The sequence below is a fragment of the Cydia amplana genome, chromosome Z (genome assembly GCF_948474715.1).
Source record: "Cydia amplana chromosome Z, ilCydAmpl1.1, whole genome shotgun sequence".
NCBI classification, from domain to species: domain Eukaryota; kingdom Metazoa; phylum Arthropoda; class Insecta; order Lepidoptera; family Tortricidae; genus Cydia; species Cydia amplana.
Window position 1 is genome coordinate 32723396 of NC_086096.1, and position 72089 is coordinate 32795484.

Consider the following 72089-nt stretch of genomic DNA (forward strand, 5'->3'; position numbering starts at 1 on the left):
GTGATTTGTATTTTAGGAATGCCGGTATTTTGAAAATTGTATATTGGCGTTTTTATAATTTTAATCCGAGAAATTTTTCGTGTTCCGACTTTTCATCAACAAAGTTATACCAGGCTTCGAGTAAGTATTATCATATTATAAAATTAGACTAAAAAGTAATTTATTACAATACGTTAAATGTATGTAAAGAAACGTATTTCCTTATAAATTCAAGGCTGCGATGTTATTAGAGTTATAATATTTATTTATAGTCTAAACAATAAATAATAAGCGTTTTAATATTGTGGCGTAGGTTTTCTGCCCACCGTACCGCACGATAATTGTATAGCTATATCAATGGGTTTCTTTTTGGGTATGTGAAAAGATATAGAAACGGCTGTGTCATATTATTTTAGTGGCTGACGCCGATTGCATATCTAACAGATGCAAGTCTCCTTGATTGTAGTGTTTATCCACGATACGAATCGATTTCATACGATTTGGATCAATTCATTCGATCGTAGGCTAATAGGGGCGATCGCGGTGTATTTTCGGCCATGACCGATCATTTAGATCGTACGTGACGTGCTTACATGGGAAATAAATCGTTTGTATCATATTATAACCATTCGTATAATTAAATGCTTGGTTCTGTGAGAATCTTTGATTCAGAAAGCGTGATGGTATGTGAGCAGGGATCGCTTTCGTTCGACCTGGTAAACATTTGTTTCAGTTGGTGTCGATGTGTAGTTTTTCATTGATTGTCGTATCGCTGTCGGATATACTGCTAGTCGACACAACACTTGGATATGCTAATTGGTTAATTAAAGTCGTTATTGGCCTTTTAACAAATTAATCAGAAAGTGATCGCCGGGACTAATCGGTTTGGCGCCTTACGACTAATTTTGTTCATGTTCAAACACAGCGATTAATTCTTACTTGTAGTTATTGTATTAACTGGAAACGCTTCCGAATATTTCCCATTACAATTTATCTTTAACTGCTGTTTTTTTTTTCATGAATTTAATTGTATTCTATTTTATTTTACTGCAGGTAGCCTATTAAATAAACCGTTTGTCAATGAATCTGCGTCTATTTCGTTTATTGTGACTTACAGTTATTTCTTTACCCATTTAAAATCATGAATTATATGCATAGTAGGTATGACCCCATACCATACATCTTCATTAAAAAACAATTATCACTTAAACTTGGTGCTACTTACCATGCCTTAACACAGTTACCTATACCAAAACGAAGCACCCATTTCTGTAATGTAACATACACAGTTATACGAATTGGTGGATATTCTAAGTCTCCTAGTTCGATACACGAAAAGAACACATACAAATGTAGGTATGCCCAGGCGGGACCGGTCGAGCTTACACAAGACGGGACGCAGATAAGGCTTGACAACATTCATTTGCACTTAACGATCTGGGACTCGAGCTATTCTATACTCTATACTGATAAGCTTAAAGATCTATGTCGCGGATAATACTGGAATTGAAGAAAGTTCGAGCTGAAGGTACTTAATGACACCTGCTCGAAGCTGAATGACATCACAAGCACACAGCATTGTTAAGTGGAGATATGGATAATTCAAAATCAAATATTTTTGGTGACACAGAGGTGTCTTATGAAACTTGTATTTAGTTAATGGCTCAAACCATTGTCTTACTGTCTGTCGAACTTAACATTGAGAGTTGGTACGGTCGTTTTCAACATTTACTCGTAGTATATGATGGTCACTTTCTTAAAATTTGAATTTAAAAAATTGTAGGTAGGTATATTAGCATCGGTAGTATTGGGACGATAGCCCAAGCCCTCTTTTGAGAGACCCTTTTCCAGCAGTGGGTCATTAGTATTTCACTGCTCTGTCTCACAGGGTTTTTTCTGTTTTTAAGAAAAAACTTAGGTGGCGTCAACGCGTTTACTTTCGCGGTACAAAATAAACATCAAATATTTGCTATTGCATTAAACATATCATTTTATACAGTTTGTTTCGAAATACTACGACGCCATGCCAAATTGCAGGAATTCGGGGCAGTGCAAATAAGACCTACCGATTTATCGGCAGCTCAAACAAACCTCTCCAAATGTTTGTTGTAGGCACATCTCAGGAACATCTAACACGAGCTCCACTAAAAACGATTGTGACCATAATATGTAGGTATACGACTAATATAATATAATAATATAATAATAATAGGGTAATATGTAGGGTACGTGACTGTCGAGAGCTCACAAAAAAAATGGTTGTAGGTATGCAAAGTCGGTTTACGGACGATAATTTTGCGTGATAACGTCATATAATAAAACATTGATGAAAAATTGCATACTTATATACGTTACCATGGAGATCTGTCCACAATGTGACACTTTTTTGTGCATGCTACCGGTGTTCATCGATTTATAAGACGTTATCACGTCAAAATGATGACTAAATTAAATGGTTTTTCAATTAATTATATGGAACTTGCTATGTAATGTAAACAAACCGCCATATTGAAATTATCTCTGAATGACATTTTACTAGCGAGTGACTTTTGTTTACATAGTTAGCAAGTTCCATAGAATGACACTTTATAAGTTCATAATTACGAACCAGCGCACCTACATAATGAATTTCTTTTTATAAGCTTTTATTTGGTTTCTCCTGTCCTGTTGTCTGTAGGTACATAATATGTTTGTAATCAAATCTTGCAGGCTAAATTAGACCCACCCCACTGCCCCATTATTCGCTTGAGCTGAAAATTCACATACCTCTGTAAGTTTGGGTGCAAATGCAATATTATTTAAAGCTTGTATCAAAAATTAAATTGTTCGTATAAACTTATAAAATTTACTATTACACAGCTCCGTATAAAAGTGAAATTGCTTAGTGCCACTTGCACCATCCCACTAACCCGGGGTTGAACGGTTAAACCGTTAACTCAGTGTCAAATTATACTAGTAACCATGGTAACTCCAAGTTTAACCGGTCAACCCCGGGTTAGTGATTGGTGAAAGTGGCCTTAAGTGTTTTAAGTTCTAATTCACCCACACCACGTTCCCCAAAACATACCTATATTTATTAACTCGTACAAAATTACAAATCCAATTACATAGTTCAATTTTACGAACATTGTTCGTTGACTGATTGATCGTTGACCATTATTAAGTGACCACAAAAAAAACGTGTATCACTCTCATTCGGAAGAACTCTTGACGGGACGATCCTGCAAAAAAGAGTGAATGAACGCTAATATGTCATTTAGAACCGGAAATGATCTTTTCGTTAAATAAATCAAAATTGCACTAGGTCTAAACGTAGCTATTAGGACGAGGTCGCAAAGGCACCGCTGGCGTGATTACGGTCGCGCCGAGGCGGTGCAGCCTTCGCTAAATCGTTCCTAATGCGACCTACCGCCAGTCCGCCACACTTCTCATGCCGAAGGGCATTCTCCCATTCATAAAATCGTGGCGACTCATACCGAATGAAACGATTTTCGGATGTTAATTGCATTGACGTAAATCCTTTACTTTGTAAGGCTTTTTTTTACTAAGATATAACATAATACAATTAATAAGTAGGTAAAGTAGGTAAAGTAATATTTTAATTAACTTTTTGTAATCAATGTACTCGTAATTAATTAATTATAATTACTTACCTATTTAATTCAGAATCGATTACACTGCTTTTATTTACGCAAGTGTGTTTGGGTCAATATCTACATTTTATGTTAACACGGGATTTTCGACAAATACTGATTGTTAGTAGGATTTAGAAGTTTTGAGCTCCGTCTACTCGATTTAGGGTCTATCTAGCACCACGCATTTCTATTTAAAGTTGTACTTATCCCCAACTTGCATTTTAGATTTTTTATGTTGTTGCTAATAATTTGTTAGACCAAGAATACTTCAATAGAAAAAGTTACAGTATGCTATATATACGTGATCTACTCATAAAGCCCTTTCATGTGGTACCCCACATGGTACGTTTAAAAGAAAATAAAATAAAAGTTTGTACTGCCGACTGTATGACGTCACAGCAACTACCCCCACCACTTTCGCGCTTGTCATCTCATATATTTGTGTTCAGGGCATTACACTGAATGCATCGATACCATATTCACCCATATCCGAGACGACATGAGCGAAAACCAACCTAAAGCCTGGGCGGCCGGTCCACTATATCGGCTATTGCCGATTCCGCGTCGATTGGTGTGGGGAGACCCTAACGGCTTGCGTCGAACGGACGCGTTTCACGCAATAAACAAGGATACTCCTAACACATAACTATAAAGACTTTTATTTTGTGTGTTTGACGCATTGCTGCGGTTACCGCTGCGTTTACCGCGTAAAACAATGTTTGACACCTAGGTAATTCGATTGTCTAACAATTGTTAAACGCGCGCTTAATTTAACACACTCAATAGTGTCAACTCACTTTTTCGTGGCATTATATTAATATTGTTTACTAAAATTATTAATTGAGCTACGAGTACATATTATGCAAGATTCACATTTCACGCTCACGAGAAGTTAGTGCAAGAAGATCCTATTTGAGTGAGGTGCTAATGGATATGATGTCTACCTTTAAGCAAATAAGTGCCTCGTCATTCTTGCGACACTACAATATCGTTCCATGTGAAATAAAACGGACATTGAAAATTGGTACAATAAAACGCTTAGGCCCAATAGGTTTATCACATCCACTTCCTACAGCCGCGCTAATAACCAAAATAAACAACCACGACGGATACAAAGGGAGGCAAATAAGGCTAAAAAGAGCCAATATAAAAAAATGTGCCCCTTTTTATACAGCACGAGTAAGTGTGATGTCGGGGCGAGGAATGTTGGCGCCGGTCTGAGTACGTATACCTGTCCGGTTTATCAATGGACCACGGACAATAAGCAGTAAAAAAACGAGAAAAAGTATCAAAAAAACGCTTTATCAATCCGATGCGTCCGGCAAGGGTTGTCGCTTAGCGCGATCGATCGCCGGCCGCGCCGTTTATCCTTCCACTCCATTACTTCCATAAATAAACAAACTCGATTCCACAATAAATATCAGATTTTCCCGTGTCAGCGTCGTCGGGGCGTAATAATTTCGCTATTTGAGGATTTTCTCGGCAACATGGCGCACGGGGCAGCATTCCTCGGTTGGCGCACGTAGGCCATAAGTTTCCGACATTGTCGCGTGTAGCGTAGGCCGCCCGGCCTGGCTCCACGTAAATATGCCCGCTAAAGCCTAACACAACTCAAGATGAACATGACAAAACTGATAAGAGTGCCACACCTCGCGGAGACATCCCAATTTAGTGCCGGCCCTGAGATAACGCCATTATACAGCTTTTAACTATACTCGTGATACGCCAAATGTGTTCAATTTAACATATTGTGAGGTTCTAAATGGAAATTAATGGATCTGTCCTGTGGCTAGTGCGAGAGTATATTAACAATACAATTTCAAACGAATAATAAAATAAATAATGTTTAATTTTATTTTACACCAATATGGTCTTATTTTAGAATTATTTTTATTAAGGTAGGTACATTACAAATAATGTTAATAGGTAATGGTTTAACTAAAATAATATACAATTAAAAATAGAGCTTTTATTTGGCCAAATGATATGTATAACACCTGTAGGTAGGTATACCTATTATTGCTACCTAAATTTTTATTTACTTAACTAAATTACGTCCTGGTTACAAATACTCGTTGTTCTTGACGGTTGCTACTCTAATTATGATTGAACAGAGAACGTAGTGAGGGGATGAAAAACGGTATTTTTGTATGAAAACGTAACAGCTGCTGTGTTCAATATATTTTTTATTAGTATGTTTCCACATTTCCACAATGAAACTAGGTACTTTTATTTTCCTCGTTATATATATCTCTAATCTCGATCTCGAATAGTATGACTAAAATTCATATCTGGATGAATTGATGATCCTTTATTTTAACGTAAGTACAATACATATTTTCTACACCTGGTTTACATATCGACCTCTCCTCCGAAGTTGGAAAAGTTCTCGGAAATTTCAGGAAAGTTTCACTGGAACATACTTCATTGTTCAAATAAAATTGTTTGATCTTCATATAAAATATATATATATATTAAATGAAATTAAAATAAAATTTCATTTATTTAAGACCCACTAAGGATCAAGCTTCTTAGTGACACATACAAAAAAATATGAGAAGTTTCCGAAGTTTTTCCATTTTGCAATTTTGGAAACTTTCAGACATGATTTTCAGATTGATGATTCATACACACTTATAATTATATATTACTAGCTTCTGCCCGCGAATTCGTCTGCGTGTAATGATGATGATGATTGATAAAACCTATCCGATGTCCTTCCCCGGGCCTCCAACTATCTTCGTCATGTGGTGGACAATTGGAAACTAATTTTCGTACATAATTAATACCTACCTGTTAACAACTCAGAATTGGCAATTATTACAGTCAGAAAAGTACACAGTTTAGAAGTAAGTTGGGCATCAAATTATTTTAATTTAATTTTAACTAGCAGATACGAGTTCTAACTTACGACATTTGTCCGTTATGTGACAAAAGTAGATAGGTAGGTGTTACATATTGATCGTCTTCTCACTGAATTGATATTTGTAGGTACGTAATAATTAAAAAATTCAATGGACCTACTACGTATCCTTAATGGAATGATGTCTCATCCTTAATGGCTGTATGTCCACAAGCACAGGGATCTACAACAGCTGGTTCTCACCCGGAACGGCCCGGCGCATAAAATATAAACCACTTAGCAAATGCGCTGTCCTATTGTACGCGCGTCCGCAGTCGAGATAGTGCACAGGATTGAAGGCGCTATCTAACATTGATGGTAATACATAAGGACACGGCATTATCGTGACGAGCCGTCGCGCCGTGTGCGACCGCCCGAGTTCCCGGTTAACTAATTGAGCGAAAACGAGACAACCATCGCCATTCAGCGTTCAACTAATGAATGGCCCTCGAAAAAGCCAATTTGTAGTTTTTTTAACACTTCAATTTGTGTCGTAAACCCCAAAAAAGCCTCGACCAAAACCACAATCGAATTAGTGACCCTTGTTCCGGAGATTAGAGGACTGTCCGGCTCTTATCTCGGTCGTTCGTTATTTTATTGGCTTGTAGAGAGTAAGTCGATAAACACGACGTATAATGGCCTATAATGAATCGTCCACGCTAGCAGTTTGACTAATCATAAAGGTTTTATGGGTGTCGTTCAGAAATAGGTACCCGATTTATGACGCAGTTTGTGCACCTCTTCCTACGTAACAGACCCGTTGCATAAACAATCTTTAATGCGACCATTATCAAATGTGTACACGCGCTAGAGTTGCTCGAACTGGTTTTGGTATTTTATAAGCAAACGAATTTGATTGCTTTTAGAACGGTATGATAATGTAAGCTGAACTAAATAAGTTAATGTTCCTCTGTGCTTCGCACCGTGACCGCTACAAATGACTGTATTATTTATACAATGATATATCTAAATGTTTTTCATTCAGCTAGCATCTATCGACATCCACTCTAAGCACAACACAAAAACAGTCAACAATAGATGTCATAGATCGCTAACGGCCTTCTCACTGACTGCCCACATATAACGAGGGACATTAAATTTATATTAATGAACACAAAATGATGTACAAACCGCGTAAAAGCGCTATTCATAAGGCAAATTAAAAGTGAATTAAAATGTCTGAAATGTCAAATTGCGAGGACGCATTGCTTATTAGCGGCGACTATCTAATTCCCCGGCTACCACTCACACCGTTATAATATGTCAGGCGCCTTTGTCATGGGAGTTATTGTAACTCTTCAATTAATTAAAATAAACTGTACCTGTGGTATGCTGCAATCTATCTTATAAAAGGTCCTACCTATATTATCTTTATTTTATTTTGTTTCTATCTTGCAATGCAAATTATTTTAAAATGGTAGAGTCTGTGCCAGTGGTGGGCAAAGTACGGCCCGCGGGCCAACTCCGGCCCGCGAATCCATTTTATCCGGCCCGCCGCGGATCATTGAAATTATAAATATTTATAATTTTGTATTTTTTTGGCTGTAAATAAAAGGTTTGAGAAGTATCAAGAGGAAGGCCGGAATTGTAGCATAATTGCACTTTTATATAAAACCGTAAAATTTTAAAATTTCCAGTTTTGCTGCAATTCTGGCCCTCCTCTGAAATTTCTCAAGCTTTCTGGCCCCCCATGAAAAAAGTTTGCCCACCACTGGTCTGTGCGGAAAGAGAAGAGTCGTGAAATCTATTGGGCCCCATACATTCCACGACTCTTCTCTTTCTGCACAGACTCTAAATTAAAAAACAATATTATAAATGTGTAAACCGAGCTATTTCATATGTTACCAAACTCGACCATACTTTCTTACAAACTAGATGACCAGAATATCTAGCAGGAGCCTACACATAACATTTTGGCCTTCTCGGCTCTTCTAGCGCCATAACCCCTTGATCGAGCCTGCCCATAATGTAATGACTAAAACATAACGATCTCAACTACATGTTTACCCAATTTACATACATACATACATATAATCACGCCTATTTCCCGGAGGGGTAGGCAGAGAGAGACCACGGATTTCCACTTGTTACGATCCTGACATACCTCTTTCGCTTCCGTTACTTTCATAACATTCCTCATACTCGCTCGCCAGTTTAGGATGCTCTTGGCCTGGCCTTTCTTCAGGATTTCCCCGATCTGATCGGAGAAAGTCCGCCGAGGTCTGCCCCTTCCAATACCCAATTTAATTTAAATTATAACTTATTTACTAAAATGATTGTGTAACAAACTATCCTCTGATGGCTCAATTAAAAACCATAAATATGCCGGGGGAAGTGCACCTAGGCAGCCGTGTGTTCCATGTTGAATGTTATAACTTCGCTTCGCTCGCTCGCTCGTTCGTGCGCGTCGGTGTGTGCGGAGCCCGGCGTGGAATCATTCCAACGTACTCGTGAAATAGATGCCACCCGTTTTGCCACTAATGACTTCCTGTATTTTTTCAAACGCCAATTATTTCCCGTGGGTGAGCACGGTCAAGAAAACGCTTTTAAGTCGCAACAGCTACTGGTTCTATATTCACTAATAGATTAAGTACCCATACTACATTTGGCAAAGCTAGAGCCTAAGGTTTTCTACTGTATGTATATAAGTGACATCGAATTTCATATCAAATATTACAGTTACAATTACCTATGTTTTTTTATTTAGTATGTAATTTTAATTAAACACTATACATAATTTAGTTTCAATTGATAAGTAAATAAATGGTTAAGGCCCACTACAGTAAGTTCGTGTTCTTCTCTCACTCTCACTGAGTATAAGCGTGAGCGAGATGGAAGCGCGTGCGTGGGAGTGCGGATATCATGTTTCTTAATTTTAATTTTTGGACGTTTAAATAAAAAATGTAAAGGATAATTTCCCTTAAACATGATATTGCCGATTAGGTATTACTGCCGTATTCGAACTTCAAGATAATCACAAGAGACGACACGTACTAGATCCATTCTAGATACGTTAACAGTTTAGATTTCAACTAGTTCTCTTTTGCATCACAATTCGAACAACCAATGTCACTTTTACGTTAGATAGAGTTAGATATCTATTAGATGTGAATTGGATCTCTAAGCCATATCTTGTGGAAATCGTTCAAGAGCATCTCCAGAATCGCGCAAATGTCAAATTTGACAGGTTAGATCTTAAACATATCGTTATCGTATCTTGGCGATGTCTAAAAGATATCTAACAGATGTCTATTTCAAAATCCGAATCAGGCCCTAAAGAAGCATTTTTCATATTTTCAGCTTTTGGGCATACCTATTTACATGTTACATTTTTTTTAAGTGCATTCTAGACCTATGTTCGTGATTATTTTTCTATCGAGTGAAAGTCAGAAACTCAGGATTCGAATTTATATAGGCCTCGAGATTGCAAGTTAAATATATGGCAGGCGTATTGTGATTCAAAAAAGCGCTACGACTTTTTTTAAACTCCGTTTTCTGTTCCTACTGCACCATAAGTGTAAACGGCTATTAAAGTGTGTAACCCTCTTTGTTTACAAAAGTACGGAATAAAGGAGAAACTGCTGAAAACATGCATCAGGTATAGATGCAGCACACTTTACTGTCACAGTGATTGTATAGTTTCATGTCGAGCCTCAATTGTCTCCTTAAACTTAGTTTGTTTTTTTACATATACAGAAACGAGGGGCAATTTTGGATAACAATGTCGTCAATTGTTTACATAGAACTCGCAAACCTTAACAGCTTCATTTACCTTGGCGAAGGTGCCATAAGTCGTTTAAGTTTTCTGAATCGAACGTTCGAATTATGGACACAAAAAGCTATCCCATGACACCTTTTCATTGAAGGTCCGGAGGTATGGACGCATGACTCAGGCGGATCGAGTTTGTTGTCGCACACAGTAAATGGATTTTATTATAAACCGCACCGGTCGTCATCGGAACAAATGATTTGTACATGTAGCCGCCCACGCCGCTGTGCCCGCGCCGGACTCGCACATAGCCTGCCTATCAGGCGAGCTTTCGACAGATAAACCAGAATATCTGACCTCAAAAACCGTAACAATTAAACGTCATCTGAGATCCGACTTGCACTGTTATGGTTATGGCATTGCCGAAGTTTCTTTTACGATCGATACGCGGTGGGAACTGGGTATCAGGCCCGGCGCTCGCGTCGCGACAGCCGCATCTTATACCCGTGCGCCTGATGCCTGGGGCCACGGAAACCGCATTAATTCAAGGAAGTTCAAAATTAAATGACAAGTATTATAAAATAAATTATACATTATTATAGGCCTTGTTAGTTCGCAACGCTCAGTGACAAAACGCACGTATCGTTAAGCATTTAGGGGTGGAAACCGCAGGCAATTATTATAATATGTATTGCGAAAAGAGACGAAATGGCATTGCGGCTGAGTCGCACAGCTTATGCATTTATGAAACCTGGCTTGAGCTATGCTTTGCGATATTCAAGTATATTTAGTCTGTATTATTAGAAGTGAAAGGGGTCTTGTGGAAATCCTAACTATAAAAGGATAGGGAACTTTGTTTAAGTTAGCATAATTATGGGATCTCTTTTGAGAACCTAAACTACTACTACTGCTAACTCAATATGTTGAGTTAACTGCGGATCTTGGATAAGTGCAGATTATCAGTTACTGCAACTGCCTGCCTGCATAACAAATAATAATTATAATAATAACATTTATTTATAAATATTTAAGTAGGACTGAAGGCTGAACTTAATAGACATAACAATACCATCATCATACAAAACTGCCCATTGAATTCACAATACACATGTAGTCTATAATGTGCTAGGCTTTGCTGAACTGATGTTCCTATCGCGAGCGGCCTCTTTAAAAACGGTACAGCGAACTCAAGCTCCATAAGACCTATGAGCAATCACAGACCACACTGCGCTGGTCGTGTTCGGTGAACGCTAGGTGACCGACGGAAGTACATGGCCTGAAGTTTAAGGCACGTAGCTGTAATGGACGGAGTCGTCTACGTGACCACGATACCTGCAATGCGTTCTACGGATAATTGTGCCAATTACACACTCTAGGTATCTTTGTGTCAGCTTTTAGCTAACATGTGGTCGAAGGCTGACAGCAGGGTAATTGCCGTATCTATGCGTAATAACTATAAGCATATTCTTTGTCTATTTTAGTATATCTATTTACCTATAACCTACATAATACTTACATATAATGTGTACCTAATAAGTAATAAGCTAGTTGTAATACATCACACTGCGAGGTATAGTTTTTATTGACAAGAGTGCCACCATCACGAATGCGGTTCAAGCTAAATATTCTTACTAGTAAAGTACAGAAGTATGTACATAGTTATGTTGTTTGTATTGTTTTTTGATTATCATTGTTGACATTTTATAATTATACGTTTGCATGCTAAATTATTGACGACCATAATGTAAATTCATATAGATTAGCGCAAGAATAATTTATACTGTAATTTATCATTATGAAATAAATAAACTAAACTAAACTAAACTATATTCCTAAAAATCAGAGCATAAAACAAATCAAAACATGTTAACTCATGGACACTGGCTTTGACTATTTGAGTGCTCAATATAACTTTACATTAAATATTTTATAATCGGAGCGGTTTTAGTTGCCTATACCAATTTAAACGTTATTAAGCTCCACACGTCAAAGCTACTCTTATATTTTCAAGTCTTAATATAAATACGTATACAGGGTGCTTCCTGTAACAGGAGAAATAAATTAAACTGTAGGCTGTACTCAGGGCCGGATTAACCCTAAGTCAGAGTAGGCAACTGCCTATGGGCCCCGCCTCGGCTAGGGGGCCCCGCCTCGGCTAGGGGGCCCCGGCGGCCCCGCGCGCGCCAAAAACAATATTTGTTTCATATGGCCAAAATTCATAAATATTGTTTTAATTATACCTAAATATTTATACCTAATACCTACTTAATGTCCATTATTAGTTTCTCAGATACACAATCATTAGATGATTATGTAAATTATGTTATTTTATAGATTTAAAGTCTGTAATATCGAGCTCGATTTTCAGGCTCACGAGGGCCTAATACCTCATCTCCGAGTAACTCTTGCACATATTATTGTCGAGTAACATTTGACGATTGGTTCGTGTCAGAGCGCTGCTTTCTTACAGGTCGACCTTCGGCGTCGTTTTTTAACAAATATAAACATTGATTTAAGAAGCTTGGCCTTTTGCCTCGCATGAAAGCTCACCTCGCTGGTTATAAGTACGCTTCGGGCTTGTTAAGTAATGTGGAGATTGCTGAGCTCGACTTTCAGCCTCACTTTTTACCTCCATTTTTGCTTTGTCTTTCAAATCTCCTCTTCTTCAGCTTAGCCTTTGGCCTCGCTGCGCCAAGCTCGGCCTGCGGTCTCGCTTTTTAATACAATTGACATTGGTTGGCGTCTGTGCTCTAGCTGAGCTTATCCTGAAGCACGGCTTTGACCTCGCATGAAAGCTCTGCTCACTGTGGAACTTCGGATTTTTAGGCCCGGCCCGGCCTTTTTAACACGCTTTCACAATTTTTTAACAAAAAAATTCGCGCTCGCTGCGCTCGCGTTTATTTGCTGCTTTTCTGGTTGACCCTGTACCTACATGCTAACTTGACTGGTGAATGAATAGTAATTTAAACCTATGGAATATCTTTATTATTACGTTAATTTTAATCATGTGGCTCGGCGTGTGGTATTATGGTCGGACAATCGCTGTTCAGCCTCGCACAATATTTAACTACCTATTGAGAAAAAAAGGGCTCTCCCCACACTTGACGCAAAAAGGAATCGGCAAAAACTGATAGAAAAAAGCTTTATGTCCACGCAATAAGAGCGAAAAAGACATCGCTTGGCATGTTCGGATCGGCTCAACCGACACCTGAAGGTTGAAATTAAAACCACAAACTTACTTCCCTGAACTGAAAAATGAACATTATGTATGCAGAATTGACTGTAAGGGCCTAAGGGGGCCCCGAGCATTGCACTGCCTAGGGGCCCCGACATGCTTAATCCGGCCCTGGCTGTACTCCTCAAACTGACCAACATTTGTTCAGCAACTTTTGAAAATAACTCATGTTTTGATTTTTATTATACTTTTATGTTTATTCTAAGACGCAATGTATTGCAAATTTTGTTATGTTTAAAGCGTGACAAGCAACGTCAAACACACTGATGTCAGCGTACATTGAAGGCAATATTTATTTTGTATGAAAAAGAGGAAGTCTAAAGAATTCATAATTTTTAAAAGTTGCTGAACAAATGTTGGTTAGTTTGAGGAGTACAGCCTTTAGTTTAATTTATTGCTCCTGTTACAGGAAGCACCTTGTATAGCATAAGCGCGTTGCTTGGTTAACAAATACATCAAACATATAAAATAACAATTCAAACTCAGAGTTTTTGATTTTTTTGCGAAGCTCGGAAAACATATAAAAACTCAAAAATGCGATAGGATTTTCCAGAGATAGGACCTAGCTAGATCGATTTTTCGCCCCCGAAAACTCCCATACCTATAGCAAATTTCATCGAAATCGTTTGAGCCGTTTCCGAAATTCCCGAAGTATATAATAAAAGCCTTTTATTTCCCAAATATAAGTGTTACAAAGATTTAGATTTAGAGTTTAGAGTTACAAAGAAAAGAAATATATATATGTAGATAAATATACAAGAATTGCTCGTTTAAAGGTATAAGATTATTTGATCATTCAAGTTGCATGCTTATTTGTTTATCATGAGAAGGCGAAAATAGGGTACTTATACAAACAGAGCTTTCAAATCTTTTAACATACCTATGTGCTTAAATATATTCCGTTTTATAAGCGAAATTAGCTACTTAAGCACACCCTGTCGTGTCAGTCGTGTGCCCGAAGGCTCCGACTTCAGCCCGAGATCAATCTGAAAATAGAGGCGAATAGCGAGAGCGCGGGGTTGTATAATTACGTTATCGTCCGCCTGCGCGCGCATTGGCGTGCGTCCGGCCAATCGCCAGCGCCGATCGACCATCAGCGATCGTTAGACCATCGATCCTTTTCGGTTATTACAATAATTCCGACACGATTGCATCTAATTGCGCCGGTTTCCAGTCGTGGCCCCGCGAGGAATTACCGATGAATATGTCTATGATCCTGAGATATTACAACTTCACAATTATTGTGAAATCGATTCCTTGTTGTGAAAATTATTTTGCGGTATTAATTTTCCGTTGTTAGATATAATTTTGCGGGACGTGTTTTCCGTGTCTTAATTTGTTTGCAACGAGCGCTTGTTTCGTGATTTGCTCGTGAGTCTGTGAGCGGTGAACATTAGTTTGTAATACTCTATAAGCAGCTTATATCGCTATTGCGATTCACTTTGTGAACATTGAAACTGTAATTTATAAATATTAATTTATAATCATTTTGTGGAATACTCTCAAGTTCATTCCGGAATATTATTTATTGATTTCAATTTATCACAAGATCCCCATTACGTCAAACCAATTTTCAACGTCAATAAAAAAAAACTAAAATAGACAAATTCAACCGTCATTCAAAATTCCTATCTAATATCGCTATACATTAATAATGATTTACTCAGTAAACCTTACCCTTATGCTACCAATGAATCGTTCTCGTTTCATTAGTGCAAATTATAACTAAAATTTGAAAGACCAACATCGCTTCATCGAGTCTTCTGATTTCCCCCTACCTACCCCACTTAACTTGTGAGGTAATAGAAAGGTACTAAAAGAGCTTGGCTCAATTTGTAGACCAACGTCAACTTACGCGTAGTTGGTCTTGAATTTTGAGGATTTCCCCAGTGATCCTAACAGATACATTATTGTCAATTGGACCAACACTGCATCGTAGATCTCTACTGGTCTCCGTTTTTAACTAGGTAAGTATCGTGTCTAGTTTCTTGCGCTTACATAAAACGCCGGTAAGTTACGTAGGTATATCTATAAACATGTAGAAACGGCACTTAACTACATCGCAAGTGCCGCTATTAGAGATAAGACGCCCAAGTTTCGGCGCCAAAGGACGCTAACTGTCAACTAACTCGTAATTAGCAGCGCCTGCTGGCAACCGCCACACTACCTAGCGCGTAGGTAGGTACATACTTAAAAGCTAACCTATCTTCTCGGCCCGGTCCCTAACCAAACTGTCTCTCCTTCCCAACGAAATTATTAGGTCCAGTCCAACGTTTTATTCTCTTAATGTTCATAAGAAAAGTAAAAAAGTAATCACCTACCTACCTAAATTGTAAGAATAGCTCTTAATATCAACTTCAATTTAGCAACGGAAGCTTAAAAACTACCAATGGCAAAGGTTTTAGTAATGTTTTTACCGGCGTTTTATGGCCTCACCGCTAGATGGAATGGACCGTCGTACATAATCAAACCACATGCGGGGCAGTAATTGCTTCCACATTCAAAGACCCGCTCACATCACGCCGTATAATGACAAAAATAGTCCAAAAAATGCCTCTGCATATGAGATATTTTTTTCAGACTTCGCAGCTCACATGGAACTAAATTACGAAATAAAAGATTAAGTTAAAAGATCAATAAACTTAATAAATGATCTTAATAATTGTTGTATTACGGATACAATGGAGCGGCGTCGTGAGACGTCATTAAGGCGCGAACATCATTAATTTTATTCGCGGCTTTTTGACGTAAAGGCAATGGCGTCTGTCAGATTTGAAACGCCGCGGCTGCACTGCTGCCACCTGTTGGTAGCGCGGAGAATTACACATTAAGCCCCGCGGCGTTCCACTTGGCTCGGGCTGCCAATCTCGCCGCTACCTTGCATTGCACACAATACGTGAGAGTGACGTCTCGTGTCGTGAAACAGTACGATTGGATATTCTCCTGCGTTAAACTAATTCATGTAGTACTTATAGAATAGAAACATTAGGTGTAAATATTGACCCCTACTCCAGATTACAATACAAATATACCTATAGGTATACATTATAATATAGTACCTTTCAGTATATAGTCTAGAAATGTATGTACATAAATAATCGAATTTAAAAAACAACAAGTGAGTCTAAACCGTAAAATTATTCAATGTACATAAATAGTTATAAGTTCGATAGATGTAATGTCTTTGTAATCGTTTAAAACAAAACATGGCACACCTACCGTTAGCAAGCACTTTTACACATCGCAATTACCATTGTATCAATTATTTTTACTCAGAGCCCTTAGTTACTATTCATCAAATAGTCCCATAGTATTATAATACTCAATGAAACCGACATAATATATGTACAATACTTTCATAAGCTACAAGTGGAACACATCCCAAATATTACACCGGCCAAAAAACTGTAAGCATCTACAGATTAGATTTCTTTTTGGTAGCTAATTGCGTTTTATCAAATTAAAGCAATTCTGCCCGCGGCGGGTGCTGCGTGATTGATAGTGTTTGACGAAGCCCGTTCCCACTAGTTTTACAGAATAAACTGTTGTGATTCACACTAATCTTTGCCATTTGTCACGTACCTTCCTGATCCTCATTTTGAAGGCGATCTAAGAGTAACTCCTTTGTTTTTCACCTTAGTTACAATTGTATTCTAAATAAGTAGGTGTGTGTATTCTAAAAATGTGAATAATTAACGTTTTCGTTTTGATATATTTTTTTAACTATCGTTACGCAAATGTATGATTACAGCAACATAATGCCAATTTGATTTGAATTTGAATATCAATTTAAAACTTAAACCATCCATTGAGACGGTAGGTATATATTTATTTGTAGCTATGATTAAATTCTTTCCTTCAGTTTGCCGCGGGCTAAGCTACTGGTTTATTTTAAGCAATTTGGCAATGGTAAAGGATATATTTAACAAAGTACGATTTTTTAGAGCTACGTCACGTTTTCCTCTTTTGATACAGGAGGTAGATTAAAAATAATTAGGTTGTGGCAATTACCACTTGGGGATAGGTGCGTCCGTTTGAAGTGTCGGTGTCGCGGGCAGCGCGGGGCAGCGCAGCGCTGCAGTCTCAATCATTAGGCAATTCGGCGGCAGGCACAAAGCGGTGATTGATGCGCCCGTTTACGGCTCCCAGTGGCACCGCGGTGTAAAAAACGAACGTTTTATTAACTCGTTTAGGCACCGCTGCTCATTAGAATTATTAATCAAGCCGAGGCGGGGAGATAGCGCGAGTATGATGTATCGAGCTTTGATTACATTAACGCATTCGGCCGGCGGTAATTAAAAGCACGCCGGGAAGTCCGAACGGAACAAAAGGCGAAGCGAACCTACAACAATTACAACCGCCGCTAATGACGTACGATGAAATATGATTTCGCTAATTCGAATTCCAGGTGCGGAGAGTCTTCTGAGCGAGAGGTGACACCTGCATGGGGACGCGATAAGGTATCGACGATTATTCCGTATTATAATGGTGCTCAGCCTGGACCATACGGCCCGCGGAGGGTCACCCGTAGGCGTAAATCGTGCAGAGATATGGCGCGCTCTAATCTAATCTTGCGATATCCTCGACACGCTATACACATGCCATAAACAAAGCAACGGATGCTTTCCTGGGCCAAGAGTCATAATTAATTTCTTAAAGCCTTTAGGAGTTGTAGTTGAAATGTCAAGAAAATGCATAGGTTTTTATTACAGGTAAGTATACCTAATTATGCATCTATTAATTATCTAAATAAGAAACGAGAGAAAAAAAGATCAACAGTAGGTAGGCCTATACATATCAACACTGTATTGAAATACTAAATATGTATAAGTATTTACCTACTTATTAGTATAAAGTAAATTTTTAGAGTTTTTCCTCGTTATTGATGAAATTAATCAAATAACCGTTTAGGTATTTAGAACATGCAGATAGCCTACCGCGAACACCGAAGTTCGCAATTTGCGAGCATCTTTCTCTGTCACTCTAATTATACCTATCATAATTGGAGTAAAAGATAAAGATACCCGTACCTACTTCGGTGTTCGCGGGAGGCCCTCTGGTTCTTTGGTACTCATAGGTAACATAATAAGTTTATGTTCGTACAATAAAAAAACATTGGTTGTATACTGGACAAAGCTAAAGACCAAAGGCTTTTAAGAGCGACAGGTGCGTTCACTTTGTTTTGCAACAAAGGATTGGCGTAAGCGCGTGCGCACAGACCGCAAGTCCCGGCCCGAAACTGAAAGAGCACTACAGCGCTTTAAAAGGCCCACTTTACCGCACCCCAGGAACAAGGATGTGCTTCAGAAGAACAATGACACATGTCGGTTAGGGCTTTATATAAATATGCGACGTTAATCAACAATTGCGCGGTCGCAAAAGCTTAATGCAAAACAAAGGGCACGCGCCCCTTGTTTCGAACCACACAGGACGCCGCGAAGAGCTGCGGTCCAACGGTCATGTTACACGTCTTGCAGCATAAGATACACTTAGCACAGACTATCTTAACATACATATATTATAACCAAAAAATAGTTACCTACAACCATTAGATAAAGCCTTAATAAATAACCCTTGAAATAGTTTAAATCAAGTTACGAGTAAGTTCGTTCGTTTTAATCGCGCTTGACAACGCGATTTGTGATAAAATTATATAGTTACATATTATTTAATTATTAGAACTAAGTAATATTTTCCCAATAGCAGCTAAATACCTATTTTTGTTTTAAATCATTCTTACGTTAAATTAGTTTTTACTGACAAAATTAATTACTTATTCAAAATATGATTGACTATATATCCTCTGTAAAATACCAACCAAAAAGCCTATTCAACAAAACTTTTTGTATGGTATGAACGGGAATAATACTGTTAAGTACCTAAGTGAAGTGAGAATAGCAATTCTCTACTGCTATTTTATTTCTAGGTAAGAGTGTAAGCATGGGTACGTGTATTTAAATAAAAATGCCTTGGATTTATTAGGGTTAACTTTCGTTCGCCAGACTCAATCTACGTTGTGTTAGATCCCCAACCGCTAATCAATCAGTTCTTTTGTCCTGTAAGTACTTCTTGCAGTTCAGCGTGCAGTGAGTAAGTAGTTATCAGAAATTAAACCGTCTGTGCTGAGGACGGGATGTGGCAGTTTATCCAGTTTGCTCATCAGTCTTCGCCAACGCGTCTACAACGAGCTACTCTTTTTTGCAGAGTTGGCAACTTATAGGTAATCTTATACCTTTAAACGACCAATTCTTGTTTATTTATTTATATACAAGAATTGCTCGTTTAAAGTTTTAGATATATTTCGGGGATCACGGAAACGGCTCTAACGATTTCGATGTAATTTGCCATATGGGGGTTTTCGGGGGCGAAAAATCGATTTAGCTAGGTCTTATCTCTGGGAAAACACTCATTTTTGAGTTTTTATGTTTTCCGAGCAAAGCTCGGTCTCCCAGATATTAATAGATACTAAAGTAATAAACTTATAATATTTCAGACTTCATTCAACTTTTATAGGTCCGTCATTCCGTGGACGTTTCGAAATACTAAAGTTGCCGAAGTCTTATAAGAAAACTTGGGCCGCAAATTCTACGAAATACCTATTATCTATGTAGGTATATAGGTACTTGCTTAATGACACGGAAACAACGTGTTCGAAACATTAATTAGGCCATAACTAATGATAAATATATAGCTACACGTAGGTACAACGCAGGAATTAGGTATGTTTTTAAATCACAACTAAAACAGTAAATAATAAAAGCTAATATGTTTGACTTTTGCTGAACTGCCTATATGAAATTTGGCGCATCACTGCATAATATTAAAACAAAGTCGATTCCCGCTGTCTGTGATTCGTAATTCAAGAGGAAGGTTGATGTATAATTTGTTAACCCGTGCGAAGCCGGGGCGGGTCGCCAGTAGTTTATAAACGCCAATAAGGTGTAAGATATGTACTTTTTATCCCGGAACTCATCTCCTAAAATGATGAAAAGTGTGAAGCGAAGCGAATGAGCAGTTTAGAACCATAATCTATTGAATGTAACCATGAATTACGTGTTTTTAAAATAAATTACGTTCATGTTATGTTATTTAAGATGCGCCAACCAAAAACGGGCTTAGTTAGTTTTGTCTTTTGTCTTATTTAGCAACATAAAAATGTATGTTTACTTATCATTAAGTTTTACATATCGCGATTAGTTCTGTTCCTTTGAACTAATACGGTACCTTACTTATAAGTACGGATATAAACATAATTATAGTTAAACTTGTCCACATCCAGGAATCACTTATCAGTCGGTGCCTAAGCCTATAATAAAGTTGGCTTTATCACCACACGCAAAAAATTAGGTACCGTAAAATGGGGTGAGTAGGGTCAAAACTGAAATTCAAACCTCGATAACATTTTATTTTTACATATGAAAACTGAATGGTGTATATAATAAGTGTTCCGGACGATTGTATTTGTTTTTATTTTATTTTGGGTAGTTCCATTTCATTACTTTGACGATGAAGTGGAAAACCCACCTCACCCCGTAGTGCCTCGTATTTGGGGTGAGAGGGGTTTTCATACAAAGGTGATTTTGGAAGATTGTTGGATCGATTTTTTTTTATTATGCGTATTAGTATAGCTCCATTTTAAATTGGAATACATTATTTTTGTAGCAGTAGCCTTAAAATCCCTTCTCACCCCCCTCCCAAACCTTCTCTCCCCATTCATAATCCACCTCTCCCCGCGAAACCTACTCATCCCGTTTTACTAGTACTTACCAATTCGTTTTTAGGCTGGCTGGGGTTGCCAAGCGTATCCCGCTGCTAATATGAGCCGTGGCGAATAGCCGGGACATACGCGAGGAAGATGGTGACACACTAGCTTGTTAGCCACACGGTTTCCTGGCAACCTCATACTTTGCTTTCGGTTGCACCATTATAGAATAGAATAGAATAGAAATCATTTATTCAGACAACACATCAATACAAACAAAACACATTGCAGATACAAGGCAAAGATAAACAAATCAGCGGATATAGTATAAAGATGTGAAGCCGAAATGGTCTCCACTCAGCAATGCAGCTGGCACGACTAGCGTGGCCAACGGCGCTGGTTTTCTGTGGAGCCAGCGGAGTGTGCGGGACAGCATGCAGTGCAGGACACGTTGTGGACGACGGGAACAAATAATATTTAATACTATTATAAATAAATATATATCAAAATTATATTATATATAAATATACATAACCTAACTGGTAAGTAACTAAAGTACAATATAGGCAATAATCTGTATTTTTAAATATAAGAGTTCAGGCAGCAAAACTTTGTTGGTCCATTAGGTACGCTTTTAGTTTCGATTTAAAGGAACCAATGGTACTGCTCTGTCGAATTGGTGGCGGAATATTATTCCAGCACTTCGTGGCAGCATAACGAAAGCTGCCACGGAATGCAGCGGTTCTGTGTCTTGGGCAAAGTAGTCTGATACCACGTCTGATATGTTGATAGATGGTCAATTTCTCAAATAAGTACACCGGCCTTTTACTGTTACAGACACCAAAGAGGAGCGTGGCAAAATGTAGAATGCGTCGATTATTCATGTTTAAGAGTTTATTAGTACTCAGGTATGGGCTTATGTGTGACCGAGGTGGTATTGGGAAGCAAAAGCGTGCGCAGGCATTTTGCAGTCGTTGAATAACCCTTTTGGTGCGAGCTAGTAAACAGTTCCCATATACCGTATCCGCATAGTTAAGTTTAGAAAGGATAAGAGTGTCACATAGTTTCAAGCGCATGTCCACACTGAGATGGTTTCGCACCCTGTAGAGAACTGTTAATCTATAAAAGCAATTTCTGACCGTTTCAATGACGTGGTTTTCGAAATGCAGGGAACTATCCATAAGAATACCTAAGTTGCGGGCTTCTGCCACCATGTCCACATTTTGACCTGTAATGTTTACGTTCGGATTTAAATCATTGATTCGTTTCACTTGTTTTTTTGGTTTATGGTTATGGTTGATCCACTGGTACCTAACGGAAAGAATCTACAAGGGTATGCAAAGTACAAGTTAGTTTCGAGGCAACTAGGTACCTTAAGTAAGTACCTACAATATTTAATATCCTAGGTGTGACCAATATGTGAGGATGACTAGAAGATGTGATGAATGTAAATGCTAATTGCCTTCTCCATCTTCTTAAAAGCTCGCACAATGAGTGGTCCCTCACGATTCGGTCCTGTCATCAACTTCATTGCTTCGTCTGAGCTGAAGCAGTGCGCACCATGTTTCCGCATCTCACCGTTTTAGGTATATGTAGTATATTTTAATACGTAAAAACTTCCCTAAATATCGTTTATTTGTTGTGACAACAAGTTTGCATGTTTGTTTTTTAAACTTATTCTAGCCTAACCTATAAGCACTATCAGACTATCACTTCAGTGAAACTTCACTTTTTAAATACACGCCTTCCTGTTGATTACATTTTAATGGTGTCAATCTATAGTATTTTTTAAGTGGATCAATAAATAATTAAGTAATAAAATAAATGACAGTCAATGTTCTAAACGCCGACCCCGCTGCGCGTGCCCGAGTACGATATTCCGAGTTCTCGCTTACGCTCGGACCGATAAATTGCCTCGGATGACGTGGGTGGCTTTATGCCCTATTTGTATAATCTACTAGAATTGGCGCAAACTCTTCCCGCATGGCACAAGCTAATCTTGGCTTTGATTCTCCAATTTCGCATAATTAAGTAGAAAACCACAATTATATTCCTTGACAGCAGTCTTATCTCTAGATAGTACCTTTGTACATTATTATCCTGTTACTCACAGTTGTTAGATACTTACTCTGATTTTTATTCATTCTGGAAATCCGTGTCACAATAATAAGTCATAATATTTTTTTTATGATTTATAATCAGTAGATAGTTTATTCAAGAAAAAACTCTGTTATACAGGATGTCCCACCCCCGTCACGTCCCCAGGGTGACACCCTGTATATGTAAGAAATCCGCAACGCAGGCTTCGTCCGGTGGCTACTATTAAATAGACATAAATACAACATTTTTTTTATTACATTTCAATAGATTTTGACGAATATGACTCCCTTCAAATGCTAGCGGATCGGATTGAAAAAATATATATGTCCAATCTATACTTACCGTAATTATTGCCCTATATTCTAAACGGTTTCGAGGGTCTCAAGACTCTCAAGTGCGACCATACCTGCTACAAAAAGTGGCAGATGTAGGTCAGGCTAGGACATTGACATGTCACAATTTACGACTAAACATGTTAACTTGAGCCCTTGATAATATACTAGTAGAGGAGTTGTATGAAAATTTGTAAGTGAGGGTCAAAATAATTCCCACAAAGACGGGGTTTGATTCTTTTAGTTATTTGTTTGTATCTTTTTGACATACTAAAAATATATCAAAATATATTTATGCAAAACGCGTTTTTTTGACCACCAAAAATTTTAACTGCGAAAATTAAATAAAAATTGTATATATCGTGTGTGGTATAAAATTACAGGAAATTAAATAGTGAAAAATGTAATGACGTTGATTTCTAATAATAAGAAGAAAAAATTAAAGCTTTTGCAGTGTTCAAAATCATAATTTTAATTGCGTTTTTTTAGTTTTTCGTAAATAACTTTTAAACGTTGGCGCATAGCAAAAAATGTTTTTATACATAAGTAATCTACATAAAATTGCCTAAAAGAAAGATTCAGTACAATTTTTCGCTAGGATAAATATTCAAAGAGATATTAACGCGGGAAATTTAATTATAATCACTTCTAAGGTCCCTTTTTTAGTTTTTTCGTAAATAACTCTTAAACGGTGGCCATTATAAAAGATTATGTTAAATGTTAATAATCTACACAAAATTCTCTATAAAAAAGATTCAGTAGTCTTTTCGCAGGGATTAATATTTAAAAAGATAATAAAGATAAAAAATAATTATAATAAATTCTAAGGTTCCTTGTTTTTATTTTTTCGTTCATAATTTGAAAAGTATGACTCATAGCAAAAAAAATCTTATACATAAATAATAAACATAAAATTTCCTACAAGAAACATGTACAACACTTTTCGCTAGGATCAATATTTAAAAAAAGAAACAAAGCAGCGGGGTAATTAATTATAATAAATGTTAAAATCCCTTTTTAGTTTTTCGTAAATAACTCGTAAACGGTGGCCCATAGCAAAATAGGTTTTTATGGATAAATAATCTACATAAAATGTTCTACGTAAAACATATGGAATACTTTTCTCTAGAATCAATATTTAAAACGATATTAAAGGAATTTAATATTTTTTTGGATTTTTCAAATTTCAAATGTCAATAATTGCGTTTTGCATGCATATATTTTGATATATTTTTAGTATGTCATAAAGATACACACAAAGAACTAAAAACATCAAACCCCGTCTCTGTGGGAATTATTTTGACCCCAAAGGCTATCAGTGGCGTAGCTAGAGGATATGGCGCCCGGGGCAGGCACCAAATTTGCGCCCCCCCCCCCCCCCCCCTAACGAAATGAACTAACGAAAGGGTTACTTTTACTTATTAAAGATTACTTTTGATTTAGACAAATAAGTGTTTTTTTAGTCTATCGGTGGCTAACAAGCTTACGACTCACCTGATGGTAAGCGGTCACCGCATCATATGGACGTCTACACTCCAGGGGCGTTACATGCGCGTTGCCGACCATTTTAAAACTTATACACTTCTTTTTTGGAGATCTCCTTAGACTTGAAGATTCAATATCGCTTGTAAGTTTGGTATCGTAGACTATTCATAGTGCGCCTTTGGACTGATTTGAATGGACCAAGGTGGCATCTAGGTGCTCCTGCCCAAAGGTGACAGCAGTACTCATTATATGGGATCTGTCCATGGTCGTACGCAGCATTTTTTAAGGGGTGGGGCAGAAGTAGGGGAGGCTGGGGACGTTGTAATAGGGTACGGTTGAAACAGAGATTCTTAGCTTATGGTCAGAGACCAGGGTGGGACAACTGCCCCACCTTGCCCCACCGTGAGTACGCCTATGGATCTGTCTGCCCCAGAGTAAAGTATCGCCTCCCTTTATTGAGCACACCGAGTTTTTTGGATACGAGCGCAGCCTACCCAGCAAAGTGGCTACGAAATTATTGGACGTCACTGATGGAGATGTCAACACCGAGGCTCCCAATACTCCCTGACATGGGAAAAATATGGGAAAAATGAGGTTTTCTTAGCGGTAAACGCGCAAAATTGAGCCTTGGTGGGATTGAATTGGACTAAATTCTCCCGATCCCACACCGAAACTCTGGAAAGAATGCTCTCAATACCTGACACAGGTTTTTCACGGCATTCTAGTATCACAGAACGAGCGATGTTGGCACGGCATGTGTTATACAGGTTGGTCCAAACCTTGCCGTCCAAAAAATTTTTTTAGATTCCTCACGCTGTGGGCTATCAGAATATGTATGTTAGCCGACGTTTCGTAGTCTTCGAATCATGATTTTTATTTTTATTACTTTTAACTATTGTTGAGAAATTCCGGGGTGAAGCAATTATTTATTTAAAAAAACTATTGAACTTTTTTGAATATTTCTTTTTGTAACATACTTAATCCTTCACAAACCGCGCAGTTGCTAAAAAAACATCAGGTTCCTCACTTGGCTGAGTTGGGAAAAAAAGACAAACTTTTACGTTCAAGCATGTCAAGCTTAGATTTTTCCCTTACCTAAATAAATAAAAAATACAAGCGATTTCAAGGACTTTTGGTTATTTTAGAAACTGCTAGACCCTACGTTTTTTTAAAAGGTCAAAAAAGTGATACCTACTTAATAGTCATAATTTGTCAGAGTCGCCGGTCAAAGGAACTGAGGTGGAAAGCTTCCAAATTAGTAATGCATTACAAAAATCGTCTTTTGTTATTTCTACTATTATTTTATGGGGTCTCTTCCCCATCGCTATTTCATGTTATCAGTGCAAATACCACGAACAAATTATTAGAAGGCATAAAAGCAACGCAAAGCTTGACCCCGGAATTTCTTAACAAAAGTTAAACTCGAACAATGAAAAATCGGCTAACATACATGGGGTATATTCTGATAACCACCGACGAGGATTCTAAAAAAATTTTTTGGACGTCAAGGTTTGGACCACCTGTATACAGGGTGGCTAAAAAATAACTGCATTTCCGTTGCCAGGGAGGTTTTGGGATTATACTGAGCAATTTTTACTATGAGACCAACCCCTAAGACGCGAGAAAAAAAATTGACTGTTTCCTACATTTTGGCTGGTCCATTTTCTATGGGAGGTCTCTTGCCCATTTTGGCGCCCCCCCCTTGGACGGCGCCCGGGGCACGTGCCCCCCCCAGCCCCCCCCCCTAGTTACGCCACTGAAGGCTATATCTCCTCTAGTATACGCTATTGCTGTTTAATCGAATGACTGTATTATAGAATAGAATATATAGAATAGTTTTTTATTCGTAAACACACAAACGATACACATAATTACACAAACAGGACATAGAACATGTATTATCTTATGCTAACCAATAATACCTAATATGTAATGTATTTGAATTACCCGCTTATTTAAAAAACCCATTAGCTGGAGCCGACTGCGATCATGGACTTGCTAGTCTGATGACAAATCGTGTTCCTGTTACATATTTTGCTGTATCTTTCAGTGGTAGCCCTTGGTGTGGCTGTAGCCGCGCCCAAGGCTCACAAGCACCACTGGAGCTGCCACGAGTCCGGGCGCGGGGCGCGCTTCGAGGAGCAGCATGCCGTCGGCACCTGGATACTGTTGCGTATGAAGACTGAGGCGACTAACGCCGTCGACAACACGCATTGCGTGGACTTCTCGCGCGTCAATGAGGAGGTTAGTGTCTAGCAGCGCCCAAGGCGTACAGGAACCAGTGGGGCTATCAGACTTGGTTAAATATTCCAATTTTTTTAAGTTAATACTTATACTATATCTATTGTCTATATAGTTTGTCGGGTGGTCGCCGTAGTCAGGTTATGAACATATGTTAACCCGACTACCCAGACAAATAATTATGATCGCGTACAAAAAACTTACACTATGTCTTAAATCTCCATGTGTTTATCAGATTCAGATCACCCAGACTAATACCGTGATCGCGTGTAAAGTTATGTCCGGTACTTAGCAAGTATGTGAGTGTGATAGGGACGAATACCTAGTTGTCTCACATAACGCAGGAACACATGTATTACGGGCAATCTTGACTACTTTTCATTCGTCTTACGGCAGTTTTATACGTTTCCCAAATGAAGTATTTCCTCTTTATCACTAAGGGAACTGGCAATGTAGAAAATTTATCTGGAATATTCTCAACGTATTGTATTTACTCGTATTCTTAATCAGAAAATAACTACCCATCAAAAACATTACATGTAAAAAGGTGCCAGTCTCGCACCGCTTTTACTACAAAAAAGTTTTGAGAAATAATGTGAAACCAAGTCGGTTATTTTAATCAGTGCCAGGGGGTGTTAAAACCGTATCAATAAGATATCTTTAATTTGTAATACGTATAATGACTTGGCCATCGCACGGCTGCATAATGACATAAGGATCATCGACACCTATTAAAAATAATTCTAATTGAACATAACGCTAGCGCTAATTGCAGTTTGAGCATTACACATATTTACGAGTACGGTACGAGTAAAGCATTATGTGCGATTGCCAAGTCATTATATGTATTACAAATTAAAGATATCTTATTGATACGGTTTTAACACCCCCTGGCACTGATTAAAATAACCGACTTGGTTTCACATTATATCTCAAAACTTTTTTGTAGTAAAAGCGGTGCGAGACTGTCACCTTTTTACATGTAAGGTTTTTGATGGGATCTCATCTCTTTTTGTAGACAGTCCTTCTTTTCGGGTACTCATACCCATACTATGTATACACATATCATATTTAAACACATCTTCATTCATACTCACATCGTACTATTTGTAGGAACTGCAACAGTAACTTTGTAATATCATATATTTATATAGGATTACAAACTTACTTATGCAGTTCTTAGATCTTTAAAACGTGACTGATATTGCAATATTTTTAGGTTTTCTATGGCTTAAACTAAGGAACTTTGACGTACAATAATTCTTAAACTACAAGTTCAGATTTAATGTTTTTGAGAATGTATCTTAAGCATGTTAAGCCCTATATGTCACTGAAAATTCAGGGTTCTAGCTTCAGCCAGCACAAAATTACAGGACGTCGAAAATGGCCTGAATCGCTTCCAGAAAAGGATGGTACGGCCGTGCCACTTTGTTTTGCTCGACTTGGCGGGGGCACAGCCGTGCCCCCAGATCTACCGTCGCATGGAACTCCTAAGGCTACTAGAAACGAAATTCGAATAGGTACATATTTATTGTTTACCATAGTGATGATAATGCTATGCAAAATAATAAAAGATAACATTTTATTAAAAAACCGGGGATGCGCACGAAAGGTTCCGTACCATTACTTCTACTTCCGTACCTTTGGGTAAGAAGCCCTAAAAATAACAAGCTGTGTGCAAAACTGACCCATATAGCTTTATCTAACAATAAGCAATACGCTTAGGTTTTGTACCAACTCAAAATTTGCATCACGTGACTTTGCCACTCTTGTGGATAAAATGCAGCTTTCTTATCAGTTTTTGAATAGTAAAAAGAGCCTTTACGAGCTGACGTCTGATTATATCAGATTGAGATGTTAATAGAAACTTCTTTAAAAAACTTTCAGTGTACAGTACTTACACTGAAAGTTTTTTAAAGAAGTTTCTATTAACAGTGTACACTGTGTACTCGTAACTCATATACCTACATATAATATGTAGACAAAAATCACAAAAATACTGTAGGTACTTTAACCAAACATCCAGGAACGAAATGGCCTCAAACAGCTAATCGCCCAATATGTGGAGAACCTGGAGTGGAAGAACATAACCCTCAAGATGCAGATACCGTGCGCGCAGTCCAACGCCACCCGCCGGGCGACCTACTTCCTGGAGCGGCGGGAACACCACGGCTCCTACCGAACTCTTCAGATGCCAGCCAATAATGGTATTTATTTTTCTACTTTATGGACATGACCCGCCGGGCGACCTACTTCCTGGAACGGCTGGAAATATTTCTGGGCCGGAAGTGGAAACCAAATGACAATCGCCATTGAAAAAACCAATTCAACGGTCTGACGGGCTCGTGCTAGGTGGTCCACCAGTTTTCATTGCTGAGTTTTAAAAATATATCAAAATTATCAGATATAAAAAAAACTCGCATATAAACAATCTAGAATCCTAATTGGTTATTTGCACTCCGCAGCCAAGTTCGACCTGGCGGAGTTCCACCGCTACCCGATGCGGCTGAAGCTACTGGAGGGCCGCTACCTACACATGCTGGACTGCGTGGACCACGTGGCATTCCTTATGGGCCGCACACACAGCGTCGACGACCGGCTGCGCGCGCTGCTCGACGCCTTCTGGCCTGATGATGCCTCCCCCGCCAACCAACTCTAGGTAGAGGTGTTGAATATAACTGCACATGTCTGCGTGGACCGCACGCACAACGTGGTCGACAGCCTGCGCACGCTTTCTCGTCAACCACCTAAAGCTGGTGGCTAGAGCCATTGGGCGTTAACGGGTTTGCGATATGCTTATGATATCATATCATAATACGAATATTCGTTTATGGAACTTTTCAACTTACACTAAGCAGTAAGCGCACCCAAATTTACATTGCCTCATTTTTTCCAAACACGGTTTATTAATCAAGATTAATAAATCGTGGTATTAGACAGGATTGCCTACACAACGTAGGTCCACCATTTAACTCAGACGGATGGTCATAAGTATTTACGGTTGACTATGGTGTCTGGTATGTACTAGTTTTCGAGTGCGTAGCTTCGATTGTATGCGGTAGTTCTTGATTTAGTTCCAAACTAAAACTACCTATGTACTAAAAAATCACCATGCTATTTACCTCATCAACCGTCAGCGTTGTAAGAGCAGTAATATAATAGAATGTCTTTCGCGTTTCAGGGATCCTTTGGTTGTCGATGTCCGAGTCGAAGAAACAGGCGTCAAGGCAGATTCACATTTACATTGATTTTCTGGTCAGAAATATGACAGGTGTTTTATATTATGGCTAAAGGATTATGTGATTTGTATGTAACTCGAAACAAATAGTTTTATTCTCTAAAGGTAGAGTTTTAATAACAAAAATAGACTATATGGCTTACCCTTTAAATAAACATGTGCAGTGAAGCTAAATAAAAGTGTGTAATAATAGACCTCAACATGAACATACAGACTCATTTGGCGGGAATGTAATCGGATAATCTCACCTTCCGCACGCAGTGCATTCAACACAGCTAGGTACCCAAGTACCTACAATACTAGGACCCTTTCATCGTTAGAAAACACTTACCTACATTCGATACCTATACACAAAACATTTCGAAGGAATACAAGTAGGTATACTTATAATGAAAAGATATTAGTGAATACCACCTATGTGCTTATTTGAAATATCTGAATATTATATTCCAATAAAATTGTTTGTCGCTAAATGCAAACTTAAATTGCGGAAATGCCTATATATCATGCCGTGGACATGGAATATATCATTAACAATAAATTAAGTTGGTAGCGGAAGCATAATTGAAAGTTACTCGCTGCTCTACTGTTCATAAAACAATTCAATGCTAACATTATACAATCTAAGAGTCAGATGACGTCAAAAGACAATTTAATTACTACCATTGCTTGCATTTGCTATCGTGAAAGGGTGCGGCAAATATATAAGGACAGGCATGGGCGAGTAGGTAATAATTAATTACTATCGCCACACATACGCCGACAGGAGCATTTTACTTGTAGAAGAGATTAATCAGATACGAGTAGGCAGTCAAAATTCCCTCTTAAAACGACGGACTTAATTTGTCTTGGTTGTGAGTAATTTTTGTATTGGACGCAGTCAATAGATGTCTGAATAGAAAGAAGTTACGCTTGTTTTCACTTCAATCTTAAACACTAGGTACCTAGTAGGTAGGCATTATGCTACCGAGGGGCAGGTACCGTGTGCCCCGAAAAAGCTTCACTAAATCTTTCTTCATTTTTGTCAGTTAAAATTTTCTGCTGTAGGCAGTTTTTATAAAAAATATTTAGGTATTTACTAAGTAATTTCCCTTTAGATGTCGCTTCTTTAATTTTATTCACCGATGCTGGATATACGAGTAGCTACATTAGTATATGCTGCTGCGAGACCGTGCACCGTCTCACCGTCATTCTAGGTATTATGGGCACTATTCGGTAACAGCACATCAGCACAAACAAAAAATCTTGACAAGTATAAACTAATAACGATTTCTCTAATTGAAAAGCATTTAACGATCTAAATAGATGCTTAATTGCCGCATAGTTCCGGTTAACAAAATTAATACAAATATCAAATAATCAGACCGACCGAACCATTACTTTCCACCCCAGCGCTACAAAATACAACCCCAACAAATAACACTAAAGCACCACTCAAATTAAGTGTGGCTCGATCAACAGTCATTTTCGGTTACAATTAACCACACATTTGAGTGAAAAGTCAACCACCCACTCCAATTGATTTATTGTATTCCACGGATCCGCCATTTTGTGGCGTGGTTCGTATTGTGTCACCCGCACCAAGAGTTTCTGGAAACGACCAACCATACGAGCAGTTAGGTACCTATAGTTAGTAAAGTGAACTGTTTTAGGATTATTTCGGGTCATAGAATAGGTTTAATGTGTATTGCCAATTCAAACACTTAGGTATTTAGTTATGAAAGTAATACTATTAAGTATACGTATGATCTGGCGATTGAAGAAATAAAATATATTACAGCTTATAGGCTATCGCCGAATCAAGTGTTGAGCCCGGCAAGTAGGTACTTACCCGACATCCTTTTCACGCGGCTATTAACGACTCACAGTATACCGTGTGATTGCATTATAGAGAGATTTTTCAGATTCTCTGTAGTTTCAACATGCCTACGCCCTGGCAAGCCAATAGACCCGTTGAATAGGCACATAGCTCAAAATTTGTATGGGAGGGCAATTATCCGCCGACATTTTCGACTAACAAAATTGGTTTGCCAGCATATATATACACAACAATTTACGCTTACCGTAACGTACCTATAACATAAAAATAGTTGAATGCTCAACTAACTAAAATAGAAATTCATCACGAACTACCTACTTACTTAATTTTAGAAGTTCATTATTTCCAGTATCAAAATGTCTAAAAAAAGAAGTCTCTTCCAGAACCCGAGTCTATTACGTTGTCGGGTGGCGTGTGCCGCGGAGGGTGCAACACCGCTGTTCATTTCTCTAATCGCAGTAACGTTTTGAAGGGCACTCGCGAGGGCTGGGAAAGTGTTGCACTTTACAAAAAGTTAAAACGCTCTCGACTAAAGTGCCGACTCTTATTAATCGACGGGGTTCTTTGTTATTAACTCCAATTAATATATTCAAATCAGTTTCGTATGAATTCCGCAATAGTTGTAATACCGTTAAAGTAATAATTACCTATATTGCCCTTTCTAGCAAATGCAAGACATGACCTAGAGGAAAATATTAAATGTTGTATTACATGTAGGGTACAGTAGCGGATCAGACTACGACGATTAGACTATTTCTCTTTATGTAGAACAATTCGACAGCTACAGATACTTTTAAACGCAAACTTAGAGATGTATCTCCATTTAGAAAAGTATTCTAGAGTGGCAGTATATTTTGGCGCTTTGTTTAATCCGCTATCTACTATTGATGCTGGCTGTACACTGGTACATTATCTGAATATTAGCCACCGGTACCTACCTACCAATAGGTAATCGTGGACACTGCTCGTTTTATTGCTTTTCCGACTTTTGTTTTTAGTTCTATTTCTATTCATTAAATAGCTTCTTAGCAGTTAAGAATCTCTCCGTTTCTATTATAGAATAATACCCTTATATATGTATATGAAGAAATAACTTAATTTAGTAAAATATATGTACCTATCACGTCACTTCATTAATTTAGATACATATAGTCCAAGAGGCGGGATTATTACAGTTAATCTCCCCGTATCTATTATAAAATTACACCCTTAATATGTAGGTATTATGAAGAAACAACTTAATTTAGTAAAATATATATACCTACGCTGTAAATCTGTACCGACATAGTTGAATAAAACTAGGTGCCTATACTGTAATTACTTTGTAAGTTACATTGGAGTTATTAAGGCTCTGAATCAACACGGCATTCCCACATCGACTGGCATTATTTAAAGTTCAATAACAACTGCTAAACAACCCGATATGATCTCGCCACTGATGAAATATGAAAGCAAGCGTAATTTTCGGCTGTTTCCCCGCACCGGTGGAAAACTTTTTCAATTACACGAGGAATCTACGTAATTACACCACGACTTATAAAAGTAATAATTGTAATTACTTAAAAGTAGTTAGGCAGCGCAGGGTCACTTCGTATTTCAAGCGCCCAAATGAGAAATTAATGCCAGTTTTACTTTTCCAAATCTTTCTTCGTGGGCGTATAAGTTCTTAACCGTGGTCGTTTTAGGTTAGGGTAGTTATCATGATTCTTTATATCTACAGGATGACTTCAAAGACGTAAATAAATGGAAAAACAAGGATCTTTCGTACACTTAAATTTTTAGGAATATCATTACACTTTTACAATATAGCAAAAAAATCGAATATAATTATTTGTTATATGACTGGACCTTACCTAAGTACTCGTATTATACACGGCTACAAAATTCCTCAATGAAGTATCTATATTCTCCATCTGTATGTACAGTCACGTCTAAAAATTTCAATACGGACAAAGTTCTTTAACGATCCCATGACTGCTGACATGCTGTGTAGGTATGTGTATGGTAATGTGCCTATATATTTTTAGTCGTGACTGCACTAGTCTATTTTGTAAATCTTATTAGTTATTACAAATAACTAGGTACCTATGCATCTATTTCTTTAACTTTCTGCAGTGTCCGTGCACACTTAGTGACAGTTAGTCATAATTATAAGTGTAAAGGGAGGCTTGGAAAGAGATTAAGCAGTACACGTAATATGTTGGAATGTTGCAGTTTAATAAATCAATGTTGTGGGCAGCTGGCCGGCGCGGCGCTGCACCGCCACCGTGCGTTCGCCGCCTCACCTGTAATTACTGATATATAATAACACCGCCATATTTCGGTGTAATGAGCGAGGGTGACTTTCTGACTTGTGGGAAACTCGCCTATTGCCAATTAAATTAGACAACTGTTTAATTACATAACCACCGTTTATCAGAGGGCTTTGTACCGCCGGCCACGCGTGAGCCGTGCCAGATAGCATCGCTTCAAGCTAAATTTGTATTTACTGCTACGACTTAAGGGTAGACAAAACGTCGTGACCGTGTAAAAATATAACTCGATTTGTATACCGTACCAAACAGATACCTGTCACCGGCACTGCTTTAATTAGGCCAATTAATTCATATCATTTTGACGCTTTTTTAACAAGGAGGATAATTGGGGGAATGATTTAACTTATAAGTACTTAAATTATTTTTTCTTAAGGATCTCACTAATTTTATATAATTGGGAAAAATTTCAAATAGGTAAGTAAATTAAGTGCCTAATATTTAGGTTAAGAACATATTTTAGGTAGGTACCAGTTTTCCCATAAATGCCCATTTGAATTGCTCACCCTATGGCAGGAGTGGCCGTCACCTTCAGATTAAGTATATCATCATAAATACTCATATTCATACGATAAGTTGTACTTAAGCACACTTCTGCCTATAGCAAAAATAATCCTACTTACAAAGGTAAAAAAAAACATAATACTGAATAAAAACATAAAGTCAGTTTATGAAATCTAAAGCTTCTCTAAACCGTATATAGTGAAGTTTGGTGTCTAAATTAAATTGCATTATTTACACTATCTATGTGTATACCTAACTATTAAAAATGAAACAGACGTATTCGTCACCTTTGCCCGAACGAACACATAGGTAAGTTAAGTACCATTAAGTACATATATAACATTCCTCTAAACTCCTACCGGTATCGGCCGCTTTATAGCTGTGTTTCAGTAACCGGCAATGTAATTTGGTTCGATTTACATAGCTAATCGCGGGTCACACGAGGGCTATCGTGACTTAGCCCACTAAGGTTAACACTATGACTGATTAGCCATAAACGAACCGATTAACAGGCCCTGTTGAGATTATTAAGTACATGTGTTTTCGTACCGGCGTTGCCGGTCGGCAAAATTGGTTATGAGGTACTTAACTTTGATACTGTTCATAAATTAGTCAAAGGTGGGCTTTTTTATAATAATACCTACTTCTATGCCGCCTGTTTCTGATAACGTTGAATCAGCTTAAACTTATTACAAAGTGTAGTTATCTTAATTAGGTTTCGTCTGAGTAAGGTAAATAGGTATTAAGTATAGCTATAGTGCTCGACATTCTAAGTAATAATGCCCAATCGATGTCACCCTGCCGTCATCTCTTTTGACTATAAAATTTAAATATGACATATGTATGGTCATATACTGTACAGTCAGCTGCAGAAGTTGCTACTTAAGCGGGCGAGGTGTTCTAAATTACCTTGACACGCTCTTATTCTCTTAACAATAAAGTCGCGTCAAGATCATTTTGAACACCTGGCCCGCTTAGCAACTTCTGCTGATGACTGTACTCGGACTGTGACGTCTACCTAAGATACTTACTCATTAATTCTATATCATCCCCCACCAATAGATCTTTTATTTGTTTTGTGATATCTATAATTAGCGTCAGCGAGGAGTAGTATTATTAGTTCAGTTTGTACATAACGTGAATCTCATGACAAGATTGATAAGTTACACCCTACCTTATTAAGTTCTTTATAAATAACAAGTTATTTAATTACAAGTAGATGCGTAAGTTGGGTACCATTTAAATTATGAGTAAATAAAATAAATGAGGGCTGCAATATAAAATATAAGTAATTTAACATGTTTACTTAACCATATATCTAGAATATGACCGAGTTATAAATACTGTTATTCGTCAAGGCATCATCAATTATGAATGGTTCCAGTACTAAGCTTCGCTGGTAAAGTGGTAAATAAACGTGGTAAGTCGGTACCTAATTTAATTCTGAAAGGGTACAGTTAGGTTTATGTAGCTCACAACGGCAATAGCCACGGAGCCAATTTTCTCACTAATTTTCGTTTTAACTGTGTACCTACACACACTTATAGCATATGAATTACAATCCATCGAGTAACAAAGCGAGACTAAGTGCGACCGAATGTTTCCGTTCGGCCGGTGATGCCGTGCGAGGGTAGACTCGGCACACAACACGCCCGGGACATTGAATTTGGCTTAGAACACCAGCGTACTTCTTTAAATATAAGTCGTTTCTAAAAATTGGAATAATGAGTATGAATTTTAATTGGCCAATGCGAGAATCTTGACGTAGGGAAGTAGGTACACTTCTCTCTTTAGTATTAAATTAAAAAAAAAAACAAGTCAGCAGGGAATGGGTTATGCGGGCCCCATAGATTGCGAAAATGCACCTAATAAATAGGTAGTTGCCACTTGCCATATGTCGGGTTATAGATTTAAAAAAGAAACGGTTGCAAAACTTGCAAAAAATAAATATTTTTGCAACTTAATATTTTATTTAATGTATCACTTTATAGTAGTTATTACAGATATTGTCTGCATGTTATTGTCATATGAAAGTATTTAATTTAACTATACTTACAAACCATAACAAAGGACGAATATTTAATAGAGCCGGTTGTTGCACGCTACGCAAACGCATCTACCTGATCTACCTATCACAATATCACCACTCCACCAGTTTCGGGCCATCTCTTCGGCCATTACCACGGACAGGCGAAGGCGATAGAATTACTGGCCACTGAATAATTTGATAGGGGAAATGATTGATATGACAATCACACGTAATCAGAATCGTGTCGGTGCGATTAGAGCCATACTGTGGCTCTTACTCGACGACTAGCCCGCGACAGGCGTCGGTCGGATTTATGTATACATCCTTGTCCAACTTATAAAACTTAGTAAAGGTCAGACAGGGACCGTCAAGGGGACGATCATGTGAAATGACCTAGTATTGTGTGAGTAGCGAGGCAGGGCGCCATCTGAGTCGACAATTGCTCGCCGACGATTTAATCAAGGCAAGTTCCTAATGGTTTTCTCTCTTCATTAAATCGTAATGATGGAAGGTGTTTTTGTCATGGCGCGGTGTACAGGCGTAAGTGTCTACTCGTGTGTACCTACTGTAGATTACCGCGGCATAACTTGTCGGGGATTATCTATTAATAAGTAGTATTTCAAATTTCATTAAGTACATTAAAGTAATCTCAACAACTAACAGTTTTGCATACTTAGACGTGAAACTGTCAGAGTTATTTAAAATATACCTAGGTAATATATATATATCATATATAGCTACTATGCAAGCCTTTTTTCTAACTAAGAACTCACTAAATGGCATATTAATAGTAAGATATATTAATATTCAAAGCGAGTAATACACCATAAGTGCGCGTAGCTTGTTTTCGGAAACGTTTTTACATTGTTAAAACGCGCTCCGCATCATGCGATTTGGCAATTAGCAATGATTAGGAGGGGAAAGGAGAAATTAAACTTAGGTTTGTTTACGTTGTAGATCGTTGGATATTTCGATAACTTTACATGCACTCTTGTTATACATATATAAAGCTTAGGTATTTATAGGTCTACCGGTTAACTGAGTCAGTTCGTAAGGTGGGTATTATCCCTCCCACCCGTCTGAGATAAATGGTAAACCTATAGTTTGCTGTCATACTTATATATATTATTCATACTTGTTTACTGTCTATATTAATTTTTAGCTGTGCCCGCGGAGGGACGTCATATTACGACGGGGACGTCAATTTAAAACAATAAGGTACCTACCTACCTTCTTACGTAACGTAGGGATAGTTGGGGCTAATTGAACGAAAGTTAACAAATCACTGTAAAGTGTAAATTATCAAACGTACTTACTCGTAACTTTTGCAACATAGTTTAATAATCATAATCTATAAGTTTTCGGTACGGTATTTGTCATCATAAAATGTTGTTTTTTTTCCTAATGTAGATAAATCTGTTGTTTTGTAGTATGTACTTGGTAGTATGTCAAAATGTGAGACCTAATGTGGACCTAATGGTGTTATCCGACCGGCGACAATACGCGAGAAGAGAACACCAATGACTCCAATGAGCGAGTTTTTAAACGCGGGAGTGTAAAAAAAGGAAAAACCCTTTTGTCGATTTACGTGGTATTTGCTAGTAGGGGAAGTTGATTTCAGTGTTTTCATCTAGTAAGTTAGTTTGTTAACCTCATAAATCTAGGGAAGAGCGGTGCCTCCCAACACAGGCATTTATTTGCTTACCGGGTGGCTCCATCCCCTGCATCAATGATCATACCCATGTATGTTTTTATAAAATAAATAATTTTGATTTGTTTAAATTTGAATTTGAATCTAAGTATGTTGCCTAGTATTTCACAAACTGCTAAAAACCGCTCAGAACGACTTCGACATTTTCCTAAACTTGGCACATTCCTATCTTGTCTCTTTTTTAACTTGCCATTTTCTTACCTGGTCTCTTTCCCAAACTTGTCTCTATCTTAACTGGTCTACCCTCTGGACGACACGCCATTTTCAAAAATCGACGCTTTCCTAACTCGTCTCTTTTTTAACTCGCCATTTTCTGATTTTATCCAAGTTATCGCATTGGAGCGAAAAAACTAGCAACTAAACAAAAAATACGAGTACCTATACTTAATGCACCTGTGACTGAACACGAATGCATAAAGTTTGCTGTGCCTAAACTACATGCACCTGTGGACACAAAACTAGTTTTTTTTATTTTTTCAAGTTGATCCAAGTGCGCCGAGATTTGGCATGGCGGGAGATAGAGGCCTCTAGATTCCTATGAAAAAAAAAATTTTTTTTTGAAAAAAAATGAAAAAAAAATGAAATGAAAATGAAAATATTTATTTCAGACACCAGGTATCCATATTTTTGTCTACAAAACTATATTAGTAGGTAACAAAGAAAAGAAAAGAAAAATAAAATAAAACTAAAACTATAAAAATAAACGTTAATGTTAGTAAAATATATAATGCTCATTGGATCTTACATGTATTGAGATCCAGTGAGTTATAAGAGGGCTATCGACCCTTTCCGCAATCACCGCAATCAAAAAAGCCAAGATGGCGGAAATTATGGCCATTAATTTTTATTTTGTATGGCAACTTTTAAACGGTGCGAGATGGGTCCGGGTGCTCGGCCAAATGTCATAGAGCGTCTCGAGAGAAATGGGACTGCATTAAAAAAAATTCAAAATGGCCGACTTTTTTTTTTCAAATTGGTCCGAGCGCGCTGAGATTTAGCATGCGGCGAGCCTGGGGGCCCAAGATTACTATGTAAAAAAATTTTTTTGGAAAAGTTCAACATGGCGGCGGACACGGGCAAAAGTCAAATTTCCAAGTAGGTTAAGCTTCAGGCTGGGAGGCCGAAGGCCGACCTCGGCGGAGGGCCGAAGGCCCGGAGCTTCACCCCGACTCCCAAGCGTGCAACCCCAAGTAATTTAAAGCAAGGCCGAAGGCCGAGCTGCATGAATGCAGTTCTCCCAAGCGTTCTACCAAGTCAACTGTCTTGATAAGCGAGCCGTCGAGGCACGCAAAGGCCGAAGGCCGAGCTCCGCGTAGGGCCGAAGGCCCGAAGCGTCACCCGAGAGCGTCACCCCTTACGCTCCCAAGCAAAACCAACCCTCCCCAAGTGTATTAAAAGCGAAGCGGTGGGCAAAGTGGCCAAGTTTGTTTAACTACTCGTGCTAATATTGATACCCGAGCAAGCGAAAGATTCTAAAATTGAACCACGAGCGTAGCGATTGGTTCAAGAAGTGGAATCTTGAGCGTTGCGAGGGTGTCAAGGCACGAGGGTTAAACAAAAACTTGGCCACTGAAGTGCCAACTTTGCTGTTGGTGTGGTGAAAAGATTATTGTAGGGCTAAACGGCCAAGTTATAAATGAGGCGAGTTAGGAAGGGGACATGTTTAAGAAAGAGACCAAGTAAGAAAATGGCAAATCAAAAAAGATACGACTTAGGAAAGAGACAAGTTTGGGAAAGAGACCAAGTAAGAAAATGGTAAGTTAAAAAGAGACGAGTTAGGAAAGAGACAAGTTTGGGAAAGAGACCAGGTAAGAAAATGGCAAGTTAAAAAAGAGACAAGATAGAAAAGTGCCAAGTTTAGGAAAATGTCGAAGTCGTCCTGAGCGCTAACTAAAAACTCTATACCTATGCTTCTTCTGCAGAAAAAATGCGTGTTCTACTTTAATATAACTAAGTACATATCTTTTTTACCCAAATTTTGACGGTAAGGGTTATATGGGTGAATCACTCGTTGCTATGGTACGTTACCATATACATATACTCTGAACAACTCTTAGAACCCTGAGTCTAGTATAAGTATTACTCTTTATGTAACGTGAACATTTAGTTTTGTGATAGTTAGGTATACGCTCTTCCATAATGGAACATCTACTAATTACGTTAGTGGAACGTGAAAACATTTCCTCTAACAACTGTGCCACTATCCCCTAAATAACGACACAGAATAACAACACAATAAAGTCGATCCACCCACATAATGTTTAAGGTTCACCTCGGTAAATTAACCTAGTAGGTATACAAACAAAATAACTTTGTTTTATTATTTATTATACACATTTATTACAATTGCGTACAACAGTACGCGAAATATAAACAAGTCCACATGTTACATTAATTTACATAATAATTATATACAAAATATATTTCCTGGCGCGTGAACAATGCACATTTAGGGAATGTATTTAAGATAAACTTATGGTCAGCAGGGACGAACACGAGGCTTATATATGTAACTCAATCTATCAGTGTCAAAAGTAAACGATGAGAAAATATTAAAGCTAACATTACCTACTAATATAAGTGTATAGGTGTGGTCAAGTTATAATGAAAATTAGGTAATAAATAGGTAAATTTCTCACAACAATTATTGTTAAAAAGAGCTTATTGTAAAGAGCTGCTGCTCTTATCTGCGATAAAAAATTGCCTAAATTTGTTATATTTACCTTTAAAAGAATTATTATTATTATTATTATTTTATTGCCTTTGTTATTTATTTCAAATAACCTTTAAAAGAATTTACTTAATAAGTAAAATTATAAAAATAAAACTTTTTTTATAGGTATTTATCGTGTTGAAATATCTCGTCCAAAATTCAGACCAAGCTCTGCACACTTGCACAGACTTTTAGGTAGCAGTTTTGAAGTGTCATAAAACAATGTCGTTTATAGTGGCACTTCCACATTTTGTTATTGCAAAAGTCTATGAAGTGACGGACTAAAATAGGCGACCTGACGTCCAAAAGGTTAATACAGTTTTCTATGTGGCAGTAATAAACGAATAAATTAAAAGTATAAAATTATTCCAAGAAAAGGTATAAAAAATGTTGACTAGCCCTCAAATCTCTTTGCGTGTGATGTATCGGCATTGTTCACGGGCCGGGAAAGCAATGCCACTAAATGCCGCCTACCTTCGAAAATCCACTCGGGAAGCTGATGCTTCTAGGTACATTTATTTTTTTAATCAGTTTATACCTTACGCATTTAAGACGTTCCCTATCCTGAAACTTTTTTTTCAAGAGTCCGTGCGTCCACTATGGGTTCCTAACTTCAAAGTGGGAGCACACTTGGACGTGTGACTTTGACATATCATTTTGTATGGTACAGTGAACGTGTTAAGGCCGCGGACTGAACGTACTCTTGTGGTGCCCGCTTCCGCCACCACCGTCGTCCAGAACAGATTCATTGAATTCTATACATTTTGATCAAGTCGCTCAAGCGGGGCGGCGCGAGCGGTAGGCTCATACGGCTCGATGGTCAGACTTGAATGAATCTGTCCTGGGCGACGGCGGCCGCGACAGTGGCCAGCGACGTTCGCTATCCGCGCCCCAAAAACTGATTTAAAAGGGTTCATTCTATTCAGAAGAAGCATCGCTTTTCTAACTAACCCACAGTTAGAAGATATTACAGAACGGAGAGCTAGCCCCTAAAAATGGTACATGACAATGAGAGTAACGAAACTTGACAGTTTGCTATAGGTACTTTCCTTACTAGAGCCAAGCGTCTGGCAGCCATTCATAGGTGGAGGTTATACATAGAATGCATGCCACTTCTACGATGCAATCGGTGTAGTTTTAAATGTAAAAGTATTATGTATTTAATTCGAATATAACAGCTGTCGGACGCCTGGATCCAGTATTAATGAGTATAGGATATAGCAAACTAAATATCAAATTTCGTTGCTCTCAATATCGCGTACCATTTTCCGCTACTAGTTCTTAATCTATTACAGTAATATTACACGAAATCAGTTACAAAAGTACATAAATAGCAGTTTCACTAGATGTGGTTATAACATAACAGTCTCATAGCTTTTGTATACTCGTAATATATACTAACGGTGCTCCCCATACTGGCTGTTATATAAGTTATATAACGCTATATAACATCGTGTGACAGCGACATGATAGTATTGATAGTGTTATATTATGTTACCCCTGTCACACAACGTCATATACCGTTATGTAACTGCCAGTGCAGGACTACCATTATATAAAGCCATTTAGTGCAGCTGCTATTTAAAAGTACCTACCAACAGCATCAACTAACTTTTTCTTAGCACTCTCTGATGTTAGGCATGAAATTAAATTATTAACTTTCACAACTTCATATTATCAGTTATATAATCAATATTTGCATCGCGAAACATGAAGGCACAAGACGTATAGTGGTTTTATTCTAAGATCACATATTTGAGGCCTACGTTTAACTGATAGCCTTAACGTCATATATACAAGGGTTAATTCATAACTGTCAAATTTGTGATCTTAGGTTGCGCCGACTTTAGCCTTTCAGCTGGCATACATCATTTTAGAGGTATTGGAATTTCAACTTACTATCAATTCATTAAATTTCAAATTCCCGCTACGGGAGTTTGCCAGACGAAGGGATAATTACTTAAAATCGTTTCTATACTGGTAGACTTAGTGGTAGAAGGAAACAATTGGCGCCAAAGATTAATTGCAATAATTTTCATAAAGTTCAAGTTCAGTTGCAAGGAATGTACGGTCGGTGCCCCAACTTAGTACCCACGTCGCCATACTAATTGTATATAAAAGTGGATACTTATGTTAGGGAACCGACCACCATCCATACTATCCATCGTACCATCGTCCATACTGTCAACCGAAAATTCTTAAACCTTACCGCAATGACATGACATAAGATTCACTGCTAATCAGTTAGTTAGTGTCTCCTAAGACCCAGCCATATAAATGAAAAATATATCGCTATTGAACCTATACCAGTGGTTCCTAACCTGGGAGTAATTACCCCCGTGGGGGTAAAACTGGTATTTTACGGGGGTAATAAGCTAACCTAATATAATAATACAACAAACGTACACGTTTAAATTTTTTATTACCATTGGGATGAGGGGTAAAATCAGGTTCCCTAGTTAGTCATAGGGGTGACTGGACTGAAAAGGTTAGGAACCACTGACCTATAGTATGGGAAAAAGAGTACATTTCGTTTTAATTGAAAATTGGACCGTACTAAACAAATGTAACGGTGTTCTTCTTGAAGATGATTTAAATTTAATTGAACAGAATAATCAGGTAGCTAGGACCGTGAGCCTTAGAGGAGGCCTTGTATGAAACATCGCAAACACAATAATTTATCTGTGTTTTTGATGTTCAATAATTTAAAATAATTAATACAAGTAATACATTATACTCATTGGTTTAACTCATTCGTTTCGTAATTCCTTGGCACTATTTCTGCAAGTTACCTACCTAAAAAAGTATCTACCTTGTACCTTTCGACTTATTATTGTAATGCTGAGTTCAACGTTTGTGTCTTCAACGTGTGTGTGTGTTTTCAGTGTCTTTGATTTTACAGCATATAGCCTGAGCGACAATATATGAGACATTTGCCTGAGGCAGCTATCCCACCAATCCCACCGCCGACAATAAGCGAAAAGCGTGTAGCCACGAGTAAAACATTTCTCTTTTAAAAAAAGTACTCACTGTTAGTACGAAAAGCCCGCTGTTTTTGCGTACCGATTAATATGCATTACATTGATTTACACGGGATTTATCTACATGTAGTCAGCTGCAGAGAGAGGTAACCCTCCTTGCACAGACTGATTGTATGCACCTCTCTCTGCAGCTGATTTCCGATTCTTGCGGGAGAGGAAAGTCGACCGCTATTCGCTTTTTCGTTGCCGGTTACAAATATGCATATGCTTACGAATTATATTTTAGACGCGATTAAAGGATAAATTGTATGGGTCTGGCCGCTAAACACGTTAACAATCAAACTTACAGAACGCACTAACGTACATGTATGTAATATAATTCCATATCTATACTTAACGTACACTTGTTGTTCGCTAAGGGTTGCTAAGGGTTGTATTCATAATACAACCCTTAGCGTCCACACCCATGTACTTATGAGGACCAAATTAATGTGTGCTCTAATATGAATTTAAAATGATTGATAAATTACAATGTCAATATAATGTGGATTTTTAATACATACATAATTTCAATAGTATAATTTTAACAAAGCCATGCTTCGTGATGAATTGTTATACGATAGGTACATAGTCAGTAACAAGTGCATTATTTTAGACAAAATGGACAATAACACATATTAACCAATACTTTTCAAAATGATTTCGAATTATAACTAGGAAATATACATAAATCAAAATTTCCTAGAATAGAAATTTTAAATACGCATTTCTGACATAAAATAATATCGCGCGAGAGTTCGTCGAGTTTGTTAATTTAAAAACAATAGGAACAGGTCGAACATGAAATCGTTTCAATTACCCCATTCACTGCACGTATTTTCCGCTTTGTAGCATAAACTGCCTACGAACAGAGAACTCGCCTAGCGGGTCGCTGGCAGTGAATGTCCTCAACATTTATATATAGGTAACAGTAGCGTACCTACACACATCAGTTAAGGAAACCCACAGTGGTAAGTTAAATAAGCGCTTCACTAGACAAAAGTAACCATTCTGGATTACTTGAACTATAACGGATAGCCCTATTATTATTGTCACATTAAAAATATTGATTATATTCATAGGACACCGCACTTCTCAACAAGTCTTGCTTGCAACCTTTAAGTAAATATACTCATTTGATTACATCACGTTAAATTCTTATAAGGGATTCAGTAACATCCTATCACATGCTCGAAAATTAATAAGACACAATCACACCTTCTGACTTTCATATAGGTAATACTAATTTCAATTTAACGATCCTAATTTATGCTAACTTTAATTATAACTTACAGACCGCAACATAATAACGCTTAAATAAATAGAACTAAAGCAATATACAGAGAAATAGGATATCATATATTTACAGTGCAGCGTATCACAAGATGGCGGCGAAGGAGTTCAAAATGGTCGTCCGTTCTGTGGTCGCTCGGGCAGCTTCGGCGGCACGTTCGGGACAGGTCGGCTACACACAAAAACTAGCATTAATTAAATATCCTTCGACATTTAAAAAAACAGGTTTGTTTCATCTTAAAAAAGCTGGTTAGAACACTTGTTAACCCACTTTTGTAACATAAAACATCATTGTTACATATAATACATATATACGATTTCTAAAAAATATCTACTAGTATTGGAGACAGAACAGTGCAGTGGTGGAGCGTAAAACAACCTGAGTCCTATGAGACTCTTGTATTAAAACAGATTATAATAAACAACATATTTGTCTCTGTTGTCTGATGCCACCCCACTGGGCCACTAAGACAGAAACAATATGTACAACATTTTATTTATAACCAGACATAGGAATCCGTGGGGCAAATTTTCTTGACAGGTAGGGACTTGCTATATCGATAAACTCAATTATCGATGCTCGTTCTATATACTAGTGATCAATCAAAGGTTTGCTTGTAAAAATATGTTTTTATTAAAAGTGTAAAAATCTAATAAAATAATAACTCAATTCGCTTTGATTGATAATCTATCAATAAAGAGGTTGAGATAATATTGACTATTTTATAGTGCAATAAGTATTACGCCCTACCTTTATATAACCTAAAATCTATTTTTTTATTCGGTAGACTGAAATGACAGTTCATAGTATGAACATAAGAAGAAGAGAAGAGAAGAAATGTCATTTTAGTCTACCGAATTAAAAAATAGACTTTAGCGATATTTAAAATATGCTATGTGTGAATTTCATACTTGTCTTCAAAACAATACTTACAAAAACACACAATGTTGGGGGCGATCACTAGTATATAGACCGAGCATCGATAATTCAGTTTATCGATATAGGAAGTCCCTACCTGTCAAGGAATTTGCCCCGCGGATTCCTGTCTGTTTATAACCTAACACACAGCTGTAAGCTAAGCAAGCAGGTGTTTGTTTAGGTTACAATGCAAACACTAAATACCAACGACGTGCATTCTCTAACATTCAATTTCAGGAACTTTAGGTCTAATTAGATAAATTAGATAAATTAGATAAATTTATATTATTATGTATGTATGTTATTAACCCTTTATAAGGCATAAGGGTGTCAGACTGCAAAATAGAGCCCTATCATTTTAAAATAAAGTTCCAAATCAGGTGACAAATATATTCCCTTTACCTTATAAAAGCTTAACATGCTCCTTATTATTTTGTATATGATAATGCATAACTAGTTTCATGCAATTACATCTGTACGCCGTTCCCTATACCTACGTACACGTGGTTTGTATTAAAGCAATAATACGCCAAACGCATGCATCGTCCCCTGACTTCATTCGCTAGGCAAGCAGGTGCCAGACTCAGTCGTCTGGAAGCCAATAACGTGCCTATCCATAATCTTCATGTAAATGGGCTAATCTGATAAATACACAAATTTAACACTTTCAGTGGGTAATCGCTTTTACCCTCTAGAAAAGTTGGTACCCGTTGGATTCGAAACCGAACGAAATAAAACAAATGCAACTCTGTTCCCATTAAAAATGATTTAAATATCATTGAAGATATTAGGATCAAGTACTAGTATTATGATCAAGGGACGGCCGAGCTTAAAAAATAATGCAACGGCAAGTTATTTACTGAAGTAAACTATACTCGCAAACAAATCGCGTCCTGTTCTGTACAATCAGCAGCGTAGATGGCAACACCACTTATGAGACACCGATATTGATACAGATTATTATTTGACTTTATAAGTGACCGTGTCTCTACAGACTAACAATAATCTTTTAAACCACTGATACTCTAGTAAGGAAATAATATCTCAGAGAAGCTCATTTACCTGATACAACTACCGCAGATGTACCTAGTAAGAAAAGCTTGCCCATTTTAAAGCGCTAGTTTTCTCCTAGCCTGTGGGAAAGTTTTTTTACTAGACCTGCACCTCCACTTGCCGACTAATGTAATGTATAATTATTTATTTAACCAAGCTTAGTTATTATATTTCTTTGAATAATAGTTCCAAGTCCATAATTCAGTAAACACGTCTTAACATAGCTTGGTAAAACAATACGTGCCTATTTCTTTGCACTACACTATATCTTATATTTACCGTAATTAATAGTAAGCTTACCTAAATTTCCCGTAGAATATTGCATCCAAAATTTATTGTTACTTATATAAAGCCAAAATTACTTTATATTTGAATAACTACTGGAATAAATCAAACATCTTTGGTACACATATAGCGTTTAATTACTCTATTTATACAGCATAAGATTAACAATATTCATAAACTATATCAAATCCAACAATCACTGCCTATACCTTTATTCGATGGTACGCTAACGCTATTAACAATAGAGAGAGAGAGCAAAACGTTAGATGATTTATTACAACTATTGTATTATATTCGTCTATTCATAGAGCAATGGCATTGCTACCGCGCTAAATACTTGTGATGTAGGAACTCGGTTCTGGCCGCCGCAGCTGCGCCACCTCGCGGACGTCGTGGAGGCGCGCACCGACATGTAATACGTCGTGCTCGGCCTCGCCAAACTTACACTGGCTTCTTAATGACTGAACGTGGACGCAAGCGAACGATGGATTAAGCTGACATTATGAATATGATTCAAATTCAAATGTCCATAAACTTTTAAATGTTACATTTATTAACGAAGTCATATTGTATCACCGTGGTAAAACGTTCTAATAATTGACCAAATATATTGCTATCAGCAACAATAGAAGATACACGTTATCGGCAGGTGCCATCGCGGGTACATATCGAAAAACATCGCAACAATAAGCTGTGTTTTGGGTTCGTCAATGAGTATGAGTACGAGGTACACAAATCTTATGAGTACTTGTTACAAGTACCTGGCATTTTACGAGTGTATATGACAATGTATTATACAATCAATTATATACAATACCACATACTTGTAACGAATACTCGTAAAATTGTTATGACTATATTCCGTACTCTGTCTTGCGCGCCGGTCTAGTTTCTATTTGCGATGTGTGATCATAATCTTCATCGAATGATAATGTGATAGCGCCACTCATTTTCCTAAGTACTACAAATATTGCGAATCGAACGTGATTAAATGCATAAATAGACACGTTGCGTCACTACTAGAGACGGAAGAGTAACGTGAGACTCGTCTGGTCAAGTTGAATGCTACGAAACACCTAGACACTGAGGTGAGAACGAGTTGCAACAACTGCATCTACGCGAACATAGTGTCGAGTGCACCAACGACAAATAAACACTCTCGTCTTAATATAATGCGTTCATACAACTCTAGCACATATACAAAACAATATGATATGCTCGATAGTCCCCTAGCGCAGCACAGAGCCGCTTGCGGAGGACGGGCGGCCCCGGGCGACGCGCTTTGATCTCGGACTGTCTAGAACACAAAATGACTAGTGTAATATTTTGCCTATATCTCTTTTAGTCTACATCGCAAACTGTCTAGAACACAAAATGACCACATATAGGTAGGTTAGGTTCGTTAGGTATCCTCAAATGGCCGAAGGCCAAACCGCACAGAAATAGGAGACCCGCGGCAGCGGGGCTCCGTCGACATCGCTAACGTAAAGGTAAACCGACGAAATGTAGGTAAATAAAGGTCTAAATAATTGTAGTCATTTTGTGTTCTAGACCGTTTACGATGTAGACTAAAACGGATATAGGCAAAATATTACACTAGTCATTTTGTGTTCTAGACAGTCCGAGACCAACCCGGCGACGCGTGCCTACAGGTCTGCCGGATATCGATGTCGCGGAACCTATCGCAGGCGGCAGACCGATATACTCGAGACGCAACTCACGGGGCGCGCTGTCGCAGCCATCGGCCCTTCGTACAGCTCATCTACACAATTCATTATACACTTATCATAAGCCACACAATGTAACATTTACAATTAATTACATTAAATAAAGGTAATTACATATTCAATAATATTTATAATAATAAAGATTACATACGCCATCCGTATCGCGGAATATCCGTACAGCTAATCATAAATAGCACTCTTCAACAATAATTTCATCAAATTTAATACTGAATTCATCCATTGCCATATTGAGAATTTTATACTTAACACGAATTTGGTTCGATTTCATACACGTTAAGTACTAAATTTTAAAAGATCTTATTGCTTTTACGAATGTATACCGGTACATAGAATTCTTAAATAACTGAAATCGTGTGCGATCTTCAGAAAACCTCATCGTCTGGTCACTTCTGATTGAGCAAGTTTTCTTAGGCATACTGTGAATTACATTTTAACGGAGTTTATTAGTAGGTCAGGGCGAAGGCATAATCTTAGTTAGCGACGTTATCATAAAATGGTAACATTGATAACGAATCACTAGTCATCTAACTGTTAATATGTGCACAACAGTCATGTTAGTCAGGCACTGTACTGTACAATACATTGGCAACACTCGGGTACCGTCCGGAAGCAACTTTTCACGAACAACAAAAGCTTAACTGTTAGTGTCGCGCACACACTACACAAAATCTCGATCTCGGACAACACCAGTAAGCGTAACAAATGGGTGGACACACTGGTAATTTGCGGCAACGATGCTTATTTATCTACCTCGTGTCTTATATGAGACACGGTAATGTTATTACTGTATCAAATATTTGTATAGAAACTAATATTCGATATACTTGAAAAACCCGTCTGACAAATCTATACAAATAGTGTTGGCGATGTCGGAGCGGGATCGGCACGACACGTCGTACGATGCGGTGACACGACCACGCTTTCGGGTACGAGTTGTGCGTTCGGGTTAGTGTGGCTCGGTCGCCGCGCCCAGAGGCGCCGGCGGGGCGCCCGTGAGCGCGGCTCGCGGCCCGCTTTACTTGAATCTGGCGAAAGCGGAGCTGAGCTCGTTCATGGCGGCGTTGGTGACGGCCTGGCCCACGGCCTGGTTGAACTGCTGTCGCATGTGCGGCGGCATGTGGTTCATGGCCGCGTTCGCCGCGCCCGCCGCGCCGCCCGCGCCCGGCCGCCTGCACCCAACCCACATATAATAACTACACACACACACACACCTCATAACCTAAACTAAAAACATACTTCACCTCGAATCACACAAACATCGGACGTCTTCCATACTTACGACATTTACTGAAAATTATTAACTTGTTGGCCCCTAGTTTATAAACATAAACAATTATTCTCACAGCTTCTCTGTAAGACATTTTCAGAGTAATGTAACCGCCATAATTGATACAACATTTATTAATAACACGAAAGTTCAAAGTAAGTAATTATTATTCTTACAGGGCAACTGTGAATACAGTAATCATAATTTAAGTACGCGCGAGACTTTCTACAATATACAAGAAGATAAACTAGTGCTAAAGCGGATACCACTACGAGTAGTTCGATAGGGAACGCTCTACTTTGAACTGGCGTCGCGTCCGCCGATCCGGCAGGAAATTAACTTACTTGACAATTACAGTTAATGAAAAGACAGAAGAAGTTTTGAAGACCACACACAAATCAATGTGCAAAAAATACATGCAGTGATGGATATCACATAATATATGATAATTATCAAAGAATGACTCCAAGGAAAATACTTTTCTAACAATACTTTTGTAACATGATTAAATTAAAAAAATAGTAAAATGCTTAAAAAACATAATGCAATCTCTCTTTGTTTCCTCGTTTTCTCCCCGAAGTGTAAGAGAACAAACAGTGTATAGATAAAATGTTGATGACTCCTAACATGTCATGATAGGCTATAATCTAGACATCTCTCTGAAGGCAGCCCTTTTGAATGTGAACCAGTATCGTTGTGCACTGCAACATCATGGTGACCGAACAATACAATTTATTGCTATTGTCTTGTCATTACTATTCGGTGAAACAAACGGGACATGGCTATCTTGGCTGCCCAAAGGAGAACTTGAAAGCAAACATGTATATGTAAGTATTTGTATATATATGTTTGAGTACATGATAATTTTATTCACTATTCATTTAATAATCTTTGGAAGCAATATTTTTCAGACGTATCATAAGTATAGATCGTATTATATCTAATAAATAATGTATGTAACATATGTATATTTATACTCTAGGTTTCCGGGCAGTTGTTAACTTACTACATTTAATGCGATATTATTTCACTGCTTGCTACGTTAACTCACAACAGGCAAATCGTTTAACAGTGTTAAATGTTAGACCAATTAAACATAAAATGCTAATGTTATTGAAATATTAATAATTATTAATGCATGACCAGAGCCAGGAGCACGCTAGCCTTTACAGCAGATATAAGCACCCAGCATTTTAGACCCGTATTAATAACAGCACAGCACCCAAAGCTTGGACGCTGTCTTACTTAAATACTTGCGTAAAAGCATTCCCCCATGTATGAAACTGTTCCAACGTTCCGTCTAAATCAACCATTAGTTAAATAGCGAAGTGAGCTAGCGTCCTCTTGGTTCGTGAACACGTGCCTTAGAAAGTAATTAAAGTGTACTAAGTTAACAATCGCGTCAGAGTTAGTACCTTTAGGTTCGTACGTAACTTAAGTTAGTTAGTTAGTGGGCAGACGACGGGCTCGCTCGCTTAGCGCCGCCTGCGAAAACAACCACACACTCCACTTTTGAAAATGTTTGCGCTCAATTTGTAGAACATACTTGATCTACCTTTGAATTCTGTCACGAATACATTATTATCAAGCTTTTAGAATTGTATCGTTTAATTTTTGCATAATTACTATGACGAAAATGCATAATCAAATATGGACCTGGCACAAACTATTTCCAAACCAATTATATTGCACAAAATAAGCTATTCCATAAATTGTAATATATTAATATGTTATAAAATTACATACACGGTAAGCTGATATAGGTATGCAAAAGATACTAGGTACACCTATTTATGCATATTATGGCTGTTACATCACCCATACAAATGCCTCAAAAAAGCGAAGCTCGTGAAAGTTATACGAGATAATATTCTCACCGAACTATTGACTAATTGCTTTATTTTTACTGTTACTTATAATTCAAATTCATTCAATATGAAAGTTTACCTTTCCATTACCGTACAACCAACAAAATGTCTTTAGTTTACGTAAAAAAAACTTCAATATTCAGATGGTTCAAATCAGCAAACTACTCATTCTCAGTAACTCATTAATCAAGAATCATGTAAATCTCAAATGCAAATGCACCTCCACCAATAAGTTCAATAATGTTTAAATATTGATGACAAACTGGGTAATAATGAGATTTATTTATCTCCCAGAAAACATCCTCAATTGCTAGTTTTTACGTCATAGATATATCGAAAGGTAAGAAGAGCGGTTTCCTGATATAATATTAGCATTGGTACTCACGTCGGTATGAGCGGGGCAGGCAGGCCTCCACCGGGTTGCGGGCGGCCGCCAGGGGGCGGCGGCGCCGCGCCGCCGGGCCGCGACGGCAGCGGCGGCGCCGGCCGGCCTGTGCCTGCGCCGGGCGGGGGTGGAGCGCCACGTTGTCCCATCGAGCCTGCAAATGCGTATTTTCATGATAATTGCTGCTACAAGTTGGCATGATTTTTTTTTTTTTATTTATTTATTTAAGAAACAAACAGTCGTTTACAAACAAGAATACTATAATATTTCTTACAATAAGACCTGGAGTTTCCTTATTATATAAATTGCAGTCTACAAAATATAGCAACAAAAACATAAGGTACTAGGTTAGTATCAACGTAGGTATATGTAGGTAGACTCACGAGAGTCAGCGCAAGATTTGTACCAAACTGTCAAATTTATTTTATAAGAAACCAAAATATAACAAAAAAATATATATATAAAAATCCTCGCTAACCCTCGTGAATCGACCCATAGGTAAATTTATGTATAAATAAAAGAAAAAAGCTTAAGTGTAGAAATTAATGAGTAGGTAGTGTCATAATTACCGGAAAGTGACATACATAACTAATTAAAAATGTAAATTAATTAACTACCGAAAAGCACGTTTTAGTGAGGTAATGGAACAGTTAAACAAATCTAAATTGTTAAGTTTTTCATTTTCGTTAAAAAGTTTACAGACACGTCTTATAAATACATTTTTTGCGTAGCATGTTCTGCTGTAGGGAATGGAAAACATTTTTTTCTTCTGACAGTGGCGCTGACGTCTACGAGGAACTCTCAAATATATTTGATGTAGTAGTGAGGGGACATCTAACATGCTCATTATTTTGAAAAGTAGGACAGAGTCTACACAGTCTCGTCGACTATGATTGATTGAAGAAGACTTATTAATCACACAAACGGGTCTACCGCGATATAATTTCATTGTTTATTTGTTATATCGCGGTAGACCCGTTTGTGTAATTAAATATGTGTACAAAACGCGAGAGTTGAAAGTGTTATATGAAGACTTGCTTTGCTGAGCTGGCGCGGCGCGTCTCGGGCCGCCGGGCGAGGGCGGCGACAGGCGCGGGTTGGAGTCGAGCCGGCTCTCGAGCCAGTCGTTCTTGACGGGCGGCGGCACGGGCGTGCTCACGGTCGCCATCGACACGTCGCCGATGATGTGCAGCGCCTCCTTGCACGCGTGGTACATGCGGAGCATCTCCTCACGTTTCAGTGCTTCCTCGGGCGATTCTTCCATCATTTGCGACTGAAAAACACGTTCACATTAAGGTATAGTCGGTCACTCAGACATTAATTCTATACTAACTCGTTATCAGAGCCCTAGCGGATACACTTCGACCGGGGATCTTTTGTGTAATTGCCCTTTCAAGAGCCTACTCAAGAGCTTGTTCGACCATCTCAAGGGCAACGCTTTGAATACCTTGGGTTACAAATAACCTTTTGCAAAGTCCTTCATTCTCAGTCTAGCGAGGGCCTGACATTCACACAGCAGTGGACCTAAAGTACGCACGAAATGCTTTCAGGAAAAAAATAACAGCGACTTGACAACAAGTATTAACCAGTTTCGATTTGCTACAGAGATCAAACTAAAGTTAAATCAGTCCACAAGAAGAATCAAGTCAGCATATTTGCTTGTTCTCCGTTGATTGATCTAACCCTAACTTATTCATATAAGAATAATATTTTTGTTTGACTGGGCAAATTATAACATAGGTACTACTTTTTCTACCATACCTGATCACCAGACGCGTACAAATGCGCCAGCAGCTCCCCGTTGATGAAATCTTTGGCGTTGTTGATGATCATCATCATGATCGTCTTGGGCACTAGGTCGCGCGTGGTCTTGGTCACGATGCGCATGTACGAGTCCACCAGGTTGCGGATGGTCTCCACCTGCCGCTCGAGCTGCGGGTCCATGCTGCTGGAACCGCCGGTATCCGAGCTCTGGAATGAACCGTGCCGCACGTGAGATAAACAAACATTCATTTTCGCACGACCTTGAGCATATTTACAGGAAAAAATAGAGAAGATGAGATGAAGAATACCCTAACGCACAATTCTCAATTTTAATCAGAATAACTATAACCGTTTTTGCCTTTTTGGCAACGGATCTGCTAAAAAGTGAAATTCGGATGTCGCGGAATAGATAGGTAGTGTTACACGCTCAACTTGTACACAGGAACCTGTTAATATGAACCATGAAAAAACTGAAACTACTGCAAGGCTGACAAGCCCATGATTAATTGGGATTAAGAGATAAATGGCCAGACTCGCTTGTTAACGAAGTTTGCAATTGAGCAATCGATATATCTCCTATCAATAGGTCTCCACGGAAGACCAGCGTCAAGATACCTAGAGGTAACTTGACACCAAGCTGAGGGGAGACCTTTTCAGTGACGTTTATGCTTAGTATTAATAAAAGTGTAATAATAGATTTAAGCGATATTGTAAGCGTCCTGAATAAATTTATTTTCTTTCTTTCTTTCTTTCATATGTTTGCTACTGAAAATTTTACGAATATTTACGACAAGTTGCTGTAACTCCCTTAACCCTGAATAGGATACCGCTACCAGCCTCATCTCACCTCAACTATTTCTGAGTTGTAAATATACAAGCTCATGCAATGCTACTGGGACATTCAGATAGCATTTCTGTGGCACTATGCGTAAACGTTCTAACTCTCGGGTTTGTTAATTGTGTCAAGTTTATGTTTACCTGGAGATGAGAGAGAACACAATTTTTTCCATCGTAGTTTTCTTTGGTCATGAGTCTACACTCATAGTAGATTACGTGCTAGTGCCGTCTTCAACGTCCTAATATCTATTGGAAATCGTTAGGGTCAAAAGGCTTGGTTCTTAAAGACTGTTCTAGCCTGGTTCCATAAAATAGCCTAAGTATATTGGTATTTGGTCGTAAAGTGTCATTCTATGGAACTTGCTAACTATGTAAACAAAAGTCACTAGTTAATTCATCATTCAGAGACAATTTCAATATGGCGGTTTGTTTACATAGTTATCAAATGCCATAGAATGACACTATGGTCCGTTATATTGGGAGTGATGGGAATCCATTACATCTTTTAGCTTATTAAAAGAAACCAGAACACTCTTGCAAAAGCCTATCGTAACATATTTTTGGACAAACTCCTTACAATGTGATGATGGTTGACTTATAAGTCTACATAATATGTCTTCATAAGATACATTTTAACAGTACAGTTCCAGATTGATAAGTTGTTATAATACTTTTTTTATTTAGTACCTTAACAAAGATATTATTTTACGGTATTAATTAAAATTTATTTATTATGAGTATAACCTCCCTGTATAATACATTCAGAACGAGTTTACGCCACGTTATCGGTAATCGATACTTTAATTACATTTTTAGAACATATCTGAGAAACAAAGCAATTTGATTTGACCTCTATTCTAATATCAGTCGAGATGACGTTTTATTTGAAATGAAGTGAAAGTATCCTATGAAAAAATTGCTAAAGAGTTACACTAGATTATTATTATCACCCGCAACAAGAGCTATACAAGAGCAGAGCAATTAAAGCAGATCTGACTCTTTACAGGGTAAAACCTGTAAAGGGTGTAACTGTGAGTGTGAAACGAAACCACGATAGCAACAATCGAATCATAATTTCTGATCTTTTTCCGCGAAATAAAAAGTAAGGGCTACATGGGTAAGACCGGACGAAAAAATTGGGCCTTTGGATTTATTTATTATTGCTAGTGATGTAAAATAACTACTATTTTGGCAGCCACTGCGAACATACGATCTTACGAGTAACCTCCATCCGATCTTATCCGGGTATACTACCCAGCCTCCGTTTTTGCAGTCAAGCATTTATTTTAATTTCTCCTGACTTTCACAATACCTACTAAAATTCTCTGGCCGTAGTGAGTAAGCGTGTAGGTGGAATCAGTAATTTTAAAGGTACAACGACTACACACTTACTGGCAGGGATGCTTCATACTCTTACTTACCACTCGGCAGTAAGAGACAGGCATATCGGACCGCGACCTTGGACCGGTCAGCATCTCTTTTTCGCTCTCCGTCCTCAACGGACCACCTGCCACTCGATCAAACAGGCCTCGGATCGGACCGAGATAGCGGGCCTTAATGCCCGTCTGTTACAGCTTTAAGTCACACAAGTCATATCAAGACCATAAAAAACAACTGTAAAACCGTTTATACGACAACGGTTTCACTCACTAGAATTTTTAGTCGCTATTGGCGACATGTTTCGGGGGTCCTTCCTCAGGCTCGAGTGCTCGCGGCGACTGCAACTCGTGCACACACAACACAACATGTCGCCAATAGCGACTAAAAATTCAAGTGAGTGAAACCGTTGTGGTATAAACAGTTTAAAATATGTCTCACGAAAGTTTAATATCGATTAACTGTAAAACCATAAAAAAATAACTGTAACACTTTTAAATAACGCAGCGAAGTGAATAAAGAAAAACCAAAAGAGATGACATGATGATATTGATGATCCATGATCAATAATGTTTCTTTATTACGGTCGCCTCTATTTGCATCCTTTCAGTATATTCATAAAAGAGCGTGACGTACAAATGGGGCGTTCAAATATTACGTAACGCAATTTGGGCGGAAAGGGGTTTCCTTGTAAAAGTTCATTTGACGTTCATAAGCGCATTGTAATTATGCCTACTTGAATAAACGATATTTTATCTTTATCTTTAAAACGTTACGATGCGTTACAGAGGCGGGAGGGGGCAAGCAACAAGGCGTTACGTAGCAATGTTTTTTTTATTAAATAAAATACATATGTACAGTCAACAGCAGAAGTTGCTAAGCGGGTGAGGTGTTCAAAATGATCTTGACTTGACTTAAGAAAATAAGAGCGTGTCAAGGTAATTTTGAACACCTCTCCCGCGTAGCAGCTTCTGCTGCTGACTGTACATAAATACATAATCACGCCTATTTCCCGGATTTCCACTTGCTACGATCCTGACAAACCTCGTTCGCTTCCTTCACTGTCATAACATTCCTCATACACGCTCGCTCAGTAACATGCAATGATTTATAATACATAGCGTTTCAGATCATATAAATACAAATACGGAAATGTTCTCATTCCAGTGCAGCGGTTTGGCTAGTTCACACACAGGCTCAATGTCAACAAAATATACTCACGGAGGCTTTCCGACCCCCCGACTTCCCCGACAAACCAGAGAAAGGAAATAACTAAAAATAAAATGAAGACATAAATCTAACGAAACAAACAGAAAATCAAGTAAGTTAATAGAAAGTTAAACCAAAGCTATCAAATAATGTAAAATAATTTAACAAGAGGAGACGATTTCAATAGCAATCCTGAGTAAACCAGTTGCTTTAGAAGCAGAATCATAAGATTAGGGAGGGATTTTAAAGAAACAGACGCAAGTAACTTGGTTCGAACTCTTTAGGTAACAAAATAGTAAGTGTTTTAAGGCCACTGGTACCATCCAGGGTTAGCAACTCGAAGTTAACGATCACCGTTCACATGGTTAAATTGTACCGATAACTTCGGGTTTAACCGGTTAACCCCGAGTAAGTGGCTAACCCTGGATGGCGCAAGTGGCCCTTATACAATTAGGTATTTAAATGTAATATGTATTACAATGCCGCCTAACTATTTCATATATTTTTCAAAAAGCGGTCAATACTATCAAGCCAAGTATATCTTTACCTACATATATAGTAAGTAAGATACACTTTATTGCACCACAAAGAAAAATACAATAACAGATTTACAGTGTAAATAAAGGTAGCAACAGGCGGTCTTATCGCTGTAAGCGATCTCTTCCAGACAACCTTGTGGTTATAGTTTTGTTATAATTGTTATAAATATAAGGTATGTAGCTTAATGAAGGTTTGTCGCAGTATTTGTAGTCAACTTAACAACCTCATGATGCTCAATGAAATGATATAAATATAGGAGTTTCAAAAGAAGTAATACTAAAAGTGAACACTCATAAGAACATGCTTTCACTATGTAAATATTTCGAGAAGTCGCCTAGGCCCCACCAAAGTGGTTTCAGGAAAGCACAAGACATCACTAGTATTCTAATAAAAAACGAAATAAACAATATAAATAAATTCTTGAAATTCACTACGTTAACATTTAAAATAACGGTGTCGGTTTAGCATGAGTTACATGGAGCGTATTCGTGTGTGGCGCGTAAACAAACCTCTGTTCCTTCGCCCTGAATAGCATGGCAAAACATACATCAACGTTAAAAATAAAACGGACATAATATGCTGTAATATCAAGTAGATACATCACAATACATTCAAGATATGTTATTAGAAATGGTTATGAAGCAACAATACACTTATATAATAGGTTTCATAAAAGTTAGGATCGGGGCACACTTGAGGACTGATAAAATAAAATATTAGTATAAGAATAAGACAGGAAGTACACCGAGCTACAATGACATACGGACTGACCTCTTCGCCGTTCGCTGCCTCGGATGTCTTTTCAGGGTAGACGCCGGCGCGCAGGAAGGACGCTTTCCACGAGTCCACGTCGTCTTGGGTCTCGCATGACAACTCCAGCTGCTTGTAATCCTGCACACATACAACAGTTTCAAACACTGTTCGAGATATTCACGTCAATTTGAACAACATATTGTTTTGCTATAGGTAACGACTTGAAGATTGTGATTGATTGTCACGCTATTTGAGTGCGCTACTATGAAAACAATTAAAATAGTCATCACTTATAGTTTGTAGCTTTCTAATGAAGGCTAATCCTATTGTCTATTGTTAAGAAAAACCGCTCGTGCCACGTGCCACAACCACCTGCATAAAAAATCGGTACTTCGGTTACTGAGTGCCGGCGAGTCGAACGCTACAGAACCAGTCTAAAATGTGTCATCGAGATGCGTAACAAAGGCGCGTTATCGGAGAGCGCACCTACACTGGTTTTTTGAGCGTTGGACTAGCCCGCGCTCAGGTGCCAAATAGAATAATTGGGACCCTTTTTTGCAGGTAAGTAGCACGTGCGGTTTTACTGAACAATAGACAATAGGATAAGCCTTCGGGCTCTACTAGAAAGCTACAAACTATAATAGCAGTGGTGTCTTGCGTGTGGTAATATGTACGTACCTTGTAGACATTCCTGCCCTCGGGGTTGAAGAGCGCGAACATGTGTCTGCGCGACATGAAGCCCTGCTCCAGGTCGCGCAGCTTGAGCCCGTCGAGCGGCAGCATGTACTTCTTCTCGCGCTCCTCCTCGTCCTTGTACCACGAGATGCTCTCCGACGTGAGGACGAACCAGTAATCGCGGGAACCTCCTAGGGCAGAAAAAAACTAACATTCGTCCATAGCAATAGCTAGCTGAATAAAGCGCCCGGCTGTGCGAAGGAAGATAGTGGGATTAGGATGCAGTTTCAAAGGCAATACATTCAAAAAGTATCACATTGTCGTTTGTCGATAGAGTTGAATGTTTATGGCAGTGCCGTCTTATTGACAAAAGACAATTAGTACCTGTTTGGTTGATACCGTTACAAAATAAAACGACCTTTTATCAAATTAGACGTAACAGACGGGCGAGCAAAGAGTTAGTTCGACCAAATATATAAGTTGAACTGGAGCCAACCAGGCATTCTAAAGATCGAGATGCTATTTTCCACGCGCACTAACTTCATAAAAAAACTGTCCATCTGTTATGACTAAACCCATAAATTATTATAAATACTTCCAAAACACAAAAATAGTGTACAGTTGGGTATCCTTTTCAAGTTGTCCTTAGAATTTACCATACAATGCCGTTCAATCTACTCGTAATTAGTTGAAATGAATGGATTAGTCAAAAGAAACTTAGTAAAAAGCGCCAATCAGTAGCTATAGCGCAGCGCACATTCCAGCCAACTGGTCGTGTGATATACCTTTCATGATGCCCAGGTTGTGTATGCACATGTAACCTTTCCTGATAACCTGGTTACCGAGGGCGCGGTGCCCCGACTTGGCAGAGTTCTCCGATTGGTTTTGAGCACTGGAAAAGAGACGACAACATCTAAATACTGTTGTTATTTCACAAATCGTTTGTTATTTTACGGAGCCCAAGTAAATATACGTCCCTGGCGATGTCTAGATCAAATATTATTAAAGTGACAGGTAAAAAAATTGGGATGTGTTCAGTAAATTTAAGAGTCAAAAAATTATTAGGCCAAACTAAAAATTTAACCGATAACGTAAAATAAAAGTCGAATTTTGCCTCGCTAATGATTAACGAATAAACAAACCCTATAGTAATGTAGTTAGCTGCATATATCCTCGTGTGCCTTGATATATCAAGTATCATTGTATCTGTGTGTTGTTGATTAAACCTGTTATCACGCGATTTAATGGCCAATTAATTCGTAAACAACTGAACGCATCCCACGTAATAAAAAAAAATTTTTTTGACCAGTCAATGTACCACGGACTCCATTTCATTGGTCTCCATTACTAACCTAGAGGAGGCGTTTTCTGCGTTCAGACCAGATCTAGCGTGAGACCTGTGAATTCGATTATCTTTGAACCTTATTACGGAAAAGGCACACACACTGAAACGTGGGTCAGTCTATCGGGTGCTGTCTACAAATGAGCCACTAAACATAGTAACGTTAAAAAAGTTTAAAAATACAATTTCACCCTTTTTGCTTGATCAAGGCTTGTTTTAGACTTGTTCTGCTGGTCAGTATTGATGTCGGTCGAACGAAGATAGCGCCATGAAAACGGTTTGTGCTTTTATGAAAACACAGCGTTCGGCGCATGCGGTAAGCGCTGCCTACGCACCACCGTAAACAGAACTAACCGTCGGGAGAAGACAAAAACAAGCCCAAAACGCAAAGATACAAAATATGGAAAGAAAGTCAGTCGTATCTTATACTGCTAATTAACAGTGAATTTGTTTGTGTGTTTTTGTGTACAACTTGTACAAGATTTACGAATAATTTCTTGTGAGTTTTGACTGGCTCTCTTTTACCCGATTACGAAATAGATAAAAAGTGGATGATGTGATTGTCGCATGAATGTCAGCATGTGAATATTATGAGTAAAATATGTTGATCTTGTTTAATGTTATTTTCGTTCATACTCGGGTTTTTTAGCTTACTTGGAGCCCAAGACGCTATTTAAATCAATATTCATTAACTATTTTAAATAATACCTAATTCCAGCTCTGCGTCATCTAGAATTCGCTAATGCTATTACCAATCAATCCAAGATTTGACTCTGGCCATCCTTAAATTACCTACAGGCTCAGAGGTTTTTGACACAACGTCTATTTCGAATGGTCCTGAGGTAGAGATAGTGAAGAGCAGCGGTCATACTTGGCGAATCCGATGAAGTCCTCGTGGTTGGTGTTCATGTAGGCGAGCTCGCAGTCGATGAGCAGCACGAGCTGGTCCTTGCACTGGTTCTCGCGCGAGCGCACGTGCGACATGATGATGCGCTCCGTCTCCTCGCGCAGGCGCGGGTAGCGCGACATCTGACGAGAGTTCAACATTACTACAATTGTACAGTTTTATACAACTGTACAATTGTACTAATGTTGGTACAGGTTGAACAATTGTACAGTTTTATAGAAAGAAGCGCTGGTGGCCTAGCGGTAAGAGCGTGCGACTTGCAATCCGGAGGTCGCGGGTTCGAACCCCGGCTCGTACCAATGAGTTTTTCGGAACTTATGTACGAAATATCATTTGATATTTACCAGTCGCTTTTCGGTGAAGGAAAACATCGTGAGGAAACCGGACTAATCCCAATACGGGCCTAGTTTACCCTCTGGGTTGGAAGGTCAGATGGCAGTCGCTTTCGTAAAACTAGTGCCCACGCCAATTACTGGGATTAGTTGCCAAGCGGACCCCAGGCTCCCATGAGCCGTGGCAAATTGCCGGGACAACGCGAGGAAAATGATGTACAGTTTTATAGAACTACAGCCAAAATGTAAAGTGCGTTATTTACCCTCTCGGTGCAGATGCGGACGACGTTGGATAGCTCCTGCACGACGAGGTCCACGCACTTGAGGCACGGCTCCTTCAGCCGCCCGATCTGCTTCTTCACGATGGCCTCGAACGCCATGTCGGGCGTGAACAACCCCACCTGTAACAAACATTGTGCGAGCTTAGTGTACTCAGTTCGGACACATTGACTACCAACGACGCCAATAGACGCGCGCGGCTACACCCCAATATCGACTTTCGTGCATTCCGACAAGTTCACGATGACGCGCCGCGCACGCTAGATGTGCCATTGGCTTTTTTTTCTTGTTACCTATGGACTTGAGGGCGGTGTTGCCCGTAGCCAACGTCAAGTAAATTGTTATTTGTTCTTCATTTTTATGGCTTCAGTCCAGTAGGACTATTTCGCCAGTATCAATCACAATATATGTTAAATGCAGTTTTCCAGTTTTGACACGCCTTACTCAAATTTCCCGAAGTAACACTTGAAATATTGTTCTCAAATAGAAACGGCGCGGGTGGTTGTAACACAGCTTCCATTGTTCATAGGTTAGTTTAATTTCACATAGGAAATACACTTATTTTGTACACCTCGCACTCAATTTTCTTATTACACCGGATACGGGCCGTAATTTAGTACGATTTCACGTAGATTTACTCCACTGCGCCAGACATATATATATATATATATGCTGTATATATATATATGACAGTGACTATCAAGATGGCGCTCGAACCGGAAGTCATTCTATGGGTTAATGTCCACGTACCCTGATACCGTGAATATTCCGGATAGCGAATGCGATCTCGCGCCGCAGCTCTTTCTCGTCAAACTCCATCTTGACGATCTCGAAGGGGAACCTCTCGTGGAAGAGCCGGTTGATCTTGGCACCGCCCGACAGCTCATTGGTGTTGATTTGTGCAGAGCCGGAACCCTCAATAGTACGCTCGAAGTCGGTTTGCAGTTGTTGTATCATCCTAGAGCAAGGAAGTACAGCTTATTTGAAAACAGTATCTTGAATACTGTTCCAAAAGTATTAGCTCTAAATTATTTATGTTAAACAATCATTAAAATAAAATCGAATATTTAACATGGGGATCAAATATTCTTGTTGTTACCCGGTCCTTTTAGTCAGGCGACAACAGAAAAACAGTTTAACACTAACGTGACCAATAGATGGTACAGTATATAATGGACTCTTTTAATCACAACAAAAATTTCATAATTATTTGGTAAAGTGAAATCCCATAAAACGATGGTTTAAAGTGACCATGATGTAGCTATGGCAAATACTGTCAACAAAAATCTGATCCACCCCATAGAGAAAAAAATACATAGATTGCTCACTCCATACATCAGTTTTAGTACCAAAAAGACTATTAGCATCTAGCATCGAGTAGCGGAACTATCAGTACTGCTACTTGACAATAGATGTAGCACCGACCGGAAAGTTTTATGCTGTTGAGATAAGACTTTCCGGTTGGTGCTACATCTATTGTCAAGTAGCAGTACTGATAGTTCCGCTACTCGATGCTAGATGTAGACACTGAAATTAACAGTCTAACTGATGTATGGAGTGAGCACTCTTGTCTTACTATATTTCTCTATGTCCACCTTAGAGTATACTCACTGCAGCATGGCCTTGGTCTTGATGGAGGGGTCGTCGGGGCGGAAGTGCTTGTACTGGTCGACATCCTTCTCCAGCGTGAGCAGCTGCTTCTGCAGCTTGTCGCGCAGCCCGGGCAGCGTGTCCCGGATGTGGTTGGTGAGCTGCTGGTTCAGCACGCGCTGCAGGTACGGGGTGCCGAGCCGGTCCGCGAGGTGCCGGTACGACGGGTGGCTACAGGACACAATCACAAAACAGATACAGTACAGAAATCAATCTACATACAAAGTGCGCTCGAGCAACGCACACATAGACACTGCTCACAGACACGATATCTCGGACCGGTTGGGACCAGTTCGAGCGCGAGTGTCAACCGCTTGAGACACGCGTCTGTGAACTTTTTTGTGCAATTATGGAGAAACAAAAAAAAAGTTATTATAACTGTTCAGTGGACGGTTGTTTAAATTCAACATTAAACGGTGAATTGTCGTTTTTTAAGCTACCAGTGGTTTCAGAGAGGTAAGTAGGTATCTGCTTGTATTTAGATGGTTCGTTTTAACGTTAAACAGAACAGTTAGGTAGGTAGGTAAGCACCCCGCCCCGGCCACTACTAGATACGAGTGCCACTAGCACGATAGTTTTTTGTGCATAAATCATAGTTGACAACCGTAGAGCGACCGCCGAGCGTAGGTATGAAAAGTGAAGTACATACATGTGATTGACTTCTGTACTGTATCTATTTTGTGACACAATACAGGATTCAAGCTATAAAGTTTGTTCACTACAGCAACATTCACAGAAATACGCTTGTACAAAATGTACAAGGCGACATAATTCCATGAAATCGTGGCGTTCTTAGACGCACTATGATAACATTCATTTCTTAGTTAACGTACCAAGCTTAAAATCGTCAGGTAAAACTCACTTCACTCAATTGCACAAAAATCAACCTTGTTTGATTAATAGTGCGGTTCACAATGGCTCTGAACTTGTAGTAGTACTTAATGAGGTTTGATTGTCACCTGACGATATTTGAAATTTCTCGACTTAAGTAATTAAAATCTATGATTAAATTCAATGTTAGTAGGAAGGGCAGTATAGCTTGGCTCGGCTTACCGACAACTAACATAACAGGCATTTATTATCGATTGCCGGGAATTATATATTTATGAATGCAGAATAGGGTAAACCACCCTATAACGGGTCAAGCATTGTTTATTAATAGTGGCGACAGTATCCCAAAGTCTGGATGCAAGTTCGGGCATTTCGGATGCTAATCAGTTGTTTTCGCAACCAATTTGTAAGCAGGTAGATATTGTAAGTTATATTCTGACTTTCAAGAACAAGCATATTTCAACTTCGTATTTGTCATAATTTGCAAATTAGAGCTAGTGGAAAACGCATCTTATAAAACGTCGCTAAATAGCATGATAAGTAAACAGCATTGCGTGAGGTACATTGGAGATAACGAGTGTTTCTACAGATAATAATAATCTTGACCCACTCCGTTATATCAGGCGTGGCTCACTCCGCGATTTCGTCGCGTCGCAAGAAGTACCTACAAGTACATCCGTCCCACACCAATTTTGGTGGCTAGCCATAGGCCGCGCGTGGCGCTTGCGTACTGATGTGCCTAAGGAAACTTTCTAAAGTTGCGAATTTTATGGGAACTTTCCGCAACTTGCACATCTGTACGCTTGCGCCACCTAGCGGTGATATCTGTCGTAATTGTAACAGCGCGTTTTGTTAGAGAGTGAATCTTCTGTACCTAGTATTATTATTTATTCTGTGGTTATATCTTGGCCCACTCGAAATCAATCAAAGAGTGGCGGCCAAGGTCACGCGCCGTGCGGGTTAGTTATGTTCTGTCCTATTACATTTCTGTTACGATTATTTAGCGTAGCCCTAAGGCCATACAAATGCCTCAGCATGCAATGTCGAAGATTCACGTGACCGCTTAGGAAATCTCATTAGGAAGTAAGCTGTATTAGAAAAACTCGTTGCCTCTTGGTTGGTTAATGTTAGATAAAGAAAAGATTAGGACACCATAAAAAATAGGTACATGTTCGTTGCAATATTAATTAAACCAAAATGTACCAGCTTATTTATTGTTGGTACCTAGGTATTACTGAATCGCGATTAGAAAGGGATTGAGATAGCTGTCAATCCATATTGATTTTGACGTAAGTGTATGGAAATCTGTTATTTCTAATCCCTTTCTAATCGCGGCATGATAATAATGTAGGTACGTCTAATGTCATAAAGTCAGAGAGTAGTAACAAGCCTCTGATACAGGTCTAAAGAGTACATAAAATACTCAGTAAACGGAAAGGGGCGGCAAATAAGTTTTATTTAGGTAATCTTAAAAAAATAATCAAAATAGTCGAAACATCAAGTTTTGTTCGGGGCGGCAACTAAGTTTTATTTAGGTAATCTTAAAAAAATAATCAAAATAGTCGAAACATCAAGTTTTGTTCAGATAATGTTTTACCTACATAAAACTTGTTAAGCCGTGCCTAAAATCGATATCAAAGGAGTCATTAGTATTTCCTGTATTATGCATGTAGCTTGGCAGTATAACGTCGATACAATTAAACGGTAGTAGTCGGGGAAAATGTATCACATGTTGAATGTATGTATACGACAAGCAAGCTTCGACTTAATTTCAGTGCATTTAAGGTTTAAAGAAGCAATAAGTATTTTGCTTTAGAGTTAAACCAAGACAAGTCTGCAACGATTTTGATAGAACACGCAGTGCAAGTGTTATTTATAATAAATCATAACTTAATAGAAGTTTGACATTTAACCCTTAAATACATGATTTTTTCGTTTTGCCCGAAATTAATATATATATCACATAATTGTTTGCCGTTTCTAGGAAAAATAGTAAAAAAAAATATATCATCGATTTTCACTGGGAAATCAGTGTTAAAAGTTGCATAGTCTAAATCATATTTTTGGAAATATATAGCTATTAGTAAGGGGTATAGGAAAAATCTTAACTGCCAACAGAAAGGTACACTATTTGTGATGTTCCTATGATAAATTTTGTAAATATAAAATAATTACAAACCCCGAAAAATCTGCCCAAAATCACATACTAAAAATCATCAACTTCCAGGTTTTTCCAAGTTTTCCGACATTTCGTCTATAAACAAATGTAACTTTTATAAATTAAAATACTGCGTAAATTTATGTAATAATTCGGAAAAGTTATTAGTTTTACTATTGAAATAATATACAAGAACAAATAGAATTTGTTTAATAATGCATAACATTTGATGTTTATGTTGTGTGTATAAATGCATCACTATGCATTTAAGGGTTAAAATAACATTTGCACTGCGCGTGCTATCAAAGTCGTTGCAAACTTATCTTGGTCTAACTCTATATGACTGTGTTTATATAAGCATTTTCATTTAATATTATATGTACCTGTACCATTAACCGGTGGTTAGCGCAAGTCTCAAAAGTGTCAGTAAATGAAAAATGTATATCAAACTGACAACAACAAACTGGCTGATAGTAATTGCCACAAAAACGACAATATAACGTATTTTCATATTTTATTACTTAGGTAATATTATGTAGGTTAGTCTTTAAGTTATTTGTAGTATGGACCATGTTGAGAGATTTAAATTTTAATTAAACTTTAGATTAAAATAAATCATAAATAATATAAAATGAAAATGACCCTAAATTTTATTAACACCAGACAGAAGCGTGTTTATTTCGGATAAAATAGGTAACAGCATTGACACTAAAACAAACAGGATACACTAATTGATTGTAGTTCAGCGAAAGGGATCTCATGATTAAAATATCTAATGCAATTACGACTTTCTGTCATAACCTTAGAATTCTAATTAAAAAACTAGAATGTAGCATGCGTATATTTTTAAGTCCAAATGGCATGCCAACAAAATCTAAATAAATGAAATACAATAAAAAAATATACAAAGCGCAGCTACGTGTAACATAATAGGTGTACTTTTTTTAACCAAATAAAATAAATGGGCAAAATTAGCAAAAACCGAGATGAGTGGAAAAAGAGTAGGAGTCCTTTGCCCAGCAGTGGAACACAGTCGACTCTTAATAATAAAAAACAAATCACAAATTGTCACACGATTGCTAGGAACATGTAGAAAGATGTTACCTATATACATTTAGCACCAAATCTCACTGTGACCTCTATTTTCGCAAAGCTGTTATTGCACTAACAGTACACATCAATTCGCTTAGCACACAGTAACAAAATGACTAGCTCACTCTTCACAAATATACTAACGAACTGGTTATGTGAGCCAAATGTAGTCGTTGTTGATACATTTTTCCCCTTACTTTTTCCCCACTGTAATGATCAACAAAAACGTTACAACGTAATTGGGTCGATGGCGCATGTAAAATTTTAAAATATAAGGTTGTCACCAAACCAACTGTAAGATATGTTATATTATCACCTATAGACAAATGAAAAATATTTACGCACCCTGTTGGCTTAGCACAGGAGCGCCGCGACCAAAAGCGCGAAAGAGTTAGAAAAAGACGTGTAGTCTATCTCGCAGTCGAGATACTATATCGCGGTGCTCATGTGCTAAGCTTGAACAATACGAGTTGAAGTACACTTGTCCAAAGAGTATTTTTAAAGTATATTTTATGCAATAACGGGTAGAGGTATTTACTGGACTGGTCAAGACTAAACCACTGGATTGAGTTGCATAACCCTAAAATCCTTTCCACGGATCGTCATTTCTACAGTAGGAAAGTACGGGAAGCCATTGAAATCAAAAACATAGTAATTTAAATCGGGACGAGGGTTTAAAGATCTCATCCACAAGTAATCCAGTCATTAGTAAATGTAAGCTTAAACGAATATCGACAGTCGATAAATCGAATATCCTTAGTGTTGTGTGTCGACAGAGTGACATCCTTAGTGCGCAAAACGTTCAAGCTTATAAACAAGACCAAGTGCGGGTAGTTCGAAAAACTAGCGCGGTTAGAAGATGCTGATGTCAACTTTAGCCAGTCTTCTCCGAGACAACGCCGTCCTCGAAATGTCGGAGGTAAATCTTAAAACTTAGATACGCGATTAAGTCCCGTTGTACAATTTAATAATGTGTAAAAATCGTGAAAGTTTAAATCAGTGTTACGAGTATATTCGTTAATAATTGGTAAATCTTTTCTACTTTTCTACATTCTATGACTTTCAACATCTGTTGTCAGTTGTCAAAGAGTTCTCCTTGCCATTAAAATAAATTAGTACTACTTAGCCCAAATAAAATCTTGTCAGGCTATTTAGTAAATTTTTGTCATCTCTCACATAGAAGCACTTAAGTTTTTATGAATAATAGACGTTCCTAACAAATTGTGACTTTGACAGGGTCTCAGGAAGCGACTCAGCATTTTGTCGCGTAGGTACATACCTGAGGAAGAACTTCCTCTCAGCAGCGAGCGCGGCAGCAATGTCCTTGCGGCCATCGATGTCCTTCTGCGAGCGGTTCACGACGCCGATGTACCCGCGGCGCAGCGGCAGCAGCTTGTTCTCCAGCACGTCGCGGGCGTCGGTCCCCTCGTCCATCAGATCCAGCTTCGTGATCACACCGATCGTGCGCAGACCTGAAGGATGCCGAGAGTGTTATGTACAGTTCACGGACACTTATGCTATATTAGTCGAGCGTAGCACGCGGTCTTCGGGTGAAGAAATTAAAAGTGAGACCATGACAAGGACAAACCCTTTCTCTGCTACTCCTACTAAAAGTTCGCTCTCGTGTGGAGATCTCCTGCCTCCCCCCTTATCGCTTCTATAGTATTGTTTTTGAATCTCACGCATGCTCCCTTGTGCATTGGAAAGTATGCAATCTAATATCCTAAATAGTAAACTTAACCCTAACCTGGATCACTTTGTTCCAATAAACAAGAGTGCTGGTCAGCACTGTTCGAACACGTGCACGGACGGGGAGCCCTAAAAATTGGTAATGTCGTGCGAAGTATTATGTGGGCTACCAGCTTCATTGACTGGACAGAACCGGTGCCGTAGGTCGCGAGGCGTGGCGGTTCCGTGGCTACGCTTCAGTTCCCTTTTAAGGTAAAAGCCGTGATGTACGTATGTATTAGACTTGCTGGTCATAACAGCTAATTTAATTTTGGAAACTACAATAGTGTGTCAGTGTGTCATACACAAGGTAAAGTTCTGTAGGAAATTAAATTTGAAAACTTCTAAGAACTAAACATGACGAGTATTTAAAATGTCTCGGTCTAGTTTCTGATTAGGTATTCAAATAATTCAAATAAAATACAAATACATGAGACTGCAATAATGCGCTATATTCGCCTTATTTCTTACCATTCCGAAACTTTTGTAGTTTAAAAAAATACTTATTTTTGCAGTTTAGAATTACATATGTTATTACTATAGCGATGCCCTATAGTATTCTATAAAATATATAATTCTAAATTAGGTAAAAACGCGCCGCGGGTAAACGCTAAAACCAGCGAGATATATCCACGGCCAGTCCCATAAAAAGGCGTTATTACGAGTAATATGGCATATTTTTCTATGCACTTTTTTAGTATCATTAACTAATAAAAAGAAACACCTAAAATATCTACAAAATTCGCGTTTCTATTCACACACGGTAGACTAGTCCTTTAAAAAGAGAGAAAACTGAGACATACCCTGTGGGTCAACTTCTTTGGCAAGTTTGAGAGCATCGCTGTTAGCCAGATCGGTGTTGGCCGGGGTGACGGCGAGGATCAGGCAGGACTCCCGCCGGATAAACTGGAAGATCATCCCCTTGATCTGGGCCTCGATGTCGATCGGCTGGTCGCCGATGGGCACCTTCGTCAGCCCGGGCAAGTCGATCAGCGTCAGGTTAAGTACTGGAAATTATACGTGTGGGTTAGAAATAGCCACGTAGTTTTATCTTCATCGAAAAACAACTAATAAATATGTAAACACATAAAATTGTTCCGCTACGTAGATAGTTACCTATTGCACGCCTAA

The 72089-nt window shown here is 38.3% G+C and overlaps 2 protein-coding genes across 3 annotated transcripts in view; one reads left to right on the forward strand and one right to left on the reverse strand.

Moving 5' to 3' along the window:
* Positions 1–22654: 22654 nt before the first annotated feature.
* Positions 22655–30557, forward strand: LOC134661765 (uncharacterized). Its single transcript, XM_063517949.1, has 5 exons — positions 22655–22748; positions 27130–27323; positions 29347–29527; positions 29786–29979; positions 30502–30557. Exons 1-4 carry the CDS (start codon positions 22724–22726, stop codon positions 29977–29979), a joined length of 594 nt encoding a protein of 197 aa, XP_063374019.1. The 5' UTR covers positions 22655–22723; the 3' UTR covers positions 30502–30557.
* Positions 30558–49937: 19380 nt separating this feature from the next.
* LOC134661127 (dynamin) overlaps positions 49938–72089 on the reverse strand; it is a 47524-nt gene continuing 25372 nt past the window's right edge. Inside the window, exons 4-16 of one of the 2 annotated variants that reach the window (XM_063517078.1) lie at positions 71762–71965; positions 70510–70702; positions 65111–65320; positions 64250–64457; positions 63484–63621; positions 62853–63010; positions 61425–61531; positions 60643–60830; positions 59983–60102; positions 55246–55455; positions 54523–54757; positions 53485–53638; positions 49938–51133 (exon numbers count right to left, since the gene is read on the reverse strand). In XM_063517078.1, coding sequence (XP_063373148.1) covers positions 50980–51133; positions 53485–53638; positions 54523–54757; positions 55246–55455; positions 59983–60102; positions 60643–60830; positions 61425–61531; positions 62853–63010; positions 63484–63621; positions 64250–64457; positions 65111–65320; positions 70510–70702; positions 71762–71965 — 2279 coding nt within the window. In that variant the 3' untranslated portion in view covers positions 49938–50979. Of the gene's footprint in view, positions 51134–53480; positions 53645–54519; positions 54758–55245; positions 55456–59982; positions 60103–60642; positions 60831–61424; positions 61532–62852; positions 63011–63483; positions 63622–64249; positions 64458–65110; positions 65321–70509; positions 70703–71761; positions 71966–72089 lie in introns of those variants that run through there. The other variant, XM_063517079.1, reaches the window with a different exon arrangement.

Bases quoted from the DNA above. Each gene is read 5' to 3' on its own strand.
- LOC134661765 (XM_063517949.1), top strand. From the start codon at position 22,724: ATGTTTCCGCATCTCACCGTTTTAG. The intron at 22,749-27,129 runs GTATATGTAGTA...TGTATCTTTCAG, and splicing joins TCCGCATCTCACCGTTTTAG to TGGTAGCCCTTGGTGTGGCT. The intron at 29,528-29,785 runs GTATTTATTTTT...TGCACTCCGCAG, and splicing joins TCAGATGCCAGCCAATAATG to CCAAGTTCGACCTGGCGGAG.